Source organism: Carassius carassius, chromosome 48 (genome assembly GCF_963082965.1).
Source record: "Carassius carassius chromosome 48, fCarCar2.1, whole genome shotgun sequence".
Lineage (NCBI taxonomy): Eukaryota > Metazoa > Chordata > Actinopteri > Cypriniformes > Cyprinidae > Carassius > Carassius carassius.
Window position 1 is genome coordinate 14,805,037 of NC_081802.1, and position 72,089 is coordinate 14,877,125.

The 72,089-nt window shown below is 39.9% G+C and overlaps 2 protein-coding genes across 3 annotated transcripts; both read right to left on the minus strand.

The window, feature by feature from the left end:
* Positions 1–8,913: 8,913 nt before the first annotated feature.
* LOC132131661 (adhesion G-protein coupled receptor G7-like) lies at positions 8,914–32,307 on the minus strand. 2 transcript variants are annotated; one of them, XM_059543725.1, is made up of 10 exons: positions 32,202–32,307; positions 31,943–32,100; positions 12,102–12,260; positions 11,862–11,974; positions 11,450–11,790; positions 10,041–10,122; positions 9,765–9,923; positions 9,519–9,678; positions 9,235–9,425; positions 8,914–9,146 (listed from the first exon to the last, which is right to left on the minus strand). In XM_059543725.1, exons 1-9 carry the CDS (start codon positions 32,221–32,223, stop codon positions 9,249–9,251), a joined length of 1,371 nt encoding a protein of 456 aa, XP_059399708.1. In that variant the 5' UTR covers positions 32,224–32,307; the 3' UTR covers positions 8,914–9,146; positions 9,235–9,248. The 2 variants fall into 2 exon arrangements, with proteins under 2 accessions (XP_059399708.1, XP_059399709.1); XM_059543726.1 differs by lacking the exons at positions 8,914–9,146; positions 9,235–9,425 and having other exon boundaries at positions 9,438–9,678.
* Positions 32,297–37,014, minus strand: LOC132131412 (adhesion G-protein coupled receptor G7-like). Its single transcript, XM_059543427.1, has 7 exons — positions 36,866–37,014; positions 36,666–36,779; positions 36,474–36,577; positions 36,228–36,380; positions 32,854–32,945; positions 32,604–32,747; positions 32,297–32,306 (listed from the first exon to the last, which is right to left on the minus strand). The coding sequence occupies exons 1-7, from the start codon at positions 36,960–36,962 to the stop codon at positions 32,297–32,299; spliced, it is 714 nt and encodes a 237-aa protein (XP_059399410.1). The 5' UTR covers positions 36,963–37,014.
* Positions 37,015–72,089: the final 35,075 nt, after the last annotated feature.

Sequence of the window (72,089 nt, forward strand, 5' to 3'; positions counted from 1 at the left end):
CTGCATCTTTCTTGTGATTTTAGCGCCAGTTTGCCATACCTTCCAGGGAGCGATTTTTTTTTTTACTCAGTAATTAATGTGTTTTAAAATGTAGCGAAGTACAATACTTCAAACAAAATATACTTAAGTAAAAGTAAAATTACAGATTAAAAAAAATACTTAAAAAAGTAGAAGTACACAAAAAAGCTACTCAATTACAGTAACGCGAGTAAATGTAATTCGTTACTTTCCACCTCTGCACAGTTGTAAGCAAGAAACTGAGCAAACTCAACAAACCACAATACAGCAGACCTACAACATACTCACTATAGTGCCGAAAGCACATTACAATGAAAAAAAAAACAAATATCGGCCACCTTGTTGTAAAAATATGGCACTGTATGTTAAACTCTGAAGTATTTTTACAACGCCTCAGAGCAAAAAAAAAAAAAAACATATATAAAATAAAGGGGATGCGATTTCCTTTCTCTTTGGAGTGTTACAAGGTGTTTGTGAATAGATAAGATCCCTAAAGTTGTAAAGACTAAAGTCTCAAACCCAAAGAGATATTCTTTATAAAAGTTAAGACTTGTCCATGCCCTTGTAAAACACCTCATTTAAACACGCCCCCACATCTACATCACAATGTGGGAAGATTTGCATAACGCCACCCAAATGTTCACACAAAGAAAGAAGGTGTAACTTTATTGCTGCTGCCGCCCCAGCTGCCATGTTGTGGAGATGCGGTTTCGTTGTGAAAGCGAAAATACAGACACAACTAGAAATCAGTGGTTAAGCTGTGGCATTGAATGTGTGCAGGCATGTGAGCGTGTCAGATACATTATAGAAGGACAGAATGCCAGCTGGTCAGTTCAGATATAATCCTATTCTTCTAGAGCGTGAATAACCATATATTTATTTGGTCTTAATATAGTGCCTTGTAATTAATCTTTTATTAAACCAGGTCAGACTCCAGGACTTTCTGTCTAGTCCAAAACAACTGTCACAATTCTTTAATTTCCTGTTAATTCCTTTTTATGTCACTAATATATAAACCACATTGATCCAACTGCATTCAGCCTCTCAGTAACATCATCAAAGACTTTCTTTACACAAAATATGACAACACAATTGTTTTTATGTATTTTATGATCAGGATATGGCAGCTTCTCTTTCACACATCACTTTTATGTTGTTCTCAGAAAGAGTGAGATAAGTATTTGCTGTGTTTGAATCCAGTGTTGTAGGCTTAGCCAAGACCGAGACCAGGTAAATGACAATGGTTTGCTGCAAACTTTGTCAGATTACAACTTTAAATGTAGGAATTGGCTTGGAGCTTACTTGAATAATGTAATGTTATCAAAAACTACAACACACACACACACAGCAGTTCAAATGCTGACCGACAAATATAAAGTACAAAGTTTTATTTTATTCTCACAGGACAGCAGCACTACAAAAATATGGTAATTTACAAGATTAAACTACCCAACAGTTTATTTAATAAGCAACTTTAAATTGAATAACCTTAGTATTTAGAAGTAAACTGCAACATTCACAGTAGTTAAGTAAAATTAATGTAATATCATCTTGAAGAATTTTTTTCTGAACAATACTGTATATCTTTACCTTTACTCTCAATATATTAAGTATATTAGAGTATGCAAGATAATACTTTTACTTAAAGGATAGTTTAGCCAAAAATAAAAGTTCTGTAATCATTTACTCACCCTTAAGTTGTTCCAGGTTTGTAATTTTCATTTTTGGGCGAACTATACCTTTAGCTTAGGTTTTAAATATGACTAGTATTTCCCCCCAATGGTATAGGTAGTTATTAAAAGTATATTACTAAAGTGCCACAATCCAGACCTTGGTGTTTCTTTTCTGGCTGGCCAGTGGTCCATCATAAAGAGTGGTCTCCAGAGTGTTTGACATGTGCCTCGTTCCACTGTCACCACATTCACCAAGAGATTGACCTCCTGAAGACCCCAGAACACATGGAGGCAGGGCTGGGCTCAAACTGATGTTGTTTTTCTGATGTCAAAGCTAAGCTATGTTGTAAATGGCTGTTAAAAGTACTTGGTTGCGTATAGAACAATTTGTTTTAATGTGTTAAAAAAAAATGCGCAAAACATAAGCTGCATTAAAAAATAAAAAATATTAACAATTTACATAAGTACTTTTATTTAGACGTGACTATGCAAAACAATACAAAAATGTATAGAAAGTACTTATTTACAAATAAATTAAACAAAGAAAAAAAATAATTGTGTACTGTATACAACTTGCATTTCATTTTTAACTTGCATCACAAAAATAAACTACAGACATTTAAAAAAAAAAAAAGATATTGAAAAACTGATGTACCCATTTTTTTTTCCCCCACGGTTTTATCTTGGCTAATGAAGAATGCATTTATTAAGAGTGCAAGATTTCTCTTCTTGAGAGAATGTTTCTCTCGCTCTCTGGAGTTTGATGTCCTCCCTGAGCAGCTCCACCAGCTTCCACTCACTCCCTCACCTGTCCCAGGACACTTAGCAAATAAACCATGCCTGTTAACAACAGCACAATGAATTTCAGCAAAAATGGGTCTATTAACTTGATAACTTTGTATGTTTTAAGTCTTGCCCCAACAGGCTCACTTTCTCCAGAATAGTACTTAAACAAGATAAAATGGAAACACTTGTGAAAAATATAAAAGACAGGTTTGCAATCTTAACATTAGAAAATATGGCACAGCAGGACATGCATACAAAATACTGAAGTGCTTACAGTAACAGTGTGCATATGTGCATTATACTGTAGTATTAAATATACAAGAAGCAAATGTGCAAACAGGTTGACACTGTCAGTATATCAATATGAGGTAGCGAATGATGAATATCTTACTGATAAAGTGAATATTAAGTGGAGACATGTAGATGTTAAGAGGCAGGTTTTTAGTTTATGAGGGATCTTCTGGGGGAAGAAACTCCTCCTAAGGCTCTCGGTTTTTGCCATCAGGCTACGGAAGCGCTTACCAGATGGTAGCCATTTTCGCAGATACGTCCAGGCCAAGATTTCTATATTGCCTAAAATATCCAGGTTTTGGCTTTGGTTTCCTGTTTTCATACTTAATGACAGTAATGATCATTTGACCAATAACATGCAGACATTGTACGTAAACGACCAATCGTGGTGCGTGAGAAGGTGAGCTCTCAAGGTACTTTATACAACTGTTGTTCTGTGCAGCGCAAACAAAGCCAAAACGTGGATATTTTTGGCAATATAAAAATCCTGGCCAGGACGTGTCCTGCGAAAATGGCACGATTGGCCAACCTAAAGCAAACTGAAAAGATGGTTAGTAGGGTGATTTTAACAACTCTGCTTTTGCAGCGTTTGAGGTAGATGTCCTGCAGAGAGGGGAGAGCAGACCCGGAGATGCGCTAGGCTAAGCGCACAACTCTCTGCAGGGCTTTGCAGTCTTGACTGGAGCTGCTCCCATACCACACTGAGATACACTGAGTCAATACATTTTCTATTTTCTATAGACTATGAATTTCCACAGCTGTCGCAGATGGTACAGTCGTTGCCTGTGTTTATTAACCTGTGTTTGAATATGGATAGTCCAAGAAAGAATGTGAGGACAAAATAAATGTATATATTTTTGTTTGTAGTTTGTAGTTTATTTAGAATATATTTAATTTATTTTTCTATTTATTTTTATTATTATCATTATTAATATTTTTGTAAAGAGCAGACAATATATATTTTTTTAGTATTATTATTTTTTTGATAAATTGAAAGAACAGTATTGTTTGTTACTTTGTTACATTTACATTTATTTGTAACATTTATATTATATTATATTATATTATATTATATTATATTATATTATATTATATTATATTATATTATATTATATTATATTATATTATATTATATTATATTATATAAACTTTCATTTCTTACAGTTAATTTTAATGACACATTTCTAAATGAAGATCACCGCAGACCAAGGCTGCAAACAGCGCACCTTGTTTATTTTCTTTATTTTATAAATGCGCAAAGTTTTGTTGTTGTTATTATGTGTGTATACAAATATAAGTAAACCCTTTACAGATTTGATTGATGTATTGCTCTTATCTGTACGATCAAAACTGAAAGTGTAATTTAAGTTATTTTCAGGGTTATACATGGGGATCGACTCCAGAGGGTTAAGAATTAACAGAGATTTTGATGTTAATGTTTATTGAAAAAAAAAAACACAATTCAAGGTCAGCTTTTGTGAAGATAAGCGTTTGCTTTACTTGTGCTCTTGACCCTTGACTAACAATAGTTTTTCTCTGGGTGCTATAACTTTGTTTATGAAACAAATTTGTTATGGTAAGAAAATCAAAGAGAAAATTTGTTCAGGTTATATTAGCCATTTTTGGGGGGGAGATAAGGACTTCATTGTCATGTGGTAGGCAGGTTCACTGATGTCAGTGGTAATATAGTTTAATATTGATAACAACAGCATTTAAAGGAAATAACTAAGAACACCTGTACTGTGTACACACGCAGACATCAAGAATCAGCATAGGAATCTCAACAATATAGATGATCATCAGACAGATTCATGCTGCATTGCATTCTGGTGCACCAATTTTAACTCATCCATGGCTCCCAGCATGCATTGCGACATGAATAAATTATGCAGCATCATTTTTATTTTTGGTGACTTTTTACTGCCTTATTTTGTTACTTTCAAAAATTGAGATTGCTGAGATTCACATGCTGATTCATCATGTCTATGAGCGCCAAAATTGAAACATTCTTATGAGCCATATTGATAAAAGTCATTTATAAACATTTTCTCACATTAATATAACTACAACAACATCGAAAGCATAAAAGCACTACAGTTTTGGACAAATGGCAATCAGAGACTCAGATACATGACTTTATCATAAATTCCTTGCCATCACATGCATGTTTAATATACAAAATTGAGACAGCCAAAGATAAACTTAAATTTAAATAGTTAAGTGTCAAGATGCAACTATAATAACCACCATTCCCAAACGAGTCAATGTTTCGTTCATTATCTGGCGCGGTTGGTGTTCATCTTCAGTTCTCTCTTCACAGCAGTTCAGTCAGTGTACTGTTTGAGTAAATGAATTACTCAGGGATATTGATTTGTTTTAACTCAGAGGGAGTGTCAACCACATTAAAAAAGTTAACCGCTTAAGTAATTTGTGGATTAATGCATATTGGAGAACCGCTTAAAACGACTCAGTTCGATTTGGTGAACTGGTTCAAAAGATCCGGTTACATCGAATGATTAGTTCGCGAACCGGATATCACAAACTGCTTTGTTTTGAACTCTCTCACAACAGACCCGGAAGAGAAGACAATGCTGAATAAAGTCGTAGTTTTTGTTATTTTTGGACCAAAATGTATTTTCGATGCTTCAAAAAATTCTAACTGACCCTCTGATGACACATGGACTACTTTGATGATGTTTTTCTTATCTTTCAGGACATGGACAGTATACCGTTCACACAGTTTCAATGGAGGGACTGAGAGCTCTCAGACTAAATCAAAAATATCTTAAACTGTGTTCCTAAGATAAAGGGAGGTCTTACGGGTTTGGAACGACATGAGGGTGAGTTATTAATGACATAATTTAGATTTTTGGGTGAACTATCCCTTTAAGAGGGCTTTTACCCTGGGCTCGTTTGCTGTGGTCCGAGCGCGATTGTTCCCAGCGCCGCCCACAGCGTTGGCCTGCTTTCACACTCAACAGTTGTATCAAACCCAGGTGCATTTGCAGTCCCCTTGTGTCATCGCAAACGCAAACGCATGGAGAACACAACGCGACTGAGCATAATTGTTATTTTTTGTTATTTTGGTGCTATTATGCACAGCATAATAATACATTTTAATTATTTAATTTTAATTAATTTAATTTGGACTTTTAGTAGTGTATGGAATCAAACTCGGCTCTCTCGTGTGTTGAGGAAACAATGATATCGACAGTGCTACGCATGCGCGGGAAACTTTACTTCCCGAACAAGTGCGCACCCGAGTCCGTGTTGCTTGCATATTCACGTGAACCGCGCCACAGTTCGGGAGCAACCGAACTCAGACCACCTTCTCCAGCTAGTCTCGGGTTCGGTACCCCAGTGCGCACCAGGGTCCGATAACAGCATTCACATTAGCAATTTTTCATGTGAACCATGCCCCGTTCCGCACTAAACTGCCAGTGTGAAAGCCCCCTAACACTCTTTTAGAGTGGGACTATACATACTCTGAGCAGTGTTAATTTAACACTTGGGAAATTACTGTGCAGCATTGTGATAATTACAATAGAAATATCAGAATGCTGGAAGAAATATCCAATATGTGGGGCTTTCGAATATTATGTCAACACACTGTAACACACTGTGAACAAACTGTAAATTGCTTTAAATAGAATAATCTATCAAATGCATAAATATAATCAAAGCTGAAATAAGGCCACTGGCCACTTCTATTTTAAATGAGTTTTCAGACACAAACAGAAAAAGGTGCAAATGTAAATATTTTTGTTTTTCAGTGTGTTTGTTGCCATTGTATGTAATAATTATTCTTAGACACAAATACAAACCCAAGTCCAAAGATGTGCTTGTTTAGGTCAGCTGATGTACTGAAACAACCATTATGTTAAGACTAGAGCATTTTAATTACACAATTGGGGGTAAAATGAACTGAAATGTCTTGATAATGAGTTCTAATATAAGGGGAAGTTTGTAGAACTTCCATAGACAGTATACATATAGGGTAAGAGTGGAAAATATCAATAGAATCTGTACAGTAAATGGCAGATTGAGAAGCAGCAATAAAACAGCACAGTAAAGGAGCAGTACACTATAGTACTTGCAGATAAGGTGAGTAACCATTGTAAATTCATAAAAAAAGATTAATTATCTATTTTTATCATCTCAGGATGTTGAGTTGATAGTTTGGACTCTTTAGTGCTTCAGAGAGCAACTTCACTCTGGAATCCTTCAGGTCTGCCTACCTTGCAAGACAACCTAGACAGAACAAAGAAACTTTCCAAAACACACCCCATTGAAAAGCAATAAGAACACCACTGTGATGAAGGGGTGTAACTGGTTTACAACAAATGCTTAAGGTTTTGTATGTTAACATAAGTTCATCAGCATGAACTAGCAACACTGCCACGACATTAATTAATATTTGTTACACTTGTAAATAAATAAATGTAAATGTAAGACTGGACTCAACAGAGAGATCATATACAAACATGACAACAAGATTGAAAATAAATCTACATTCAGTTGGGAAAAAACAACATCTTCAACCCAGTATATTTGGACCCAGCTCTAGAACTTCAGCGCAAAGAAAAGAAGATGGAAAATTCAATCAAATATGGTGACACTGAATGATCTTTATATTAAAAATATTTATTGAAGGGAAAAAAAAGATGAGAAGGCAGATTGAAGAGCTTGTGCATATCAAATTTTCCATCCAAAAGCAATTTCAGAAATGACCACAGCATTGAGAAAAACACAACAGTCCAACATACCACAGAGAGATCTCAATAGTACTGAACATTACAAAAATGTTACTTTAAAAGCATCACTCAACAAGAAAGCAAGGCTGAGCTCACCATTCAAAGCATACTGTTGTTCAAATAAGACAAGTTTAGCAAATTCTTGATGCATGTACAAGTTCAGTTGCATGATGCACAGGCATAGATATATCCAGCTTGAGGCATGATAATCACCTGATATATTCATAGCGAAACCACTTCACTATATTATCTTATGTACAGTATTCATTATATATGACTTAAACTATAAGTTATGTCTTGAATATTTAATGTATATTTAAATAAATCTGTTCATCAGAACAATCATCAGAACAAGTTATGATAGCCACTCTGTAAATGATTATATTTCCAACGACGAACATAATTTTATAATTAGATTTTGAAGTTAATGCACAAACTGCCATATATGCAACTTACGTTTACATACATTTTTTTGAGTGTGTTGATTTAATTTAGTTAAGTTATGAGTTCAAGTTCATTAATAAAATCTATTTATGGCATTATATTTGGCATCCTCACTTTACAGCATTTTTACACAAGTGCCTTAAACTTTGCACGGTACTGTTGCTTTGCAGGTTTCTTGAAGCATTTTGGAGGTATTGCTACACTTCCTCTCATTTTGTCCTGTTTCTTCGTGGCATTCCAGACAGACTGGATGATGATGAGATCAGATCTCTGTGTGGAGCACTGGCTTCTGTCAGACTACTTGTGCAAACAAAAATCTCTCTGGATTATTGCATTTAATTAATATATATTTACTGTATATATGCTTCTCGTAGATGTGTGTTCTGTAGCCGGTATTATGATTATTGCACACACTGAAATATCGTTTCCAAACATTTTACAGAGTAATACACCATTTGGAGTCGAGTGTATTGCTTGTTGAAGTCGTGGGGAAGTCGTGGCCTAGTGGTTAGCGAGTTTGACTCCTAACCCTAGGGTTGTGGGTTTGAATCTAGAGCTGGCAATACCATGACTGAGGTGCCCTTGAGTGAGGCTTCAAACCCCCAACTGCTCCCTGGGGAGCCGCAGCATAAATGGCTGCCCACTGCTCCGGGTGTGTGTTCACAGTGTGTGTGTGAGTGCACTTTGGATGGGTTAACTGCAGAGCACGAATTCTGAGTATGGGTCACCATACTTGGCTGAATGTCATTTCACTTGTGGATTATTGTTTTGTTTATATCAACTGTTTGGACTTTCATTCTTATGGCACCCATTCACTGCAGAGGATAATTTGGTGAGCGAGTGATGTGAAGATAAATTCATCTAAACCTGTTCCCATAAAAAAAAAAAAAAAAATTGTCTACATCTTGGTTAGCCTGAGGCTAAGTAAATTTTCAGCATTTATTCATCGAACTCTGTGACATTCATTAGGTAAGGAAATTTGTCTAAAATCAATACTAAACAGTGAAAATTAAAACCAAATCAGATTGGTGTTCAGTGTGAACAAAGCCCAAGAAGCTCCTTATGACAATTTCTTAAAATATCTAACTATCTAAATATTAATTTAGTCTTCATTCATTTAATGAGGCTTCACTGCATGATGTATCACCGTTGAGGAGAAGACCACAGTCTCACCAATGATCTACGCCAAATAAAAAGAAGAGTTTTAATAAGGAAAGGGTGGTTTGTATATTACATTGGGTTAGATATTGTAATATCTTTAATATTACCTTTGATGGCCTTTTCAGATAGAGTCAAGATCTGTGGATTTGTAGCTATCGTTGCTTTCTGGTGTCTTATTTTTCCATAAAAAAAAAGTTTTCTTGTACAAGCCTATTTCTGGTGCACGCAGAGAGTGAAGAACAGCTGGATTTGATTTTAAAAAAGGCCTCAATGCGAATAAAATAAATATCTGAACACCCTTTGGAAAAAATAAAAATAATAATGAATACAGAAGCATTGATAATCCATTATAAGCTTTTTGTGAATGTTTGTCCATTGTGCATTAACCCACCTGTGTTGTGTTTAAGATACAGAAAACCACACTGAGAATAACATGTATATTTTTTTCTTGGGGGATCATCAAAATGTAGCCTGTGACCCAAGACAAACCGAGCATCACTGCCAGAGAGAAACTACTCAAAATGTTCTTCTTCAGAGGAATTTTACGTGATCTAAACAGCAACAGTGTGTTATTGATGAAATATATTCTCATAAATCCATTTTGGTTGGTAATTGTTTGTGCTTTTCTGGTACTTACTTGTTTAAGTTAGGGTTGGTTCTGCAGATTTTGTAAGAGAAGTACAAAAGTATTAGTGAGCTTGAGATCAGCATGAGCAGTAAAGGGAGCAAGAATCCCCAAAGCATAGGTTTCTTTATACTAAACTTTTGCTTGTGGTCCAGTGAAGCCAGCCAGCAACTGCAGAAAAATGACAACTGAACCAACATTTCTGAAATCAATGTAATATTAAATAGAGTTAATTAAAAATAAATGAGTAAAGTTTATCTTTAAAGTTAAAAATATTGTGTTACTTACAACTCTTCTTGTCGATAACCTAAAGGCTCCTCCACACGGTAAGTGGAACCCAATGAAATACCAACAATAACAGCAGGCAAACCTTAACAGGAAAAGTTTTATAGACACTGATGGCTTTGCATATTGGAGACATTATTTGATGATTAAGATTTAGTCATATGTTTGTTGTGAAATTAATACCCAGGATGTATGGGAGTGGGAGAACAAACTAAGCAATGTTTTGCAATATTCCTTAAAATGTTGGTTTTCATTATCAGAAGAAAAAAAATGATTGCGAGGCCTGTCATGCATGCACATCAATAGCTTTCTGTACAAACACTTTAATATTAGTAGCAATAAACCACATTCCTTTTAGGTTACAGTATAGGATCCTAAAAATAAATCTTCATAATGCTACAGCAGTGACGTAAAGTTATAACATGTAAATTAAAGGCTATTTGACATTTTTAAATGATCTAACGGCTGATGCTGCTCCAATTAGTTGATTTTGATTGTTTTAATGAATCTATTTTACATTATATAAAAAAGATACAAAGCAGGTAAAGTTAAGTGTACAAATAATTATAAAATTATATAGATCACAAATAAGAGTGCAGTTTCACATTTTGCATATGCATTACAAAGTTTAAATATTTTTACATGCAATGATACAAAATAAAACCCAAAAATATTTGTTTTGAAGAAAAAATATGTAGACAAATATGAATAAATGTTGTGCGTCGCACTCAGCATCATGCGCAACACAAATCTTGCACTTTAATATTTTAAGGAATATAATAGACTCCTGCATTTAAATATGGCTGCAATTTTTATTTTTTATTTTTGGAGTTTTACTTAAATTGTATGAAAGCAAGTAAAGAAGGCTCCCTTTAAAATCACTGAAGTTGTCAATCAATGAAGCTCTTTTTTACATTGTATGTACTTTGTTGATTATAATGGGAGAACTTGAGTTTAAACGTGAGGACATTTTATTATTTATCCATTTATTTCCAGTTTCAGTGATTTAGCTAAATCGTGGCCAGGTTTAATTTATTCGTTTCTTGTTTTAGTTTGGCCTAAGTAATGGGAGCGAAATTATTCAGTGCCTCATGTTTTACTTAAATAATGGACAACATTTTGTAATTTGAAGACCCATCGCTCTTCAGCTGGTAAGATTTTATTCGAATTATCATTTAAAAGAACCAGCTCATAAGAGTCATTTGCTCATGAATCGGACCACACTTGCACTGTATCGGACTACACACAACACTGGCATAACAACAATACAAATGTGAATATTTATACCATTTAATACATTTCGCCATATGTTATTTTAACCCATACTGTAACCTGTTTGAACACCTTTACTAAGAAGTTTGTCATAAATTAAATAACACATTGGTATTTTGTGCATGTTCAATGTCTCCTACCCCATCCAACAGCCATGGCGACCAATGGAAACCATGGAGGTGTTCCAGACAGTGAGTTTCTTAAGAGCAGGAACAAATTAATGCCGTACAGAGTGTTCCAAGTGAACGTAGCCAGCAGGAAGTACTGAAGCAGAGCTGTAAATGCTGTACAAGGTCCCTGATCTGAGTACTTGTGGTGATCAGACTTAGGAACTATATTCTCGCCAGATATATTTGTAACATTCATGTTGACAATATGTTTGACAGGGTTGTTTATGCCGAAGATGAAGAGAAGGTAGAAAACCATCATAGTCAAGCAGATGTTCACCACTAGCAGAGTAGGGCTGCCTCCTCTTGACTTCCTGTGACATATGTATGAATATAAAAAAATTACTGCTTCACCACTGCAAAAATAAAAATTTTATACCTATACCTGGTTTTGATTTGGTACAATGCTGTTAAAGACAGTCCCAGAACAGACAGAACACAGCCGGTGATGCTGATCCAATCCAAGGCTTCAGAATATTGATAGTTGATATCAAATGCCTGCAGAAAAATTACACCTGCATTAGATTCTAGTGAAAATGGTTTTAATTCACAGCATCATAGACTCTACTGATCCATTTAACTCTAATATAAATGGCACTTGCATTATGATATAAATACATCTTACCATCAGAATAGCAAAGTTTGCATTTTTTTGTTTTTTACAGCTGCAAACTGCATCTCCCGAGTGATTCTCAGTTTTAGTGCAACCATCAGTGATCCAGTCCTTTTTACTGTAACTCCAAAACACGCAGGCAAAGTCGTTGAGGGACATTGTCGAATCAGCCTGAAAGTTCAAAGATGTATTAATTTATCAACACCATACTTTTACAGATCTGTGTCGATGTATTTTTTTGATAAAGAAGAACATCACAGTATAGTTTTATACACTCTTAAAGGGGTCATGGAATGCAGTTTCAGATTTTTATATTTTTTCTTGAGGTTAGTTTATAAAGTTAGAGGGGAGGGGAAGGAGTAAGGGGAAGGGCCAGATAACCCTTCAAACGAAGATTTTTCGGGACCACACTTCAAATGAAGGGGTATGAATTATCTCGGAAACATAGCTTGCTACAGCGAACAAAAAGACACATACATGTAACCTTTTTTTTGGCATAAATAAAGATTTTTACGAAAAGTAATCATTTGTTTTATGTTACATTCAATTGTGAGTTCATATTGAGCTAATATTTGCTAACGTCATATCATTACAGACTGCATGATAGTGCCACAGCATGTCTGATCAGGGCGATAACAGCCGTAGACATTGATGGGGGCTAATCCCCCCAATAATTAGAAATCGCTAAACCATTTTCTCAAATATTGCCTATTGAGAGAGAAAGAGAGAGAGAGAGAGAGAGAGAGAGAGAGAGAGAGAGTGAGAGAGAGAGAGCGCGAAATGGAAGTTGTGTGTAATCGCGTCTGTGCGTTTATTTTTTTTAGAGTGAGTTTACTTAAAAACAGCGATTGTATCCTCTTGTCACTGGAAAATATAATGTAGTGATTCAGTATTTAAACTGTATTTAATAAAAGTCGTGGGGCAGAGTTGACAAGTTGTTTTCTCCTGGATGTGTGAGCTGCACGATTTCCGATATGTGTGTGTGTCAGTAAGCAGCTCATTAATACAGAACGATAATTAAAGGCTTTAATGCACACCAGTATATGTGTGTATTGTAAGAGTTAGATGACGAATGATAGCATGTGACGTCATGGTAGTGTTGTCCCAATCCTCAAGGGAATATTTTCTCCCCTACCCATTGACACTCTGTTTCAAGGGATAAGGGGAAGGGGTAGGCGGAGGGGTAGGGGAAGGGGTATAAAATAGAATTGGGATTGGGCCTATGTTGTTTGTGTTTATATTGTTATCTGTTTTGACGTTTTCATGTCGAGAAAATAAAATCTACAGTCGACACAATATTCTGGAAATAGGATCACATAGTGAGCAAGCAATTACGGCCGAGTTTCTCCGCTCTCACGATATCCTGGCAGATATCGCTAGGTGCCCGGGTTCTCTGTGGATTACCATCCCTGTGGGGAGGCGGCAAAGGCCGCGCAGGGAGAGGAAGCAAAGGCAAGGCTACAGAGCCGGCATGCTAGTAAGACTATGGAAGCGGCCACAAGTATTTTCCTTATTAATGGGAGATCCCTCGCTAACAAGATGGATGACCTGAAACTACTCGTTGCATCGTTCAACGTTGTTAAGGATTGCTGCATTCATTCATTTCAATAGAAGAATTCTCTTCATCTATTCCAGATACAGTTATTGAGCTAGCAAGCCACACAGTGCATCGCTATGACAGGACCAGAGACTCTGGTAAGAGCAGAGGAGGGCGGTTATGCATTTTTGTGAACAACAATTGGTGCACTAACACCAAACGTAAACACGAAATGTAAATAGTCAATGCTCCCCAGACTTGGATTTTATGACAATTAAATACAGGCCCATTTATCTTCCTCTTGAATTTACTGTTGTTTTGATAACTGCTATCTATATACCACCGGATGCTAATTTTAGCTTGGCTCTTGGACTTTCACATGATAATATTAGCAGTCAGCAGAGTATTCACATTGTTGCAGGGGACTTTAAGCATGCAGATTTAAAGCTAGTGCTCCCTAAATTCCATTAGCACATTAAATGTGCTACTAGAGGAGCAAATATACTCGATAAGGTCTATTCAAACATTAAGCGGGGCTTCAGGGCTAAGCAATTACCACATCTGGGCCAGTCAGACCACATGTCCCTGCTTTTAATTCCAGCTTATACCCCCCTAAGAAAGAGTGTTTCTACCACATTCAGAACTGTCAGGCTGCACACAGGAGGAAGATAGAGGATTCCTTCTATAGGGAACTATAGGGAGGTGTGGAAAGGGGTAAACAACAACCATATCCTAACAGTGCAGGAGCATGAGGTGAGATGCATATTGAGGAAAATCAACCTGACAATACCTGCGGGACCTGATGGCATCCCCGGACGAGTGTTGAGTGATTGCGTGGATCAGCTGGCTGGGGTCTTTACCATTGGTTCTTTAACCAGTCCCTGTCCCAGGCCGCTGTACCACTCTGCTTGAAGTCTGCTACAATAGTCCCACTTCAAAATAAGACTGTCATCAGTAACCTGAACGATTATCGCCTGATAGCACTGACACCTGTTATAATGAAGTGCTTTGAGAGACTGGTTCAGACTCACATCATCTCACATATCTCACCTGGGTTTGACCCATACCAGTTTGCCTATAGAGTCAACAGGTCCACAGAGGACGCCATAGCAACAGCCCTCCACTCTGTTCTGTCCCATCTGGAGCTGCAGGGGAACTATGCTCAGCGGTTATTCGTAGATTTTAGCTAAGCATTTAACATCATCCTTCCTAACTGTCAGATCTGGGAAAATCTCACTCCATTTGTCTTTGGATCAAGGACTTCCTTACTGATCGCTCACAGGGGGTAAGAGTAGGCTCTCGTACCTCCTCAGCTCTCAGACTCAACACCGGCTCTCTTCAGGGATGTGTGCTGATCCCCCTACTGTACACCCTGTACACTCCTGATTGCTACCCTGTCCATGCCAGTAACACTATAATTAAGTTTTCTGATGATACTTCCATGGTGGGGGGTGGGGGGTGGGGGTGGAGTGAGTCCGGCTCCCAGGATGAAGTGGAGCGGTTGCCTGTGTGGTGTACAAAAAACAACCTTATCTTGAATACCACCAAGTCAAAGGAGTGAAAGTGAAAGTGAAAGTGAAAAGTGAAAGTGAAAAGTGAAAGTGAAAGTGAAGTGACATTCAGCCAAGTATGGTGACCCATACTCAGAATTTGTGCTCTGCATTTAACCCATCCGAAATGCACACACACAGAGCAGTGAACACACACACACACACTGTGAGCACACACCCAGAGCAGTGGGCAGCCATTTATGCTGCGGCGCCCGGGGAGCAGTTGGGGGTTCGATGCCTTGCTCAAGGGCACCTAAGTCGTGCTATTGAAGGTGGAGAGAGAACTGTACATGCACTCCTCCCACCCACAATTCCTGCCGGCCCCGAGACTCGAACCCACAACCCTTCGATTGGGAGTCCGATTCTCTAACCACCAGGCCACGACTTCCAATGCAGTGCAGATGCTGCACTGCATTGCCGTGCTGAAGATGTCTCAGAACTGCTCTTCAGACAAAATATCCTGTTGATGCACCTGTGGCTTATCTATTTATAGCCCCGTGTTGTGGGCATGCTCCGATGACATCATCAACCGAGGCTATGTTACCTCTGGGTCAATTCTATCGACGTGTTACACACATTATTCACAGCTGGTCATGATTAAGAAGTTTCCCAATGCGCAGCATCTCATTCCGCTTTCTCATGGAACAAGGTTACAGTTAAGTAACCGGGAACATTCCCGTTGCCTCTTGAAAGCTCAAACAATTCTCAAGGATCCATCTCACCAAGGACATTCTCTTTTTGAACTGCTACCTTCGAGTTCTAAAAAGCTGAACAAACAGATTAAGGAATAGTTTTTATGCCAAAGCTATTTCTGTTTTGAATACTGTAAAAATGTAAACTAAACATACAACATTTGTGCAAGTAACTAAACAACACCATGTGTTGAATATTACTGTTTAATGTGAGACATCTTCTTGTTGTGTCACAGATCCAGTCATCTGTGTACTGTTTATTAGGTTACAGATTTTTATGCACCCAAAGTATTGCACTCAATTTCATTGTACTTGTACAATGACAATAATGTCATTCATTTATTCTTTCATTCAAAAGGTTCAATATTTGTAAAAAAAAAAAATAAGAAGAATTTTCCATCCTCACAAAAAAAAAAACATGAAAGAAAAGTGAAGATGTGAAAGGGGTGTTATCTCTTGCAGAAAAAAATAAGAAAATGCCTTCTGCTGTGATTGGCTAACTCAGGGGTCCTCACTTATCCCGTAATGTCACAGGCGGTTGCCCGGAAGTATCATAGGGCTCTGAATACACTTGTTGTGCGAATTTCCAACGAGAAAGCTCCATTCACCTTTGTCTCTCTCCTCAAGGGATGAGGGACAAGCCTCTGCATCTTGTGGTTTTTGTGCTACTTCTGCTGAGGCATGGCAAAGGCTCAGATAGTGGGGTTTTCAGGTTGAGCTTGCAGAAAGGTTTGAGAAGGTTATGGACCTGCAAGCTTGAGTACTCAGCAGGATCCTGATGCTTTTTCTCTTGGGTTAACGGATATGTGGATAGTGCTATATTGAGTTCATCTAGTGAGAGTCAGGGCATGGATGTGGTTGATGATGGCGATGATAGTGTGAGCACTGAATCCTCCCAACCTAATTTCAGACACACATACAGGGAATGCTGGGAGTAATGGTGCTGCCACTAAGAGAATTGATTTAGTCTGTTTACATGAAAGGCAGATGCCTGCCCATGTCAGATTAGGTGAGAGCTTTTTGGCCGGTCATAACCTTTCCTCCCCCAGGAGTCTCCTCTTTCTTCCTGACCTCTACATGGGGTTAGTGAGATCATGGGACAGACAGTATTCAGCTCGGCTGCATCTTTTTCAGCAAGCAGATTACGCTAACATTGAGGGTGTGGCTGAGCATGGATACGCAAAGAAACCCCCTTTGAAGAGGAAGCTAGTGAGTGTTCTCTTCCAGAGTAAGATGTCTTCTTTAAAGACTCCTGCCCTGCCATCCAGACCACTTCTGGGTGCATATTGATGGCAGGTCAAGTTGGTGGAGCCTTGCACACAATAACTGTGCTACAAGCTTACCAAGCTGACTTACCCAGAGACCTAGATGAGGGCAAGCGTTTGTCCCCTAAGGCAGTTGAGGAACTGCGCTGCACCACAGACTTGGCTCTTCGCACCACTAAGCAATGGTGGTTTCAGAGGGGCATGTGTGGTTAAATCTTGTGGATATCGGGAGAGAGGTGAAAGCCTTTCTTTCTGATGCTCTGCTGTTGCCTTCCGGGCATTTCGGCTCCTATACTGAGGCACTCGTTGAGAGGTTCAGGGAGGCAAAGGCACGGTCCACTGCCTTACAGGAAGTTAATTCCCTGCCATCCCAAATCTTCCACTAAGACCACTGAGGGGGCCTGTACATTTCAATCTGGGAATCATAGACAGAAGACTAGCATGGCCACACTTGCCCCTCCTCTCTCTAGGAGTTGGGTGTAAAAGCAGGTGAGCACAAAGAGATGCTGCTTACATCAGGCTTGAAACACTTTGGACTATTGTAACATAGCCTTCAGATGATATATGTGTTCTTAGCTTAGCTTAGTTTTTGAGGTGTCCCACCTGATTAGCTTGTTTCCCAATTTTTTATAGTTATGTTAGTGGCCCCAGGCATCATTCTCACCATGTGGACAGGCACGTGCTGCGGCATGGCTGAGTGGGCATTCTGTTCCCCAAGGTTTCTGCTAGAAGATGCAACGCAAGTTCCCTAGAAGGGGAACGTCTCGGTTAACACATGTAACCATGGTTCCCATAGAGGGAACAAGACTCTGTGTCCCCTTACGATGCCTAGGTCTTGCCTATTTTCAAGTTTCAAGTCTCCTTCAAACAACCAGGTTGGTGACTTATTCGGCAGGTGCACATTTATACTTACGGGTGCCTGCCTCACACGTGCTTCAAACACCAGTCCTTCTGGCGGCATTACCCAAAGTGTCCGCTAAAAGATGCAGCGTGTTGTTCCCTCTTTGGGAAATATGGCTACATGCATAACCCGAGACATTCTCTCTCTCTCTCTCTCTCTCTCTCTCTCTCTCTCTCTCTCTCTCTCTCTCTCTCTCTCTCTCTCTCTCTCTCTCTCTCTCTCTCTTGCTGTGTGTGTGTGTGTGTGTTCATCAATGAAAGCAGTGCATTAACAAAGAGTGGGGATTAAACTGAATGGTTAAACTGCTGTTCAGCAGAGTCACATTGTAAATCTATTATGCAAAGTCTAATTTAAACATTCAAATAAAAAAAAGTTTTTAGGATTTTGAAGCATTGCACTTGTGGCTTTGGCTTTGCAAATGTGGCAGGATGGGCTACTTCCCCTTCCTTAATTTCATTATTTGAGGTTTAGCCAATGGACTGGGGCCATGGGTGTATAAGAGCACAGGTTGCAAGTTGCAGGTGTGTGACATGTTCCGGGCCTGTGACGTTGATGCACTTTGCTGCTTGTGTTGGAGTGGAGAGTTGATGGGTATTGTTAGTCATTAAGACTGCTGGAGCTTAACTACTGACTGTGCCGTTTACTGGGTGCGGGTTGGAGAATTGAATGTGGACGGTTGAGCCGGTAAGGAAAGCATGTATGTACGATGTTTGTGTAATGAGGTTGCTTCAACCTATGCGGGTACTAATTTGTATGCTTTACAATAGTTTAGAGTCTATCTGCACTCTCCGCTGGCGAGTTTATCTGGGATATCTGGCCGCATGAGTCGCGAGAATTCAGGATATTAATCCCAGTCAGAGGTGGGTAGTAACGAGTTACATTTACTCCGTTACATTTACTTGAGTAAATTTTTTGGGTAACTAAAACTTTTGGGAGTATATTTAAAGATGGGTACTTTTACTTGAGTAAATTTTTTGGGGAAAATCTGTACTTTTACTTCGTTACTGTGGGCGACGCTCCTATCGTTACTTTATCTTAATGCAATAAATGTTATAAATGCTTCAGTTTATTCCAAACGCAACGTCTACTTTTCTCTGGACAATGAGCGATGCTCATTCGTTAATGATTCATTCAAAGGCTTGATCAAACCAATTGGCAAACGAGTGAATTGGTTCATGAATCAGTTTGAATGATTCGTTCAGTTCCCTGCCGCACGCGCTGAGCGACTGACGTGGTTCACTCAGAGTTGTAACGTTTAAGAACAGAGAGCGTTGAAAATGTGGCTATGGAATTGCACTGAATTGAAAGCAAATCTGCAAAGGCTATTATTTGCTAGCGATAAAGATCTTTATTAGATGAACACCACGTGCGCTGTTCAACAGGTAATACCTTGGGCTACATTCGATTACAGTACACGATACCACTGTGGCATTGGTTTGTTGTACGTGTGACTTATAACAGAAGGGAACCAAGTTGAATGCAGCTTCCAAAAGACAAAAAATAGCCGATTAAGATTTAATTAATTTTAATACAGTCACACCGGCGTGAGAACGTTCAGCGAGTCATATCATCAGCTGCTAAATTCAGATCTGTGATCGCTTGCTGGCACTGAGCCAGAGATAGATGGTGTTTTTACTGCACTGCGCATTATAACCAATCACACAAGATTCTTTTGAGCTTATTAAAGCATTGGCCAATCAAAGGTGTTCAGATGAGTCATCGCTAAAATGCCGGTGCTTCCTTCAGTCGCTCGCTGACTGTGGAGACCTCTTTCTGGCGAATTTTCTCATCAGAAACAACAAAGTGCAGCTGTGTACGAATCTGTAAATAAGATATTGATTTCACAGTGTTAACAGTTTCAGTGATTTTAATGGGAGTTTTTGAGAGTGACTGAACTCTAGACTGTCAGTGAAATGATCTTTGATAACGTAAATGTTATTTGCTCTCTTTCTGAACAATGAAAGATTAGTAGCAGTTTTTATATCACATTAACTTTCAATGTTAAATTCATATTTAATATAAAGTAAGTCGTATTAAAAATATGTAATGGCATGACACCTATATCTGTTACTTAAGTTAACAGACAGGGTTTTATAATACATTACATAATTAGGCTACTTTGACCATCGCATATTATCATTATTAACAATCTATGTAATGTGAGAATCGATATGTTTCATTATATAGTTCATGCGTCTGGGAATGTTTCTAATAAAAATGAAAAAAAATTAATAAATAATGCTTAAAAATAATTTGCCAATATGCTGTTGTGGCTGCTGCTGTGTGTCACATGACAACCCCCCTATGCCCAGACACAATTAATTAAGATATTTCCACAATATTTACGCTTGCAGAAATATACTTCTGCCTGCAGACAGAAGAAGATCTGTCAATGTGCATTTGGTTCGTAATGTTCAGATGTTAGGTAATTTAGCGGTCATGTGAGGAGTTTTCTCTCTTCTCTGTGTCAGAGGTTATTTATACATATATAAAACATACTTTAAAATATAATTTATTTTGTGATGCAAATCCTAATTTTCATCAGCTGTTAATCCAGTTTTCAGAGTTATGATCCTTCAAAATACAATTCTAATATATTGATTTATTACCAGTGCTGGAAACCGTTTTGCTGCCTAATATTTTTTTGGAACCTGTGAGATTTTGTTTAGAATTATTTGATGTATAGAAAGATAAAAAGAACATCATTGATAGTAAATCAACATATTGGAATGATTTCTGAAGGATTATGTGGCATTGAAGACTGGAGTAAAGGCTGATGAAATATATATATTTATACACACACACATACATTACATACATTTTATCTATATATCTAAATAAAAACAGGCTCAGTATAAATGACCCAAAGTAACTAGTAACTAACTACTTGAGTAGATTTTTTATCCGATACTTTTTTACTCTTACTCCAGTAACTATTCAGACTAGCACTTTTACTTTTACTTGAGTAAATATTTCTGGAAGTACTTTTACTTTTACTTGAGTACAGTTTTTGGGTACTCTACCCACCTCTGATCCCAGTGCAACATTCTATCATGAGTATACTTCATCAAGCCGGAAGTCAGGAGAGAATGAATGGCAGTGTAACATTTTCTGTTTGTTTTTAGGGACGTGATAAAGGCAATGGCGTCATTCTGATCAAGTGCGATGCTCCATGCTTTCTCAAAGTTGCTGTCCTGTTTCCATTGGGTTATTCCATGTTTAGTATGGGACTGATATGCTTCCAATGAGCTTCATGTTTTTAAGTGAACTTCTTGTGCTTCCCAAGCTCTGTGTGGAAGCGTGTCTTACTGATATGATTTAAGTTTTTCTTTTTTTTCCCCTTTAAAGGCAGGGTAGGTAATACATGTATAAACAACTTTCTTCCAAATTTGTTTAAACTTTCTATATATATCAATGCATAATTAAAATGTAAGTACTCTGATAAAAAGAGTATAACAATCGAGTGACTCCAGACCGTTTAATCTGTATTAAACACAGCTCATTATTTCCATTTCGGGACGAAACATAGGATTTGCTTAGGTGACTGTCACTCTCTCGCAACCATGGCAACCACCCTTTTGCCACACATGACCTGCCCACTTGCGCGTGCACGTTTGATTTGAGGAAACAGCACGTTTGATTCAACAGGCACGGATCCTAGGAATACCAAAACAATGGCAGAGAAACAGCAAGCAAAATTCACAGTACCAGCCTATGCAGTTAGTGAAGGCAAACCAGGCAAATAAAGGAAGACAGTAACAGTACAAGAGAAGGCAATGAACAAAAAGTCTTTGGATAAACAAAGAAATAAAACGCGAGTTAAAATCGGCGTGGCTTTCCAGCGATGGCGAGAACTGCTGAAAAGCTGAAAAGTGACTCCTTGATGGCTTTATTTCTGCTGGACAGGTAAATCTTTCTTTTTGTATTTTGATCATACATATTTTTTTCATGAAGCATGTGTCATTAGCACACGTAGCTGCGTAATATAGCTAACATAACATTACTTAGCGAGCCATAGTAGAGGCTTTGGAAGGAGCCCAGAAGGGAGGGGGTGGAGTGAATGGAAATAATGAGCTGTCTTTAAAACAGTCGTGAGAGGTCTACAGTCACTCAATTTTTATACTTTCTTTTTCAGAGTACTTACATTTTAATTATGTATTGATATATAAATAAAGTTTAAACAAATTTGGAAAAAAAGCTTTTTATACATTTTTTTACCTACCCTGCCTTTAATTGTTTTCAAATGGTTTGGTATTTCTGACTTTGTATTTTTGTCTCAATTCATTATTGTGATTTGAATATATTGACTTCATTTAACCATCATTATGGTTGAGCTATACAGTCAAAATGTAACTATTTGATTGTAGTGGTTAATGAAGTTGGAGTTTGTTCATGCTTTGTGTTTTGTTAAATAGGGTTTTGATCCTTGTAGACTCGGGCGGGACCGAATAGTTGGTTCCTGCCTGGAACTACAGTTAATTTAGATTTTTTATTGTTATTTGTTTTACTTGTGTATATCTCTACCTCTAAATGTCCATTGCTCTCTTGTTCTTGGCAGGATCTGGGTACGCGGGGGCAGACGAGTGACCTTCTTTGGGTGGTGGCATCCTTCACTGTGTGTTGTGCTTTTCACTGACATTAGTTGGTGTGTGTGTGTGTGCACTATGATTTGAGTGATTTTCAATAATGGTGATCTTCTATCTGTGACTGCCCCTGTTGGTAAGCTCCCGTTCCCTTGCTTGTAATAATTGAACTTCATAATTGAAGCTGTCTGGTAATGTTATGTTTGTAAATTATTTGTGACACCTTTTAACTGTCAGTAAAATATATTAGTATGATTACGCTTGTCCCTGACTCAACTGGCAAATAGAACCTGAGTGTGCCTTTAGAGGGTGGGTGAAATTCCCAAGGTGGCGTAGTCGGAAAGTGAAATCAACCTGAGTGCTGAGCACGAGTGTAATTAATGCTCCACCTCACCGTATAGTTCCCACTCTGCCACACAAAGTTTTTGGAGTTACTTTCCATCCATTGACAGAACAACATCTGTGTTTGAGGGACTTTACTGTATCTGAAGAGTTTGTTTCCAAAACGCAATAAATCCATTTTGATTAAGTGTGTTTGATTAAGTATGTAAAATGTGTTTTCTTTACCAAGAATTTGGCAAGATGAAACCACAATTTTCTGTTTCAAACTTTCACATAGCACCTTTAGGTTATAATAACATTAATCCTAAAATCCAGGTTTTTATTTTGAAAGATTTATTATAAAAATGTATTATTTTTATCCCAAAATGCAATAAATCAATTATGTTTTTTTTTTCTCAAAAAGCAATAAACACATTGAATAAATATGAAAGTTATTTTTAATACTGAAACAGATAAAAATGCACAACATAGTATTTTTATCCATATATGATAGCCTCTGAATTTGTTCAATGCTAATTATATATTATATAATAATCAATGCTTATATACAAGCACTGGACTAAAAATACATTCATCAGACATTGCTTTGACAATATGGAAGCGTATGGGTAGCAACATTCAATTTGGGATGTAATATGCAAAATGACAATGCAATATGTAAAATGACAATGCATTTCTGTATTTAATTTACATTTTCCAATACATTTGTGCAACGTTTGGTGCAAAATGAAAATGAAATTACATAATTTTAATTTGCCATTTCATTCACCAGTTTTAATATTTAAAATGAATACTAATTTTAACGCTTTATAAGTTGCAAAATTAAAATTCAAATGTATTACAGAAATGATTAGATATTTATAACATGTTCAAGCAAAAACTGTGGCAAAATTATCATTTAAATGCTATTTTTCTTAAATGCATTAACACTCACAGTCAAGACACTTACGATTGCATTTTCATTCAATGTCCCGCAAAGAATGTAGCAAAATTCAATGTGCACATTGAAAATGCATTCCGAGCCGATCACGTGTCCGTCCTCTCCCGCCACGTCAATCACTGCGAACTTGTGGGCAGGGCTGAAACGCTGCTTTCATCTGATTGGTCGAATCGCTCCACCTTCAACTCGGTCTTTTCATTCTTTCAGACAGAATAAGAGTCAGTGCAAGTGAAGCACTGTAATGTCTGAAACCACCGCTCACTGTTAATTAGCATAATATTTGAATCAGATGTAGCTGGGCACATAATTCGTGCTGCTGATGCCTGCAAATTATTTCTAGGTTGTAGTATTGTATGAATATTGTCCCACTGCTCAGTGCTCCTGTAGCCTACCCCAGAGCGCCCTCTCGCGGCTGTAGACGGTAATGTTTTCTCTTGGTTCTGAATAAATGCGACTTGATTATCCAGTGCGACTTATATATGTTTTTTTTCCTTGTCATGACGTATTTTTGGACTGATGCAACTTATACCAAAAATACGGGTAACATTATTATTATTATTATTTATTATGAGAGTAATTGACACAGACTAGAACTTTAATGTTTCATCAAATTCAGATCAGATCTTCAGACTCGTCTGACTCGTGTTGCTTTATGACTGGCCAGACTTACCTTCCCAAAAAATCCTATTTAATTTTTTTTCATAAATTTAACTATATTTATTTCCACTTCACTGTTATCCAAGGAGACAGAACTATTTGCACTATTTTTATCAGTGGCACAATATTTATACAATACTATAACCTAGAAATAATTTAACGGGGTCTCTTGCAAGTCGCAGCAGCACGAATTATGTGCCCAGCTACATCTGATTCAAATATTATGCTAATTAACAGTGAGCGGTGGTTTCAGACATTACAGTGTTTCACTCGCACTGACTCTTATTCTGTCTGAAAGAATGAAAAGACCGAGTTGAAGGTGAAGCGATTCGACCAATCTGATGAAAGCAGCGTTTCTGCTCTGCCCACAAGTGCGAATGAAATATTGAAGCCATAAACCGAAATGATCAAAACGTACACGGACCAACTGTCTTGCCCATGTTCTCTCACTTGAATCCTCTTCTTGAGATTTGAGTCTCTGACCTTCTGCAAGCCCCGCCTTGTTCACACAGTGATTGACATGGCGGGAGGGGGCGTACACGTGATCGGCTCGGAATGCATTTTCAATGTGCACATTGAATTTTGCTACATTCATTGCGGGACATTGACTGAAAATGCAATCGTAAGTGTCTTGACTGTGAGTGTTAATGCATTTAAGAAAAATAGCATTTAAATGATAATTTTGCCACAGTTTTTGCTTGAACATGTTATACTAATCTAATCATTTCTTTAATATATTTTCATTTTAATTTTGCAACTTATAAAGCGTTAAAATTAGTATTCATTTTACATATTAAAATCAAATGAAATGGCAAATGAAAATTATGTAATTTAATTTTCATTTTGCACCAAACGTTGCACAAATGTATTGGAAAATGTAAATGTAAATACAGAAATGCATTGCCATTTTACATATTGCATTGTCATTTTGCATATTACATTCCAAATTGAATATTGCTACCCATATGCTTCCATACAACAACAGGTCATCTTGTTAATGCTATAAATCAATTGCAACAATAAAATACAATTTCATCATGAACAAGAACATGACCAACAAAACATTAGAACAAAGAAGTTGACCAGTTTACTAGTGCTATGTGCTGTATTAACAAAAACATAAATGCCATTAATAAATACACTTACACTGACACGTTACACAATATCATGTTCACAATCGAATGTGATTCACCTAATGAATGAGATATATTGTAGCTTGTCAGTTATCTACGGCTCTGTGTATATGCATCTGGATAATTCCCATCTGAAAGCATGTGATGGAAGTTTACCAGTATTATTAATCACAAAACTGGCTTTTCTGATCAGATGCAGATGACAATCACATGCGATTTATCGTCCTGCCTGTGTTAGTTGATCAAAAAGTACAACGTAGATGAGTAAAAGTAAGATGCAGAGTGTATTCAAAGTGCCTCCATAACTGTCTAGAGTGCTTGGAATGGTGCACTGTGACTGGTTGTTACTGTCAAGAGTGTGTGGAATGGTGCGCTGTGATTAGTTGAGCAGATATATCACATTCTGCCATTTGAAAAAAAAATGGAGAAAACATAACCTAATAATACTGACTTTTTAATACAGACATGAAACAATACTGATTTTGGCGGAAACTAAATTTTTTTTTTTTTTTGCTGTTTATCCCGTTTTGGATGAAACTCTTCATTTAACAGCACATCGCTGTTATTATTGATGAAAAACATGAGCTGTTGGGGGGCACGTGACCCACTGAAGGTAATGGCGGTGTAGTTCGTCTGCTCTCCGACTCGACATCCGTTATTTAACAATTTCTCAGAGATATTCTCCATATCTGATCGCTTTTTAACCGAATCATCAACGTTGAAGTGATACAACATGTCAAAACGTCAAATGACGAAGTTTTCTCCTGAGAAAAAGAGAATTAAGGACCTCAGGGACGAGCAGGGGGAAGATATCCGCGCCATTGTTGTCGAGGAATTGAAGACACAATTCGGACTTATCAGAGAGTTGTTTAAGGAAGAACTCGCGCCTATTATCGACAGACTCGGCACTTTGGAAGAGGACGTTCGTCGAATAAGGAATCAATTTGACCACATGCAAACCGCTCTCCGTCACGCGAAAAAAGAGACGAGTGAGGTTAAGATGGCAGTCGGCGATTTACAAGAGAAATTGGCTAAACTGGAGGACAAAAATCGTCAGTCAAACATCCGCTTGGTGGGCTAAAAGAAGGCATGGAAGGAGATGACCCTGTAAGATTCATTCAAAACCATCTACCAAAATGGATCCCTTCTCTTGCTGGTAAGGAATTGGAGATTGAGAGAGCTCATCGTATTTACAACGGAACACATACAAAGTCATCTCATCGCACGATCATCTTCAAGATGCTTCGTTATCAAGATCGAAATGCTATTCTTAACGGAGCTCGGGGAGATGGTCAAATTCTTCATCAAGGAACACCACTGCTTTTTTTTCCGGACTACAGTACACACACGGCGACTAAAAGAAGAGAAATGACCTCGGCGAGAAAGAAACTGACCCAAAAAGGGATATCATCCTTCCTGCTTTACCCTGCGACGGTGAAAGTTAATCACGGAGGAAAGTCATCCCTCTTCCAGACGCCAGAGGAGATTGAGAAATTCATCACTGAACTGTATTCCGCTGAAAGAGTTTCTCTGAAAACTACAGCAATCTTACTTCCAGAATCTGAGTCTGAGGAGGATGTCCCTGCAAACCTCATGGAGATCCCTATCCGGAATACTTGATTCTTTCTCATCCGTTTCTAATTCGGGTTGGGCATGGAGGAACGAACCGTCCTTGCAATGGTGGTCATATACCCCAGTATAAAGACCTTGAGGGTAGATAGAAGAGTGTGTTCTAACTCTTTGCTTGCTGCCCATGTTACTTTTGTTCATGTTCTTGTTTTTGTTACTATGTTCTATACCCAAGAATGCCCGTTTAAGTTAGGTATGTATGCTAACTTCTTTAACTTCTGTTTTAATTTTTCCGGGGGATTATATTATGGTCTTCCCATCCCTTCTCAGTTTAGATTTGGAATTTATCTTTTAAAAAATATATGGCTATAAACATTATATCTTGGAATGTTAACGGATTAAATAGCCCCATTAAACGAACTAAATGTTTAGACTATCTTAGAGGCAAAAAGATAACCATCGCTTTAATACAAGAATCTCATTTAAAAGCAGTAGATGTACATCGCTTTCAAAATAAGTATTTTAAACTGATCTCCTCTTCTTCTGCTGCTAATAAAACTAAAGGGGTATTGATTGTTTCCAGGCGCAATACGACTTTTAAAATTTTAAGCTCGGGAGGAGACTCTGCAGGCCGAATTGCTTATGCAGTTGGGACCCTAAACAATGTTAAATATGCCTTTATGTCTGTATACGCTCCTACAGAATGGGATACCTCTTTCTTTCAGGAACTATTAAGTTTGGTAATGAGTTTGGAAGAATGTCAATTGGTGATTGGAGGAGACTTCAATACTGTGCTAGATACTCAATTGGATAGATCCCACTTTTCTAAATACGATGCACCGATCTCTCAATACTTTAAGGACTTTTTACTTCAGGCTAATTTAAATGATGTCTGGCGGCTACAAAATGATGGCACCAAGGATTATACATTTTTCTCAGCACGTCACAAAAGTTATTCTAGAATCGATTATATCCTTACATCTCCATCTCTTACACCTCATATAGCGAAAGTTGATATTCTCCCTATTATCATATCAGATCATTCTCCTTTAGTGACATCACTAACCCCAATTTCACTGAGAGCCACAAACAATCGATGGAGATTTAACACTTCTCTGTTACAAAATGATGCATTTGTGACTGATCTACGTAACTCCCTGGTGAATTTCCTACAAATAAATAGAGATTCAGCCTCAAATCCTCAAATACTGTGGGAAACCACTAAATGTTTTATGAGGGGTAGATGTATAAGCTTTTCTGCCTATATAAAAAAATGTAGAGAGAATCGCAAAACTGAACTGGAAAAACAAATTGATCTGATAGAGAAAGAATTAAAGGAAAGGTTTTGTGAGTCTAGAGCTAAAGAACTTAAAGCTTACAAAACGGAATTACAATCTATTTATTCTCACAGAGCTGAATTTATCATACACCCACAGACAATCTTATTATTTCCACGGAGAACGTTCGTCAAAATTGTTGGCCTGGAGGTTGAAAGGGAACGAAGCTAAGGCCAACATATCAGCTATTAGACAAGAAGGCTCGGTATACACCCAACCTGAAAAGGTGAACAGTGTATTTGAACAATACTACAAACAGCTATATACTTCAGAATCAAAATCCACACCAATACATATAAGCTCATTCCTTAATTCAATAACTCTCCCCAAACTAAATGACACTCAGCGGGAAATATTAGACAGTCCTCTGACAATTGAGGAATTAAAATCCGCTCTAGATTCTTTAAACAATAATAAGGCTCCGGGACTAGATGGAATTCCCCCGGAATTATTGAAATCAATTTGGGATTTAGTTGCAACCTTAATTCTTGACTCATTCAATTTTGCCTTAGAGAAGGGAGCTTTGCACAGAGACCAAACCACAGCTTTAATAACTTTAATACTGAAGAAGGAGAAGGACCCACTAGAATGTTCCAGTTATAGACCAATTAGTCTTCTATCCACCGACTCGAAATTGATGGCAAAAGTACTAGCTCTAAGATTAAACAGGAGTGTTGGAGATTTGATTGGGGGTGATCAAACCGGTTTTATGATGGGGAGATTTGCAGCAGATAACATACGTAGACTGCTTCATGTCATTGAACAATCTGACAATTACCCGACTTCCTCTGCAATCCTTTCTCTGGATGCAGAGAAAGCCTTCGATCGAATTTAGTGGAATTTTTTATGGTCAGTTTTGGAGCATTTCGGTTTTGGCCCTTTCTTTCAACGAGCCGTTAAAACCATCTATTCGGAATGTTCAGCTAAAATTCTCACCGGTTCTCTTATCTCCGCTCCGTTTTATCTTGGTAGAGGTACTCGACAAGGTTGTCCATTATCACCTCTGCTTTTTAATTTATCATTAGAGCCTCTGGCTCAAGCAATCAGACAATGTGCTTTAATATCTCCAATTACCTGTGTGAACACCTCTCATAAAATTTCACTTTATGCAGATGATAGTTTACTATATATGTCAAATATTAAAGAGTCAATCAAGGAATGCCTACATCTATTCAATACTTTTGGAAAATTATCCGGCTATAAAATTAATTGGAATAAGTCTGTCTTTATGCCCCTTAATACAACAGCTAAATTAGAGATTCAGACTCTTGATACCTTAATTCCAATTGCTGACCAGTTTACATATCTTGGAATTAAAATCTTTTCATCGTTACCTCGCATTGCTAAATGGAATTATCAGTCCCTTCTGGATAACATAAAAAAGGATCTTCAATGTTGGACCCCTCTCTGTTTGGCTGTCCATGGACGTATTGCTACAGTTAAAATGAATATACTCCCAAGACTAGGCTTTTTATTTTCAACCTTGCCTCTGGCGCCTCCTACTGACTATTTTAAAGTACTTAATTCGATAGTGACAAAATTTATATGGAATAACAAACGTCCTAGAATTCGACTGAAATTTATGCACCGATTAAAACCACATGGTGGACTATCTTTACCAGATTTTCAATCCTATTATTTAGCATATCAGATGAGACCACTTAGGACATGGGTGGATACAGAATCACATGTACCTTGGCGAGCAATAGAAAATAATATCATATATCCACTGCGCCTACAGGATTTACCCTTTACAGGATTATCTAGGTCAATGATGTCACGATTTGGCCCAATTATTAGGCAATCTATCAAAATTTGGAAGGCAGCAGAAAAGAGTATGGGAGCTTCAGTTAAATATTGCAAATCCACCCCTATTTGGCATAATACTAATCTTTGTATGGCAAAAAAGACATTTATCTTTAAGCCCTGGACGGATTCCGGCATATTCACCCTTAAGGATTTATACAATGCTGATGGGCTTAAGTCCTTTCAGGTCCTACAAGATGAGTTTTCTGTTCCAAGATCCTCATTCTCATTATACTTAGGTTTAAGATCTGCATTGAAAACCTTTGGGGTGCCTTGGTCGGCTAAATTGACTCCTCATCCTATGTTAAAATGGATAGACTCCAGTATGGGCTCTAAAGGAAGTGTTAGTAGGATTATTGAACAGATGGTGGTACAACAATATTCAAAAATGCCGATTGAGAACTTCTGGGAAAAGGAACTCAACATGACAAAAGGAACTCAAAATTGTTTTGCCTGCTCTAAAAATCCAGCTCACAAAATGATTCATTTCAAACTCATTCATAAGGCACATACGACTCCATGCCTATTGTTTAAAATGAAAAGAAGGCAAAATCCATTTTGCCACCTATGTGAGAGTTCTAATCATGGCACGTATATACATATGTTTTGGTTTTGTCCTCGGGTTACATCGTTTTGGTCACTGGTTGTCATTGTCTCTCAGTCAAAGGAGGATTTTGACCGCTGCCCTTACTGCGGCTAAAAAAACAATCCTAAAGTTATGGATGGAACCATCCATACCGGTTAGGTGCATATGGAGATCTTATCTGTTGGACATTACTCGTCTGGAATGTACTACTGCAAGGATTCTTGGTGCCCCTGGGAAAACGATACAGTTTTGGATGGACTTCATTGCTAATCTATCAGACAACTAAAACAGCTATATTAAGGATTTTGATTCATTGTTTTCCAGAGTGTTTTTTTTTTTTTTTTTTCTTACATGAACATACCTTTATCTTTTAAAATATATGTATATTTGTTATCTTGGGCGGTTCTTGGGAATGTTGTACACAAAAATAATTGTTAATAAAAAAAAAATAAAAAAAATAAGTCACAAAAAAAAAAACATGAGCTGTTCAGAACATGGACCTTTAATTACGCATGGTGATGATAAATGTTAAGAGGTGTAAAATTTGATAATTTCAGAAGGGTCAAAAAGAAATACAAATATTCTAAACTGGGGAGCTAGTTTTGAGTTGTGAAACTCAAAACTAATGTGCTAATATAAATAATATTTGGATTTCCCATTTCATGACCCCTTGTAAATTAGAGGTTCTTTATTGGCTTGAAGAATTTTTTACATCAGTGGAAACTTTTCATTCCACAAAAGTGTATTTATAGTGGGAAAAGGTGGTTCTTTAAGAACTGTTCACTGAAAAGTTATTTTGGGAACCAAAAAATGGTTAATGAAATGTAACCTTTCTTTTAAAAAGTGCAGAAAAGGCCTGAGATTTTTGGTGAAAATCGGAAGGTATTGCATACTTTTCACTGTAATTATAACTATGCTGAAAAGCAAGAAGTGTGATTTTGGACTAGCTGCTCACCGATGGTGTGACTGCAAACTGAACCTGATCAATTCCAGAATTTTCTTGAAGATTAGCAGATATCACTCTTCTCTTGGTATCCAAAGAAGGTTGAAAGCTTTTTGACTGGAAGAACTGATCATTATCATAGAGGACAAATCCAATATCTTTATCAAAATCTACAGAAAAAGTGAGATATATACAATTAAAATAAAAATAATTACAAAATACAAGTAAAGGAAAAGTTAAGTTGTAGAATAGAGTCTGAATCAAGTTTTACCTTCACTGAATGTGACATTCATTTGAAGGTCAACTGTATGTTTGGAAAACTCTGCCTCTGTTATTTGCAGCTTAATTCTGTCAGGTAAAAAGTTATCACTCTGCCCTGGAAATATTAAGATAAGTATGTATTTTAGAATCATGCTAACATGCTAAAATTATATATATAAATTAATCTCTATGCTCACCAGGTCTGCATTATTTGATTATACATACAGTAAAATAGTAATGTTGTGAAACATTTTTGTGTTCTATTTTATTATATTTTAAATTGTAAATTATTCTTGTGATGACAGTCTAGAGTGTAACATGATCCTTCAGAAAACATTACTCATTATAATCAATGATAAAAATGGTTTTGCTGCTTAATATATATATATACACACACATTTTTTTTTTAAACTTCAGACACTTGCCTTTAAAAAAGGTTAACTGCACATGTCGGATTGGTTTGTGTCCCTTCAGTGACTGCACTGCCATTTTCGGTTGCACCAACAATGGATTTTGTATCTCACGCAGAGAGAGTTTCTGTAGAGTCTGTGTTAGTCTGAACACACACAATCTGACATCAGACAAAAATTGAGTGATTATGAATTTTCATACCATTATGGTACTGTCAGTGGCAAATCCACGAGTGTGAAATGTTTTGTTACTCAGAAATTGCAGTATGGTCAACAGAAGAGTACATCTCAGGACTTGCACTCAGGAGTTGACTGATTGTAGCGACTGCTGATACGGCAATATCCTGCAGATAAAGAAGAAAATGTTTCTTAACGCAATTGTGGATGGTATTCAGTATTACATGAATTTACATATAGTGTTCTTTGCTATACATGAATTAGTCAAATTAGTATATATGTCTATATCACGTGAAACTTAAAAAAATAAAAAAAAAAGTTTTTACTGATCAAAAGTACCAAATTGCTCATGACTCCTAAAATGCTTGTCACATGACTCGCTTGTTTTATATCCTTAAAACAGATTTTTTGAAAAACCTACTGAGACCTCAATCTGAGGTAACATGAGAAAAAAATCATGGAGTCTGGCCACTGTGTTGCGCTATAACAGGACGAAAACCTAAAAATGGCTAACACTACACATCCGCTAGTTTGATTGACTTGAAAACTCACATACAGTGTTTGTGTCCAAAGTGGCAAAAGTGAATCTAAAAAAGCATAGCCGCCATAGGCCAACAAAGTTCAAGTACCTTTTTAAAATTTGGTAAACAGAGGCTGATCAGAATGAAACTGTTTGCCTTGTATCCTTAAAAGTCTGTGAGAATTTTGAAAGATATCGGAACCTAGGTAATATTATATTTTTCAAATGTGTAAAGGATTGTACTTTGCCTGACTTTCATATCATATGTTAGATCTCCTTATTCTGAACAGATTCTTATTCTCATTATTCTCCTTATGAAGAACCACTGTTGTCAATCACATTTTTTGTTAATAATTAAAGATTAAGAAATACTTTTGCTAACTAGTCCTAGATTTTTTTGGACATTATTTGGACAGCTATAACTGGGTCCTTTGAAAACGGATGTGGCCGAGTGTGCCAAAAAGCCTATTGTTCCTAAACAAAAACTCATAACCTTCCGAAATCAGCTGAATGCATGCAATTTGATATGGCAAATCACATGATAGGGCTGAAAAGTTACTTTTTCGGGCCCAATTTGGCCTAGACCTTCACCAAATCACCTGAGTGTGTTATGTGCTATTTCAAAGAAGCATGCAAACTTTTATGGAGATCAACCCATGGGTGGCTCTATAACTATCAAAAAGCTGCAAAGACTGTATTTTTGTGGCAAATGACCTGAAGTGTTTCACACATACACTTGATATTCATGTCATATGATAGATCTCCTCGTTTTAAACAATTTTCCCTCTAGGAAGGCTGTTGATTTCAAAGTCCTGGTCTTACACCCCAGAAATGTTCAAGCCATCTCTCTATACAAACATTAAAGGAATAGTTCACCCAATAATCCAAATTATGTCATTAATAACTCACCCTCATGTCGTTTCAAACACGTGAGACCTCCTTTTATCTTCGGAACACAGTTTAAGATATTTTAGATTTATTCCGAGAGCTCTCAGTCCCTCCATTGAAACTGTGTGAACGGTATACTGTCCATGTCCAGAAAGGTAATAAAAACATCATCAAAGTAGTCCGTGTGTCATCAGAGGGTCAGTTAGAATATTTTGAAGCATTGAAAATACATTTTGGTCCAAAAATAGCAAAAACTACGACTTTATTCAGCATTGTCTTCTCTTCCGTGTCTGTTGTAAGACAGTTCAAAACAAAGTAGTTTGTGATATCCGGTTCACGAACGAATCATTCGATGTAACCGGATCTTTTTGAACCAGTTCACCAAATCGAACTGAATCGTCAATGTTTTGGTCATTATCTGGCTCGGCTCAGTGTTCATCTTCAGTTCTCTCTTCACAGCAGTTCAGTCAGTGTACTGTTTGAGTACATGAATTACTCCGGGTTTTGTTTTAACTCAGAGGGAGTGTCAGCCACATTAAAAATGTTAACAGCTTAAGTCATTTGTGGATTAATTCGTATTGGAGACGCGAACCGTTTAAAACGATTCACTTTTATTTGGTGAACTGGTTCAAAAAGATCAGGTTACATCGAATGATTCGTTCGCGAACCAGATATCACAAACTGCTTTGTTTTGAACTCACAACAGACACGGAAGAGAAGACAATGCTGAATAAAGTCATAGTTTTTGCTATTTTCGATGCTTCAAAAAATTCTAACTGACCCTCTGATGTCACATGGACTACTTTGATGTTTTTCTTATCTTTCTGGACATGGACAGTATACCGTACACACAGAGCAATCAAGCAAACAGGTCTGTGGATGATGAGGTGAACTGCACTTCATCCTGCAGCATCTGGGCAGCAACTTTGGTGAGGATCCTGTTTGTGGACTTCAGTTCGTCCTTCAACTCCATCATCTCCACTCTTGGGCATTGATGAGCTCACAGTTGCACAAACATTACTCGTTTGGTTGTTTGGCTCTATTTAATAATGAGGAATCAAATGAGGCACTTTTCTGACTATGAGAAGTTAGATATATCATTTTTGATTCTTGATATGAATCTTACCACACCAGACCGTGTATACTCATCTGGTTATTTACCTGAATTTAATTCTAAGGAATTAAATTAAGTATTTATCGGACTATGAAAAGTTGGATATATCATTTTTGATTCATGATATGAATCTTACCAAGCCAGACTATGTATACTCATCTGGTTGTTTACCTGCATTTAATTCTGAGGAATTAAATTCAGTATTTATCTGACTATGATAAGTTATAAATAACTTATCCATCCACTTATCCAGGGTCCATTCCCCTCACATTTTTATGATTTTGATCTGCGAGCCACTCCCATCTCTTCTATTCTCTTGCCTTAGCTGTGCTCCTTGTATACACACTAGGAAGGGACTTGCAGGCATTCTCATTCCCATTGCATTTTTGGATGCAGCTCGAGTTCCTGAAGGGGAACGTCCCAGATTATGTATGTAACCATGGCTCCCCGAAGAAAATGAGACGCTGCATCTCGAGGCCATACTTTCGGCATCCCTGCCAGATTTCATTCCTAGAAGTTGACGCTCATTCCACCACACATGCTTTTATAGCTTCCTGGTCACTATGTCACCCACCCATTCATGAGACTGATTACACATTCAGAGCTGGTCACACTGAAGGGTGTTCACATAGCATTTTCAGATGCAGCGTCTCGTTCCCTTTGGGGAACCATGCTTAAATAAATAACCTGCAACGTTATGTCCCCTATAAAGACCTTAAAATGCTTGAAACCCAAAAATCGCTGCTTGCAGCTATATTATTATATTTTAAAATGCTTGTAACCAGATTACAGTTACTTTTCTATAGATTACAAAAAATAAAAATAAAAAAGTAAAAATGAGTAAAATAATAATGTTTTTACATGTTGTATCTTTAAAATCTTGAAGTAACTTTGGAAATGAATATCTGCTTAAGGCTTATTAAGTACCGTAGTTTGTGTAGTTTGTTGATCAGAAAGCAGGGTGTTGGTAATTTGAGCTGCATTTGTGATGTTGAGGGGTGTTAGCCGTTCTGGTATGGATGTGAGGATCTGGGTGTTGGAGGCTAAGTTCTTTTTTTGTTCGGGAGTAGCTTCAGAAATCTTGATTTAATAAATAAATAAATAAATAAATAATGACATTTCAATAAAATCAGACTGCCTATATATTACAAGCATTAGGCATAGATTACATACCCATGCATTAATGGCATCCAGGGTCAAAGTACAATTGAGAATGTTTGGAGGATCAAATGAGTTAGTAGTTATATTACAGAGGGATGATGCCTGGGGCATGCCAGCTGAAAAAAAAGAAGAAAAAAAAGAAAAGACAAAAAATATTGGTATTGCATTTTGTTATAAAACGGAAGCTAGTAGAGAGAGAACTACCATTTGTTGTTTTTGGTGGACATCTCTCTATGGAGGAAGCAAACTGGCCTAGGACAGTTTTTGGAAAGGTGAATTTGCTAGTTGGTGTGGGATTTTGTTCAGGGCAGAAATTTGCTGTAAAAAAAAACTGTTAGTAAGCTTGAGGCCTTCTACAATATCATACAGTCTGCATATCATGTAATATTTTCAATGGGATTTACGAATGTTGCAGGTAGTTCCAGTCCAATCATCTGGGCAGAGGCAGATCCTGTCTCGTAATTCACCCCCGTTTTCACACACCAGACTCGGCACGGTCATTGTCGTGGACAGGGGGCTGATTGTTGTAATGATGCTGTTGTTGGATGTGTTAAAGGTGGTGCTCACTGAAGTAGACAGGGGGCTGATTGTTGTACTGATGCTGTTGTTGGATGTGTTAAAGGTGGTGCTCTCTGAAGTATATTGTGATGTGTTAAAGGTGGTGCTCTCTGAAGTATATTGTGATGTGTTAAAGGTGGTGCTCTCTGAAGTAGATTGTAATGTGTTAAAGGTGGTGCTCTCTGGAGTATATTGGAATGTGTTAGAGGTGGTGCTCTCTGGAGTATATTGTAATGTATTAAAGGTGGTGCTCTCTGGAGTATATTGGAATGTGTTAGAGGTGGTGCTCTCTGGAGTATATTGTAATGTATTAAAGGTGGTAATCTCTGAAGTATATTGTGATGTGTTAAAGGTGGTGCTCTCTGGAGTATATTGGAATGTGTTAGAGGTGGTGCTCTCTGGAGTATATTGGAATGTGTTAGAGGTGGTGCTCTCTGGAGTATATTGGAATGTGTTAGAGGTGGTGCTCTCTGAAGTAGATAGTAATATGTTAAAGGTGGTGCTCTCTGGAGTATATTGGAATGTGTTAGAGGTGGTGCTCTCTGAAGTAGATTGTAATGCGTTAAAGGTGGTGCTCTCTGAAGTAGATTGTAATGCGTTAAAGGTGGTGCTCTCTGAAGTAGATTGTAATGCGTTAAAGGTGGTGCTCTCTGAAGTAGATTGTAATGTGTTAAAGGTGGTGCTCTCTGAAGTAGATTGTAATGCGTTAAAGGTGGTGCTCTCTGAAGTAGATTGTAATGCGTTAAAGGTGGTGCTCTCTGAAGTAGATTGTAATGCGTTAAAGGTGGTGCTCTCTGAAGTAGATTGTAATGCGTTAAAGGTGGTGCTCTCTGAAGTAGATTGTAATGCGTTAAAGGTGGTGCTCTCTGAAGTAGATTGTAATGCGTTAAAGGTGGTGCTCTCTGAAGTAGATTGTAATGCGTTAAAGGTGGTGCTCTCTGAAGTAGATTGTAATGCGTTAAAGGTGGTGCTCTCTGAAGTAGATTGTAATGCGTTAAAGGTGGTGCTCTCTGAAGTAGATTGGAATGCGTTAAAGGTGGTGCTCTCTGAAGTAGATTGGAATGTGTTAGAGGTGGTGCTCTCTGAAGTAGATTGTAATGTGTTAAAGGTGGTGCTCTCTGAAGTAGATTGTAATGCGTTAAAGGTGGTGCTCTCTGAAGTAGATTGTAATGCGTTAAAGGTGGTGCTCTCTGAAGTAGATTGTAATGCGTTAAAGGTGGTGCTCTCTGAAGTAGATTGGAATGTTTTAGAGGTGGTGCTCTCTGAAGTAGATTGGAATGTGTTAAAGGTGGTGCTCTCTGAAGTAGATTGTAATGCATTAAAGGTGGTGCTCTCTGAAGTAGATTGGTATGTGTTAGAGGTGGTGCTCTCTGAAGTAGATTGACACCAAGTCTTCTCAAAAACAGCTGTTTACAGAGACAAAACATAAATAACAGTCCAAACATCAACCTTTAGTCTTGCTAAATCTGGTCCAGCTTGCCAACTTATATTTCATCCAAGAACTGACTTCTTAGACAGGAAAACCCAATCTGAATAAAGCCCCGTTTACATTGCCAACAACATGCAGCAACATGATCCATTGATTCATTTTAGTGGAAGACTGAACAATTTCTGGTACTATGAGCGACAGTGATTGGCAACAGGATGTAGGTGACATATGATTATTTTTACTAAATTCTGAGCAACTTTTTAGAGCAACAACCAATGGGAGTGAAGGCTTTGTCAGAGGAGCTCAAGTCACTGTCTCAAGTGCTTGCAAAACAGATCAGAGAATATATGGCACAGGTTCACTGTTATAAAAGTTTTGACTGTAAACACATAATGGATATAAAAAAATAGTGATGGAAAATAAAATCTCAGTAGTCTCAGTGAGTTTGTTTCATACGTTGATAGTTATTGTTGATTATATGAAAGAATGAGCTTTGAGGACGAGGGCGTTCTGGTGCAGGTTAACAGGTTAAATACTGATGCAGATCATACTAAAAGAGCTTCCTGGGCATAATATTCATTAAAAGGAACCAGAAAACTGATTATTTTTCAAATTTGAATGAAGTTTTGGCATTTTTCATCAGTGATTGAGTTTAATAAAGCAATTCTAAGGCACGTAAATAATTTGCCTTATCTGATGCAGCTCCAATAAACAACAGAAACAGGAACTGTTTTCATGCACTGTTATTTATTTACTTTTTAAGACAATATATGATATTTTCTCCCACACACACATCAGCTTATCTCTCAGCTGAGTACACTTTTATAGTTTAACATTGGTGCTGTTCGAATGGTAATCAAAGTGACAAGACTTTTGCATTTCAATATAATATTTACTCTATATTTTGTTAGCTTTTTTATTGTTGTATCTTAAGAGGATTTTATGGCACTAAATTATGTTTATGGAATAGTAATGACATATTTATTAACTTTTTTTGTATTATTTTTTAATAACTTTTAGAGCATAGACCTAAAAATGAAATTTCCAAATTAAACTTTAGTTGTGTTTCCAACCTGAGCTGTGTTCCAAATTTGAGGTTGATATCTCAAAAAAAAAAAAGAAAAAAAAAAATTCAGAAAGATTTTGTTTAGGTTCAGAACCAAACATTAGATGAAATTTGCTTCTCATTAATTTCCAATATGGTCATTTTTGACTGCGAACAAAAACAAAAGTGACTTTTGTTTCAGGACAATTTACATTTTCGAATAATGTCCAAGGTTTTTTATTTTTTTTTTCTTCTCAAATCCAGTTGCACTCTCACCGTGGCAGATTCACTACATGGTGGAATTTGCAAGGGGACATTAATTTAAGGAGTTTCAAAACAATCTTCACATAAACAATATTATAGATGCATAAACTATACATATTAATCTTTATTCAAGCTAAAAAATTAAGTTAATCAGCGACTAGAACAGTCCAAGGAGGATCTTTTAGGTGACTCAAAATAGCAACGTGCCAGCAACCTAAACACTATTCGTTTTCAGATCAGGATGCCCATGGGTGCACAAATGGGTGCAAATGCATTTGCTATTTAAACAACGTGGCGCAGGACATAAAAAATTTTGACAACTGCATCGGGCTGAAACTAAAAAAAAAAAACATTAGCGTTGCACCTAGTCACATTGTGCCAAATCTACATTACTAAAGATAATCAATAACCTGACTATTTTTACATGATAATAAAGACAGATAATTGTTTAAACTATACTGATTATTAATTATCATTAATATACTGAAACTTTATTGATATGTTGCTTTATTCTTGGAGAGCATTTTTAAGAAAAATAAAAAAAATAAAAAATAAAAAAAGTTTATTTCAGTTATTTGTAACTATTTTAGAAAGTTACTCGCATTTTCTGAGTGAAAAATAATACTACACCAAAATGTTACACCTTACCTGAGGTACAGATTAAGAGCAGCAGAGAGTAATCCATTTCACACGTATTAGATATGACATTTAAAAAACTAACTAATAACTAACTCCTCTTGTTCCTGTCTGGTTTATAAAGCAGAGGCAGGGCAGGATCACTGCTGGAGTGGGAAGTCCATCAGTCCATCAGAAAACAGCCATCCATTTACAATCAATCTAATGTTAATGAGAAACTAAAAAGACAACAGCACTGCATGATAATAGTTTATTACACATTACTCTGTGTTATTCACAACCAGGGCCGGATTGGGACTCATTTTCAGCCCTGGAGTTTCATGCCTTAGACCGGCCCACTTTAGTTCACAACTGACTATATTAAAATAATGTAATTAAAACCTCAGAATATAATTCCCTACAGCCTTTTAATTCATTGTATTTTTTAAAACATCATCATTTCCAATTCAGTGCAAAAACAATAGCCTAAGTTTTGCTTCACAGTGAAGATTTATTAGAACAGTAAATAACAGGATGGTGTAAGAATCTCTTTTCTTTAAGATTTAGTATTCATAAATATCCAAACATTAAAATAAAGAAAAAAAAATCTAATAAAAACAAATATATAAAACAAAATAAAAAATAAAGATTAAAATAAAATGTATTGCACTTTCTAAGGAAAGTATCATCTCAGTTTCATTAATATATTGCTGAATCATCAGGTATCATTAATTATCTCAGGGCATTTTTCATTGAGCAGGCCTCTTCATTACTATTAGTTCTTCTGAATGACAATCCTACCTGCCCATTCTGGTGTGTTGGGCTCATGACTGGTGCTTGGTAACGTTACTGGGCCTTGCTCTTCACTGTTAGCAGAAAACTGGACTAGAGGCGGCTGCTGCTGAAGAGCTACAAGAAAAAGTTTGATACATGAGCGGTGGTTTGCAAACAACGTTGTTTTGCAATGTCGCTAGCATCTTGAACTGCTCCTAACTAACGTTTCCTTAACATTAGCTTACTTACCGGCCTCGTCGTCTCCATTTGTTTTTTTTAAGGAAGAATGTGCTCAGCTTAGAACATTTGGCCGCATCCGTTTCCAAAGCTTTCTTCTTATTTATTCTGGACTTTTCAGCACCGTATTTGCGCTTTCCGTTATCCATTTTTATCTCACTTTTTTTTTTTTAACAACTTGCAAGGTGCCGTGTTGGGGGCGGGGCCAGGGAGTCAACAGATAATCACGTCATCATTATCTTGCAGGCTGCACTCTGCGAGAAAATATTAAATAAAAAAATAGTGGGACGGTGGTAAAATAATAAATAAAAAGAGTGGGCCTGCGGTAAAATAATAATAATAATAATATATATTTATATATGTATTTCAACCCAATGCCATGACAACAACGGCCCTCACAGCCAAAAAAACATAGCGGCCCACCGGGAATTTTCACGGTGCTCCCGATTAGCCAATCCGGGCCTGTTCACAACGCAAATACAGAGGCTAGACAGAATAATGTGGAACCCATTATTATGGGATTAATACAATTTTGTAGGATTATATATATATATATATATATATATATAGTCCTTAGTCTAATTGTTTGGTGGTTTGAGAACAACAGTCTTTATGATTATGACAGAGCATGACACAATTTCATCTGCAGAAAAGAAAAGTGTCTGAAAACTGAAAGTGAATGATAAGGAACAATGAACACTAAGAAGTAGGTCCAGCTAACAAAGAACTACGGCAGTTAAGTGACAAAAAACCCTCAATATCTACCTTAAAGATAATATTTCCACAAAAAAACTGACCACAGAGAACCTAACAAAGCCAACATCCATATGATTTTGAACTGCTAAAACTTTAATCAGTGCTAAAATGTGGGAAAGGTGTTGGACAGTTGTAGCACCTAGATGAACTTCAAATCCCCTAGCTTTAATATTATCAAACCACTGTGGACAGTTTTACAGAGAATTTTACTAATGCAACTGATAGATTATTTTATAGAAAACATAAAACTGGAAACTATTCAGAAGTTGTATTGGTCTATTCTAAGAAGGTCAAAATCTGTACTAAAGGCAAATGCGGTGAAAAGTGGTGAACACTTTAATAATTAACTTTCTTATTTCCCATTTGTTCAGATTATTTTGTCCATTCACTGCATATCTTTTTTTTATTATTATTATTTTTTTTTATGATGTTTAGTTTACAGCTGCAATTCAAAATTTACAGGAGTCATCTGTGTTTATGATCTTTTATGTTGAGATTGTTTTCATCTTGTTCTTAGTTCCTTGTTCCTGGTTTCCTGCACTCTGGTTCTTTATTGCAATAACAGTTTTTATTTACCATATCATCCTGAAAAAGCTTTTTAATGCTGAAATGGCTCTTTGTTTTAGAGTATAGGATTCGTTATTCCTGCTCTTGTCTGTTTCTTTCTTCTGTTGAACACAAAATAAAATATTTTGGTGAATGTTGATAACCAAACAGTTGCTGGTAGCCATTCACGGCCGCATTAACAAAAGGGCTAGGCGGGGCTTAAGCCCCGGGGCCCCGAGCAAGGAGGGGGCCCATGATTGGCTGTGGAGCAGATTGACCACTAGCCATCTGATTGCCAAAGCCTTAACACGCCCCCCACAAATTAGCCCTGTTATTTAGTGGCGATTTGCCGTATATTCCATGCATTATCATGGAATCATTGTCATTAATATTACAGTGACCGTTCGCAAAGACCCAACTTGTTTAGTTAACTGTGTGACAAGCCAGGCCGCTCTCACGAGTCACGCACATCATGTTCTCACTCACGCAGTGAAAAATTCATCACGGGATAATACAAGAGATAATACGCACCGACATACAAGAGAGAGCTCAGAGCAGCCTACTGGGTTCCCAACCGTTCCGTATAATACGGAATCGTCCCGTATTTGACACATTAAAGTATTGTTCCGTATTGAATTGATATGGAACGCACTTTGTTCCGTATTTTTGAGAATCAAAAATGCAAATCAGTGATAGACACACACATAGCTTCTGTCAGATTATGAACGAAGACATTTGTAGGCTATGATGAGAAAGAAAACCAGACGGTGCGGTAGATAGGCCTACTAATTTCTCCCCATTTTCTATGATCAGCGTAGCTTTTTAACATCTTGGAACATCATCAGAGAATGCCCTTTTAATTGATAGTTTCAGTCATTTTGAGTCACGTATCTTAGCAATGATGACGACAAGTGACAACAGCGGGAAATGTAAAAATGACTAGCCCCGAGCAGCTGGCGAAAAAGAAAACAGCACAAAAATATAGTATTGAATGGGAAAATGACTACCCGTGGCTGGAATGCATGAGGGTCAATGAATACAAGGCCAATCGTACCATATGCCGTCGCGTTGTTTTTGTTTGTCACGGCGGAGAGTGTGATATTAAGCAGCACGCATCATGCGATAATCACAAGAGGAGCGAGAGGGAGCGATGTCAAGGTTCCTTGTCTGTCAGACGACTCCAGAGGCTGATATGTATGGAATTACATTTGTTTCAATAATAATGAACGTAACTTTATAAAACTGAACGTAACTTTTTTCAGAAACTATCCAAAATATGCTATTACAAAAGAAGAAAAACACAATGAAAATGAAAAAAAAAAAGAACTCAGTCGCATAAATTTAACAGGCTCTTCAAATATGCTTCATTCTTTGTTAATGTTTTTCAAAGATTAATTTTCGCTAATCGCGGACTCTGAATTCATTGCCTCAGATTTTGCTTACGTTTCGCTGTTTTCGTTTGGTGTTTTGACACAAACCTCTCGTGGGGGCGGGCTTAACAGTGATCTAATCTGATTGGATAGTGAGCTTTTGATGGACAGGAGCTCTCTGACCGGGAAGTACAGACATCACTCAGTGGTGCACATTGGAAAGCTCTCGCAGTGAATAAATCTGGTCTCTACTGCAAAAATTATTTTTCACAGACAAAGTGAAAGACACTTATTTTAAGCTCATACACAGGTTCTACCATGTAAAGTAGTTTATACAAAGATTTAAATCTGACATTGATCTTAAATGCTCATTGTTTGAGTTCTGAAGAAACTGTACAATCATTTTGGTCATGTCACTACACTCAGAAACTTTGGGATGATATTGGTGTGTTTGTCAAGTGTACGATTTTGCAAGGCTTCTCAGTACATATGAAAAACATTATATTAGGTTATTATGACTCTGACCCCACAAACGAAAATATCAGTCTTGCTATTAATTAAAAATATTTCCTAAACACATTTCACATTCACAAATGCAAATTCTCCAACTGTAAACCCGTATCCCGCTCCCTCATAATGTGTCAATCATTTCTGATGAGTTTCTTAATAAGTTATCCGGAGGAGGGAAATAATTATTATTTAATTAATAATTGTTTTTCATGTATTATTGTTATTGAATAAGTTTGCACAAGGCTACAGAAAACTGATGTGTTTATTTTTCTTCAAATGCAGTCTAAGCCAATGAGTTTTGAATGTTATGTTGTATTTAAGTGAAAATTAAAACGTATTATAAACTAAACAAATCCATGGTTCGTTGTTGGCAAAATGATCATGATGGCCTTTATATTTCACATCTATGTGGTTCAGTTTTGTATATTGATTGGGCCTACTTTACTATTCTATAAATATATAGGCCTGATAAGTTTTATTATAATATGATATAATGTATTAAATATATTTATCTAAATCTATCAATTAGTTTCCACAATATTCACCATAAGTCATCATTTCAGGAGTTATTTTTCAATGTTTTTTTCTCCATGGGGGCATGTCACCGGGAGATAATTCATTTTGTAAATGCTGGTTTTGAGACCATGGTGAACTTGAGATGGTTTTGCACAGGGCACTTGACTTGAGTTCAGACCCTGAGGTCTTAAAGTGACATAAGCTGCTAATAAAGCTGCTGTCGCCATTTGTGTACATGTTAATCAAACATCATAAAGAAAGCACTTTACTGCCCTTGAATCATTTACTCACCCTCAAGCTGTTCCAAACCTGTATTAGAGTAAATGATGGTTTGTTAAGGATCTTAACTATGTTAGGGGTTGGTTTATGCTGTTACTCATATTATTTTCTTGTGAGAGTTTACATTTATAAAAAAAAGAAAAGAAAAATACTGTCAGACCTTAGATCAGATTAGATCTTCATCCTGCCTTTTGTAAAGCCTACCCATGACTATGTGTTAATATATAACAAATATTACTTTAAACTGTAGTTACAGAGTACAGTATGTGTTGTGTCACAGTGGCTGAACCTTTGGGTCCATAAAGATTAAATAAAGCAAACCACATACATTTCCAGATAAGGTTTTTTTTTTTTCTATCAACTTTATTTTTACAATATGAGTACGTGAGACTATGCATTTGATATTAAATTAAATTAAAATAAACGTCAACAGACAAATGGTTTTCTACTACTAAAATATACAGTAGTTTAAATTAAAAGAAATATAATAATAAAATCGCTGTATATGATATTGTCTGCTGTCCTCTTTTTCTGTTATTATTTTTAAGCTTCCTCCTTTGATTCATTCTTAGAATCCAGTTTATGTCGAGTCCTTGTCTTTAGATAAGACTGCAGTGTGAATAAAAGGAAAATCTGAACACCCTTTGAAGAACAGAAAATGTAGTGGTCAGTCACCAGTCAATGCAAGACGTAGATACACATACTATCTTAAAATATCAGCTTGAATATATCTAACAAAAATATGTTTTGAACATAAAATACAGTACTTAGTGTAAGTTTATCAAAAATGATAAGTATAGTGTATTAACACACCTGTGTCGTGTTGCAGAGACAGAAGACCACACTGAGAATGATGTAAAGTGTTTTGTCATGAGTGATGAGCACAAAGTAACCAACGATCCAGGACAAACCGAGCACCACAGCCAGAGAGAAACTACTCAAAATCTTCTTCTTCATAGGAGTCCCTCGTGAGCTAAAGAACCAAAATGAACATAATATAGAAAATATGAACTATTACAGAACAGCAAATGTTGCCACTCTGAGAATTACACCTTAGATACTGCTCACATGAAAGAATTCAAACTATATTCAAACCAAAATGATATTGTAGTAAAGGAATGTTATTAACAGCATCAATTAAGTTTACATTAAACTTGAACTTTGTTTTAAACATGGACCATTCTGTCACGGTTCAGTAACGTACCTCTTGAGGTTGGGATTCGCACAGCAGATGGTTTGAGAGAAGTAGACCAGCAGAGATGTGTTAAAACACAACATGACTGCTAGAGGGAGCAAGAAACCCCACAACATCGGCCGCTTCGGATCAAACCTTCCCGCCTTGTCCAGAGACGCCAACCAACAACTACAGTAATACGAAGAGAAATAAAGACTAAGGAAAAATGGGGAATGTTTAAGTAATTTTCTACATTAAACCACATTTTTTATGGTTTAGAATAAATGTAAAACTGGCATCTTAAAGACGTCTATTAGATGTTTGTATACAGCTGATGCTTCAAAGGTCTTTAACAGACATCTTGTAGACGTACGTGTGCTATCTGGGAAGAGTTTTTCTCATTTACTGAATGTTATTCTTCTAGTTATTTAACTCTACTGGCTAAAAAAGTAGAAGTCTTGCAGATTCACAAGAAATAACTTACTTCCACGGTGAAACATAAAGTGGATAAAGCAATAGAAGTGATTTTTTACTCACAACTGCTCTTGTCGATAACCTAAAGGGTTCCTAAAGCTGTAGGTGGTGGACAGTGAGACGCCGACAATAACAGCAGGCAGACCTAGACATATAATATATGAATGTGATATTTCAGAATGATTGAGAATTATATGATTATCCTCATGCTCCTTTCTCATTTTATATCTTAAGATTAGGCTACTTTTACTCACTTAAAGTTAATCTTTAATGATAACAATACATTAATAACAGTTAAATGCCATCTTCAGATAATCTCAAAAGGAATATCTATTTCCATATTGTACTTAATAATGTTGTGAAGCCTAAATTCACATATAGCATTTACAATGACTGTTTATTTACTGTTCTAGTATTATATTAACAAAATAATATGTAATTTTAATATTAACATACTATAACATGAAATCAGTATCAGTCAGAATTTCACTATTAAATATAAACAATTTAATACCATATATTCTTTATTTACAAGTTATGCAAATAGAATTAAACTGTCATGACTTTTAATATCAATGTGTTTAAATGTACCCCAGCCGACGGTCATGGCGATGGTGCGGAAAGCTCGGGGCGGACCGCTGAGGGCATTTCTAATGAGGAAAAACACATGAGCTGCATACAGGATGTTCCAGGCAAACGTGGCCAGCAGGAAGTACTGCAACAGAGCTGTGATTGCTGTACAAGGACCCTGATCGACATTCTCCTGCAAATCTGAAGAAGGAATAACATTCTCCTCTGAAACAGATGCCTTTGAGCTCTGGACCGGGTTGTTGATCCCAAAAATGAAGAGCAGGTAGTAGGTGGTCATGCACAAACAGATGTTCACCAAGAGCATAGTGGAGTTGGCTCCTCTCTGTTTCCTGTAGAGTTGATGAAAAAAATAAATAAATTCAGTATTATCCTAAAATAATAAGTACACTTTAATTTTGACTGTTCCACAAACCAGTTCTATAAAATTAATATTAGTTTGGTAGAAATTACACAATAGAAATACATAATCTGCATTAAATGTTGCAAACAAATCAGTGTTTTTGTTTTGTTTTCCAATAAAAAAAATATATTATTGATGCACTGAAAATAAATTCTGGGCACTATGCTGATAATGATTTGCTTTTTATGGTGAATAACGGACACACAATAATAATAATAAAAAAATATACAGTTTTGTCCAAATAAATTGAAAAATAAACACTAAAATAAGTTCAAAATTTTTAAATGCTGGAGGTAAATTATATTGTACAGTATGAAACATTAACATTCACTGATTTGTTAAAGATTAAATTTAACAATGTTGTAAAATAGCATTTTTAAAAAATGAATGTTAAATTATCTCATATGGTCCCAATATACTGGATATCCCTCAAATATAATATAATTCATTAAGTAATTAAGTAAAAATAAAATAAATACTATAACTAGAATATAGAATGTATTTTAGTTGTATTATTTATTTTTATCTTACACTATTTGCAAATAAACAAGGCTTATTTTCCTCAGTGTAGTATGGTAATACCATGGTATTCTTTGAAATAGATAACAATACCCTAAATACTGCAACATATTACAGTAACATGGTTAATTTAGTGAAATCAAAGTAGGGCTGGGTTATGAAAAAAAAAATTGTTGATTATTCCCTTGAAATTGTAATTGCGATTATTAATTACGATGATCACAATTTATATTAAATTATGATTTTGAATAGCAATATACCTCTATTTAAAGGAACTTCCCATATTTTTATATTAAAATAAACAAGCTGAAAATACTTAAACTGAAAAACTTGAATTGCTTTTCTATAGTATTAAGCCTCAAATGTCAACTATACATTGGATTGGTTTCTTCTTTAAACAAAATACGCACACTAGTATCATGTTATAATAAAACTAAATGAAAACAATGGAAGAAATTAATTAATTGGTGTTTTAAACGATTATGTAATTGTAGCATCCATAATTGTAATTGCGATTAGAAATTTGCAGCCCTAAATCACAGTTTACAGTGAAATCTTGAATGTATCTGTCACAAGGTGACGATCTTTAGGGGCGGAACCAAAATTCGGGAAGTTTGGTTCCGCCCGGAAGTGTTTCCGCCCGGACCGGAAAAACAGAACACCGGAACTTCCGGTAGCGCCGTAAGAAGGAAAATCAGGGAATTCGATGCACCTGTGCCTAGTTAGGGACAGCGGTTGGTGATTGGAGGATCCGCTGGACAAGGCAGTACTTAAGGCCAAGTTATTTCACAGTCTAGGAAGCTCTTTTTGGTGTGTGTGAAGCACTGGGTTGTGCCCGTCTTGGTACGCTGCTGGTAGCTGTCTAACTCTCTCTCTCCCTCAGGCTGGAATTGTATGATTGTGAAGACATCGCGAACCTTAAAGGTTGAGAAGTGAACAGATTATACGGCGAACTGAGACGACGTGAAAAAGGGGATTGGAAGTGGCATTGATGTGAGTACTAAGAGCCAGTCGAAAGTGCCCTGTATATCGACCTGGCGTTGTGTAGATCTCTCCAGGAGGAGGAGGGTGGCCCTACCCCTAATATAGTGTGGTGGGAGAGCCGAAGGAATACTTATTGAAGTAGTCGCAACGACGACATCACTAGCTAGGCCGCATATTCCATCGCCAGATCCGAACCAAGCGAAGTGAAGGAAGACGGGTGTCCTTTCCGTACACTGAGTGTGGTGGGTGAGTCTTCGTGCTGTGAAAACCTATAATTTTGACGTGGTGTTGTATATTGCTGTGGGCTGCTGTGTATTGCCGTGTGTCCTGTCAGATAAACCCCCGCCTTCACGCACTTCGGCGTGGGAGGACAAGGAGATTGCTGGCCCTAGCCTAGTTCAGTACAGTATATGTTGTGAGCGTGCTTCAGATCTCCGGAGATAGCACGGTACGCTGTGTCCAGCCCAGAGGTGAAAGCCATCCAAAGCAGAGTAACTGTGTTTTGTGTCCAAGTTGATACCTGTGGAGAGGAAAGGAAAGAGAGTGAGTAACACAAGGAGAAACAGAGGAAACCTGTACTTACAGTACGCTGTGTTCAGCCCAGAGGTGAGAGCCATTCAAAGCAAACTAACGGTGCTATTGTGCCCAAGTTGATATCTGTGGAGAGAAAAGGAGAGAGAGTGGGTAACACGAGGAGAGACTGAGGGAACCTGTACTTACGCCGCTGCCTGTGGAGAAAGAGAAAGCGAGTGAGCACCCAAGGAACGAACTGTGTGAACCAGTACTTACTGTGAGCTGTAATCAGCGAAGAGGTGAGAGCAAAACCAAGCTGAACTAACTGTGCCTGTGTGTCCCAGCCGCTGCCTGTGGAGAAAGAGAAAGCGAGTGAGCACCCAAGGAACGAACTGTGTGAACCAGTACTTACTGTGAGCTGTAATCAGCGAAGAGGTGAGAGCAAAACCAAGCTGAACTAACTGTGCCTGTGTGTCCCAGCCGTTGCCTGTGGAGAAAGGGAAAGAGCGTGAGCACCCAAGGAACGAACTGGGTGAATCAGCACTTACTGTGAGCTGTAATCAGCGAAGAGCTGTTGCCTGTGGAGGAAGAGAAAGAGAGTGGGCACCTCGAGAACGAACTGAGTGAACCAGTACTTACCGTGAGCTGTATTCAGCGAAGAGGAGGAAGAAGGAGGGCGCTACGGATACCTAAGACTCAGGCCGGGGCCCGAGCCCCACGCCCCGGATCCCCGTGGCCCCCTTGCTCCCTGACCTCTTCCCGGCCATAGCCCATCTGGAGGGCCGAGTCAGAGTTTAGTTTTAATTGCCCTTTCCCTATTCCCTAAGCTATTTTTAAATATTTAAATAAAGATTGTTTTATCACTTACTTGTTCTCGTGTTGCTTGGCCATTGGGTCGGGTTTGGGGACCTCCTCGAGGTGGAAGTTGAGAAGGGGTGTGGCTTAGTTAAAGCATAGCCAGCCCCTGGGTGTGACAGATTTGGCGTAGTCGGCAGGGTTTCCACCTCGAGTTGAGTAACCAAGGTCGTCCAATGACCGACAACGCGGGGCTTTCAGCCCAACCCCGTGCCATGCCCGTTTTTATGGGGAGCCCCTGGATTCAAAAATATGGGGGGACAGAATCCGAGGTACGATTGTCTGAATGGAAGGCTCAACTAGAGTACTTGGCCGACCTACAGGGCCTTAGTGCAGCCCAGCGGCTTCAATTTGTGTTAAACTCCCTGGATGGAGAAGCGCGGCGAGAGGTGCATGCCGCCCCCGAAGCCGTTAGAGCCAACGCCCAAACCGTGTTCCAGTTCCTCACTGAACAGTATGGTGACCACACCCCCGTAGCTGTCCTTCGCTCCCAGTTCTTCAATTGTAAGCAGGGCCCCCGCCAACCGATTAGAGCTTTCGCCCTGAGGTTGCGAGAGCAATTCGCCCGACTACAGACCCGTCGGGACCACGGGTTGGGAGATGGAGAGACTCTATTGCGGGACCAGTTTCTTCTGGGGTTGAAGGAGGGTCCGGTGAGACAGAGCCTACGTATCCAGTTTCGAAGGGACCCGGGTCTTACGTTCGAAGATCTGAAGAAAGAGGCACTGGCCCTGGAAGGTGATGAGACTGAGGTGAGTGGTTCCCCAGTGTGTGCGGTTGTCAGTGAAGTAGCACCAGCACAACCCGGAGGCCCTGACTGGAAGCAAGCACTGAAGGCTGAACTTTTGAAAGATGTCCGCGATCAGATGTCTGAACTGTCTAAAGCCCTCGTAGGAGAATTGCGCCAAGGACGGGCGCGGGAGGAACCACGGCCGGCGCCCCGAGACCGAGTGTACTCAGAGGGAGGCCGAGAGCCGTTCAGGCGCCCGAACCACTTTAACCGGCCCCGTTTCGAATGGGACGAGCAAGGGCGACCCATCTGCAACCGCTGTGGCAAACCAGGTCACTATAGCCGCCAGTGTGGGCCCCGCAGGGCGTCAGAAGGGGGTTTTTAGGTCGGCCGGCCACTGTGGGTCGTGTGGCCGGGACCCCTCGAGAAGACCCTGGAAGAGGATATGGCTCTAGGAGCCAGATGATTGGGCGTAGCCCCGTGGCGAAGGTGAGAGTGTGCGGCAAGGAGATTCAATGCCTGGTAGACACAGGCTCCCAAGTGACGTTGTTTGCTGAGAGTTTATCCGAAGAAGTGTTTGGGAAACAAGGGGCACCAGGGGCGGAGGCCCCCTGGCTTACTCTGAAGGGCGCAAACGGCCTCGACATCCCATATATTGGCTACCGATTGACGGACCTAGAGGTTCACGGAGTGATGGTCCCCCAGAAAGGTGTGATTATCGTGCAAGACCATTGTCTGGGTGCACATCGAGCCCTGTTGGGCATGAATGTCCTCGCTGATTGCTGGGAAGAGCTATTTCGGGCTAGGCCCGTATCGAAGATACCACCTGCAGAGAGGCCCAAGTGGGAGTGTGTGGTAGCTGACTGTCGAAGGGTGCAAATGAGCCAAGTCCGCAGGGAACAGGAAGAGGTAGGAAGAGTGATGTGTCGTTTTGCTTTGTCTGTCCCCGCAAAAAGTGAGGCTGTTGTGTGGGCGCGAGTACCGCCCCGAAGAGCGGGCCCAGAAGAGTGGGTGCTGGTGGAGCCCCATGTGGATTGTCCACAAGTGGAAGTGGCACGAGGACTATCGACGGTCCGGCGGGGGAGAGTCCCCGTGAGGATACGGAATGTACATCCATACGCGGTGCAACTACATCGGCACCAACGATTAGCCCGTCTGACAACGGTTACATCCCACCAAGTAAGGGAAGAGAGGGATATTAGTTTTCGTCAGGTGTGCCCCACTGTCATCGAGGTGGCCCTGACACAAGTAGACACCCCATGGGGTGGTATGGAGAGGAGTGTGCCGAGCCACCTGGCGGGTGAGTCGTTACAAGGGGAGGATTTAGAGCAGGCACAGACACAGAAGTTACAGGCCCTCCTTCGGAGATGGCAGCATGTGTTCGCCACCCACGATGAAGACTACGGATGCACCCAGGTGGTACAACATCATATACCTACCGGGGATGCAGGGCCCAGCCGGGAGAGGTATCGCCCAATTCCGCCCACTTTGTATACCGAGGTACGTACACTCCTGCAAGGCATGCTGAAGCAAGGAGTTGTTAGGGAAAGCAGCAGCCCGTGGGCGGCCCCCATAGTGCTGGTGCAAAAGAAGACGGGGGCTTGGAGATTCTGCGTGGACTACCGTAAGCTGAACCTCGTGACTAAGAAAGACGCTTTCCCTTTGCCACGGATCGAAGATTCGCTTGCCAGCCTCACGCAGTCGGCATGGTACTCTACCCTAGATTTGGCCAGTGGCTACTGGCAGGTGCAGGTGGCCGAAGCAGACCGGGAGAAGACTGCCTTTACAACCCCGTTTGGACTATTTGAATGGGACCGGATGCCTTTCGGGCTCTGTAACGCTCCGGCCACCTTCCAGCGGCTGATGCAGCGGTGCTTGGGAGGTCAGTTAATGGAGTCAGTATTAGTTTACCTGGATGATGTGATTGTCTACTCCCCAGATTTTGATTCACACCTGAGGCACCTCGAGGAAGTCTTTCGGGCCATGGAGAAGTACGGATTGAAACTACAGCCCAATAAGTGTCACTTACTACGGAGAGAAGTCAACTTTCTGGGCCACGTGGTCAGTGCGGCTGGAGTGTCCGTAGATCCTGGAAAGGTATCGGCCGTGAAGGACTGGAAGGCCCCGAGGACAGTGAGGCAAGTGCGATCCTTTTTAGGATTTGTGGGATACTATAGGCGTTTCATAAAGGACTTTTCAAAAATTGCTAAACCCCTTAATCAGTTGCTGGTTGGCACAGGTCGTAACCGGGGCCGGGGGTCGCCCAACGTAGACTGGGATGCAAATTGTGAGTCGGCGTTCCAGACATTGAAGCAGGAGCTGCTACAGGCCCCTATCTTGGCATACGCAGATTTCACAAAACCATTCCTTTTGTATACAGATGCCAGCAATCTCGGGCTGGGAGCGGTGTTGGCTCAACGGCAGGACGGAGTTGAGAGGGTCATCGCGTACGCCAGCCGGAGCCTCCACCCAGCCGAGAGGAACGATGCGAACTATAGTTCTTTCAAATTGGAGCTGCTGGCGTTGAAGTGGGCCCTAAGTGAGAAATTTAAAGACTACCTCTGGGGTGCCAAGGTGACGATCATTACAGACAATAACCCATTAGTACACTTACAGACGGCGAAGCTGGGAGCCGTGGAGCAGCGGTGGGTGGCCCAACTGGCCAACTTTGACTATCAACTACAGTACCGACCAGGGCGTGAACACATGAACGCGGACGTCCTCTCAAGGCTGCCCGAAGCGGAAAGCCCCGGAGGGGCCAGCCCGGAGGAGGGCTATATGGTAGGAGCAGTAGAGGCACCAGGCAGCAGACAAGAGGCCGTGCCTGAGAACTGGGGATGGGATCCCCGTCGGTGGAGGGAGAGACAGGCCAGGGATCAAGATGTGCGGCTGGTAAGAGAATGGCTGGAACAGGGCCGACGGCTGACGCCAGCGGAGAGGTTAGCCCAGACGGATACTGGGAGGAGGCTGCTGGGGCAATGGGACAGGCTGGAGCTGAGAGATGGCGTTTTGTGCAGAAGGGTCAGTGACCCGAAGTTGGGCGAAGAAGTACGCCAGATCGTGGTACCCGCAGATGAGGTAACGGCTTTAGTTTCGGCGTACCACAACCAGTTGGGGCATCAGGGACAGGAGAGGACCGTGTCCCTGCTTAGGAGATTCTTCTTTTGGCCCGGGCTAGAGGCATCGGTGCACGCCCTAATTCAAGCTTGCCCGAGATGCATATTGTTTAAGTCCAGACGGGAGGTCCGAGCGCCAATGGTACCCATCCATGCGAAGGCCCCCCTTCATATCATGGCTATGGACTTCTTGACACTGGGCCGACCACGAGATCGCTACCAGAACATCTTGGTAATAACGGATTTGTTCACAAAGTACGCTTGGGCTATCCCCACCCTCGACCAGACTGCAACCACCACCGCTACAGTTTTATGGCGGGCCGTCTTCCAGACGTTCGGATGCCCGGAGTTTCTGCACTCCGATCAAGGAGCCAACTTTGAGTCCAGGGTAATTAGAGAACTATGCCAGTTGTACGGTTGCACGAAAACTCACACCACTTCGTATCATCCTCAGGGGAACGGCGGCTGTGAGAGATTCAATCAGACCCTATTGGGGCTGCTGGGGACCTTGGACCAACAACGGCAGGACGATTGGGTGAGTGCCTTGCCAAACCTCCTACAGGCCTATAACAACAGTATACATAGTACTACGGGTTACGCTCCCACTTACCTGATGTTTGGCAGACACATACGAATGCCTACTGACCTGGTCCTAGGAGTGATAGCCGACCAAGAGGAAGCAAGTGTAACGGAGTGGGTGGGGCGCCATCACCAGCGCTTGCATTTCGCCTACGAGCAGGTGTCGAAAAGGATACAGACGGCAGGAGAGAAAAGTAAGCGGTTGTATGATCGGACTGCTAGAGAAGCCCCTCTACTGCCAGGAGAGAGGGTGTTGGTGAGAGATAATCGGCGGCAGGGGAAGGGGAAACTGAGTGACCGTTGGGAGGCCACCCCTTATGTAGTCTGCCGGCAGCAGAGGCCGGGGCAGCCGGTCTATACCATCCGGCCAGAAGGGAAGTCAGGCCCCGACCGTGTGGTGCACCGGAACATGATTCGCCCATGCCCTAACTACCCTGAAGCCGTGGAAGAAGTCCCCACGGAACCTGTACCAGCGGCCCCCTGGATTGAAGGTTGGGCTGTGGTACCAGGGAGACCCGTGGTGGCACCACCCCCGATCGCCCCGAGAGAACCAGAAGCAGCCCCTGAACAAGCTGAGCCCGATTCACCAGTGAGACGATCCCAGCGAGAGAACCGAGGCCGACCCCCTGCCCGCTATGGGGAGTGGACAGCCCGAGGACGTTCTAGGGACTAGAACGGATTGGCGGGGGAGGATGTCACAAGGTGACGATCTTTAGGGGCGGAACCAAAATTCGGGAAGTTTGGTTCCGCCCGGAAGTGTTTCCGCCCGGACCGGAAAAACAGAACACCGGAACTTCCGGTAGCGCCGTAAGAAGGAAAATCAGGGAATTCGATGCACCTGTGCCTAGTTAGGGACAGCGGTTGGTGATTGGAGGATCCGCTGGACAAGGCAGTACTTAAGGCCAAGTTATTTCACAGTCTAGGAAGCTCTTTTTGGTGTGTGTGAAGCACTGGGTTGTGCCCGTCTTGGTACGCTGCTGGTAGCTGTCTAACTCTCTCTCTCCCTCAGGCTGGAATTGTATGATTGTGAAGACATCGCGAACCTTAAAGGTTGAGAAGTGAACAGATTATACGGCGAACTGAGACGACGTGAAAAAGGGGATTGGAAGTGGCATTGATGTGAGTACTAAGAGCCAGTCGAAAGTGCCCTGTATATCGACCTGGCGTTGTGTAGATCTCTCCAGGAGGAGGAGGGTGGCCCTACCCCTAATATAGTGTGGTGGGAGAGCCGAAGGAATACTTATTGAAGTAGTCGCAACGACGACATCACTAGCTAGGCCGCATATTCCATCGCCAGATCCGAACCAAGCGAAGTGAAGGAAGACGGGTGTCCTTTCCGTACACTGAGTGTGGTGGGTGAGTCTTCGTGCTGTGAAAACCTATAATTTTGACGTGGTGTTGTATATTGCTGTGGGCTGCTGTGTATTGCCGTGTGTCCTGTCAGATAAACCCCCGCCTTCACGCACTTCGGCGTGGGAGGACAAGGAGATTGCTGGCCCTAGCCTAGTTCAGTACAGTATATGTTGTGAGCGTGCTTCAGATCTCCGGAGATAGCACGGTACGCTGTGTCCAGCCCAGAGGTGAAAGCCATCCAAAGCAGAGTAACTGTGTTTTGTGTCCAAGTTGATACCTGTGGAGAGGAAAGGAAAGAGAGTGAGTAACACAAGGAGAAACAGAGGAAACCTGTACTTACAGTACGCTGTGTTCAGCCCAGAGGTGAGAGCCATTCAAAGCAAACTAACGGTGCTATTGTGCCCAAGTTGATATCTGTGGAGAGAAAAGGAGAGAGAGGGAATAACACGAGGAGGAATAGAGCGAACCCTGTACTTACAGTACGCTGTGTCCAGCCCAGAGGTGAGAGCCATTCAAAGCAAACTAACTGTGCTATTGTGCCCAAGTTGATACCTGTGGAGAGAAAAGGAGAGAGAGTGAATAACACGAGGAGGAATAGAGCGAACCCTGTACTTACAGTACGCTGTGTCCAGCCCAGAGGTGAGAGCCATTCAAAGCAAACTAACTGTGCTATTGTGCCCAAGTTGATACCTGTGGAGAGGAAAGGAGAGAGAGAGTGAATAACACGAGGAGGAATAGAGCGAACCCTGTACTTACAGTACGCTGTGTCCAGCCCAGAGGTGAGAGCCATTCAAAGCAAACTAACTGTGCTATTGTGCCCAAGTTGATACCTGTGGAGAGAAAAGGAGAGAGAGTGGGTAACACGAGGAGAGACTGAGGGAACCTGTACTTACGCCGCTGCCTGTGGAGAAAGAGAAAGCGAGTGAGCACCCAAGGAACGAACTGTGTGAACCAGTACTTACTGTGAGCTGTAATCAGCGAAGAGGTGAGAGCAAAACCAAGCTGAACTAACTGTGCCTGTGTGTCCCAGCCGCTGCCTGTGGAGAAAGAGAAAGCGAGTGAGCACCCAAGGAACGAACTGTGTGAACCAGTACTTACTGTGAGCTGTAATCAGCGAAGAGGTGAGAGCAAAACCAAGCTGAACTAACTGTGCCTGTGTGTCCCAGCCGTTGCCTGTGGAGAAAGAGAAAGAGCGTGAGCACCCAAGGAACGAACTGGGTGAATCAGCACTTACTGTGAGCTGTAATCAGCGAAGAGCTGTTGCCTGTGGAGGAAGAGAAAGAGAGTGGGCACCTCGAGAACGAACTGAGTGAACCAGTACTTACCGTGAGCTGTATTCAGCGAAGAGGAGGAAGAAGGAGGGCGCTACGGATACCTAAGACTCAGGCCGGGGCCCGAGCCCCACGCCCCGGATCCCCGTGGCCCCCTTGCTCCCTGACCTCTTCCCGGCCATAGCCCATCTGGAGGGCCGAGTCAGAGTTTAGTTTTAATTGCCCTTTCCCTATTCCCTAAGCTATTTTTAAATATTTAAATAAAGATTGTTTTATCACTTACTTGTTCTCGTGTTGCTTGGCCATTGGGTCGGGTTTGGGGACCTCCTCGAGGTGGAAGTTGAGAAGGGGTGTGGCTTAGTTAAAGCATAGCCAGCCCCTGGGTGTGACATATCCATTGCATTTACCTGGTCTTAATTTGATAAACTGCGGTGAGGACCAAACCCACAATAGACAGACTGCATCCCACAATGCTGATCCAGTTTAAAGCTTCAGAATAAGTGTAGTCTGCTCTAAAGCTCTAAAAAGAGAGAAATCTCTATAATAAATATTTAGAGTTCACCTACATTCACCAAACATTAAAATGCTTTGTGTATTTTTACTAACTACCACATTAGGTAAGCTAACATAACAAATGAAGTTAGCTTAGCATCATGCTAATGACAGATTCTCTTGAAATCAGTTATGAACCGTGTCTCCTGTGCCCTTAACGCAAGGAATATCCTTTACTGCATATATAGAGAGTTTCTATAGAAAATTTTGTTCAATTATGCTGCCTATCTAGGCAGCTATAGCTTTTAAACATGTATTTTTTTTTTTAAACATGTATGTTAAACTAACCACAAGAACTGCAAAGTTGGTGGTGTGGTTACATTCACAGTGCATTCCATTGGGAGCCTGTATTTTGACGCAGCCCTCTGTTCTCCAGTCTCTGTGAGTGTAGTCCCAAAACACACATGCAAAGTCGTAAGATGTTGAGCTGGATGTATTCTGGAAACATGAAGACAAAGTATATATATATATATATATATATATATATATATATATATATATATATATATATATATATATACACAGGTGCTGTTCATATAATTAGAATATCATAAAAAAGTTGATTTATTTCACTAATTCCATTCAAAAAGTGAAACTTGTATATTATATTCATTCATTATACACCGAATGATATATTTCAAATGTTTATTTCTTTAATTGTGATGATAATAAATGACAACTAAGGAAAATCCCAAAGAATATAATATACAAGTTTCACTTTTTGAATAGAATTAGTGAAATAAATCAACTTTTTGGTGATATTCTAAGTATATGACCAGCACTTGTATGTGTGTATATATATATCCAGTGTACCGTACTTCTATAAATATAAGAGAACAAAGATAAAAAAATATATAAATTATTATCATTATTATTAATTATTTTAACTAGTTAGCTAATTAACTTGTTTTATTCCTAATTTATTATATCCTAATTACATATTATTAAAATGATGATTTTAAAAAGTGTGTTGAATTGTTTCAATTATATATTAATTTATTAAAATATTCATATAAATATATATATAAAGAATAAATAAACCATAATTATATATTTTTTTATGTGTCAATATTTAATCGTTAGTGTAATTATTTGGTTTCATTCTTTATTTACTTTCATTTTTATTACTAATGGGGGTGGGGGGGGGCAAGTTGCTGCAAAATGAGCAGTATAATACAGTATAAGAGCAGTATAAGATCACATCACCTCGACAGGGTTTATTTTGAAGTAACGACTGACTGTATGTTAAATCATATGTATATGAAATATTGACCAATAACATGAGTGACTGAGAAGCAGCAACATTTTATGTAATCATTATGATTTTACAGTCATTTACCTCTGGCCTGATGGTGAACACCACGTTATCAAGCAAGCTTCTGTCTGACAGGCTGGCCGACACCACCCTTCTCTTTGTATCGAGTTCACTATTAAATTGTTTTGAGTTGAAAAACTGATCATTTTCATAAAGCACCACTCCAATACCGAGATTTCTGTTACCTATGAGGAAACAGAAGGAAAAGATTTTCAAAACTTTGACTTTTAATATATCCCTCAAAATGAGAACAGAAATATAAACGGTACCCAAGTCATTCTGGGAATGATTCTGTAGTTTGATATTTAACAGGAGATCAACGGGACGTCCTGAAGAGGAGGCCATGTTAGCAGCGTCTGTACCCAGACCAGTTCTTTCAGGAGAATACTCTGACAGTCCTAGTTAAATGCATCTTAGTTTAGTTTAAGAAGTAGAAATGTCTTTCTGATATCATCACAGATATAATAATTGTATAATAATTACACTTTATATGAGCTTTATCTGAGGTTTCGACACTGACCTGTTGCAGAGTAGAACTGCACTTGTGGGGTCCAATTTGGCAATTCGATGCTTTGCACGACTAGGTTTGGTTGCACCAGTACACTAGAGTTAATTTTTCTCATGTTTAAAGCAAAATTCTCCAAAGTCTTCGTGAGACTACAGAAATTATACACATGCAAAAGTTAAACACATATTCATCTTAATAACTACAACAACAACAATAATAATATTTGTCTAACAATGATATTAATAATAATAATACAATTCTTAGTCATTTTCTTCATTTGTTATTGTTTTACACATCAAAAAATTAAGTTTACCATGGTATCTGTTTTTCTGAAGTTTTGTTGAGTAATAAATATATATATAAAGTGTAAATGTTGACTCTCACACCTTACAGACTGTTACACATCACCCTGGACTACATTTTTTCCATGCTCCAATGCACTAATCACAAGTTCACCTGAAACCAATCATACACAGTTGCAACCAATAACATAGATTAAACAAATCTGTCTCACACCACCATTCACTGCTGAGTATTGTTTTGCGTTGTAACGATGTACAAACTTCATAATCATCGGGAAGAGGGAGGCGGGAACCGGCGGACAATCAAACAGAAACTTTAATTACAAAATAAAGGCAAAACAGCGCGTCAGCCCCTCACGGACGATTGACGCGCACAAATAAAAACCAAACACAACTAAAACCCAGCCCTGGACCTATCTCGTCCGTCACTGTTGTCGCTCCGGTTTTATATCCCTCCATCTCCTCCGTGGGACTCACGACCGGTGGGTTGAGCAGGTGTGGCTCATTTCCAATCACTCCACCGGCCTCGCTCCTGTTCCCACATCTCGGCCCAGCCCCACTCGTCACATACCCCCATCACCTTTCGCAGGCCGGGGGGTACCCTCGAGACTGCGCTCTACACCCCCCCCCCCTCTGGGGGGGAACGATCACGGGGATCTGCGGGAACCTAGGGGTAGGACAGATGAGGCGAGAGAAAAGGAGATGGAAGGATGAGGAGCGACAGAGACGAGAGAGGGGAGAGAGGAGGAAAAAAAAAATTCCGGTTCCAAGACGCACTGCTGCTCGGCCCTCCACCAGCTGGGTGATCTCCTCCGCGGTGTCTGGCGGTGGCACTGGACGGCCTCGGCGGACGGCACGACACTCCTCCGCCGCCCGGTGGATGGCGAGGGCTCCTCCGGTTTTGGGCAACTGGCAGGAGTCCCCCATTCCCTGCTCCTCCAGATTCTTTCACGAAGGCAGCAGGCTCCGGCCCCCTGACGAACAGCGCCGACTCCTCCGCTCCCTCACGGACGGCAGCCGCCCCTCCACATCACGGGTGGCCGGCAGCGAGCTCGCCCATCCCCGGCAACTCACTCCAGCCCACCACCTCGAGCGTCCATGGCGGCACACTCCCTCGCCTAAACAGAAACTTTAATTACAAAATAAAGGCAAAACAGCGCGTCAGCCCCTCACGGAAGACTGACGCGCACAAATAAAAACCAAATACAACTAAACCCAGGCCTGGTCCTCTCTCGTCCGTCACTGTTGTCGCTCCAGTTTTATATCCCTCCATCTCCTCCGTGGGACTCGAGGCCGGTGGGTCGAGCAGGTGTCACTCATTTCCAATCACTCCACCGGCCTCGCTCCTGTTCCCACGTCTCTCGGCCCCGCCCCACTCGTCACATGCGTTTCTCCCTCATTCAGCGATAGCTACTCTACAGAGACAGTTCTTGTTTAGTCTCACCTTGCCAGTTTTTCTGTGTTTAGATTCTTGCCTGTGATTTTGGTTTACCCTTTTGTCTTGCTGTTTCAGACTCTGTTTTTCCCCCTGCCTGGACTACAGTCGTTATTTGGATTTTCTCATTTGCTTCGCCCTCAGGATATTGTTAGCCACCGATAGAGCACGCCCATTTTGGCATCCTCTTTTGTCTTGCTCTCAATATACCTGTTTGCCATTGTTTGACCCTCGCCTGTTATGACCACATCTTTGAATAAAAGCTTGCAAATGGATCTACTCATCTCTCGTCCCTGATGCCTCATAACAAAATACTTGGCCACACCAGTATCTGGTTGCTTTTCATGCTGACACTGGCCAGGTATGGATATGGCAATATATTTGGCTCTTTGTTTACTGATCATTGAAGAGGAATGCGACAACTGCACTCATTTGTGAAATGGCGGTCGCATTAGATTATGTTCACAAAATGGCAGACACAACAATGCGTCAAGTCAAGTCCCAGCTGATTGTGATAAGTCAAGTCAAATCACCGCTGATCTCCCTGAGTCAAGTCAAGTCACCACTGATCTTCCTGAGCCAAGTCAAGTCACAGCTGATCTTCCTGAGTCAATTCAAGTCACAACTGATCTTCCTGAGTCAAGTCAAGTCACAGCTGATCTTCCTGAGTCAAGACAATTCACTGCTGGTCTTCCAGAGTCTCATCACATCACAGCTGATCATCCAGAGTCCCGTCACATCACAGCTGATTATCCAAAGTCTGGTTACTTCCTGTCTGCTGCAACCAGAAATCAAAGGTCAGTTCATCGGTACTCCCAACTGGTATCCAGTGTGGAGGATCCACTGCTGGTGTCATTACGCACAGCTGGTATCCCCAAACCAAATCACTCTAGTCCTCCTGCCCATAAAGTCATTCTCCTGTCTGCAGCACCTACCGTATGGGGAGTTGCTTTATTGTGTATATGGACCCTGCACACCACCACCGATTTGCTGGAGCTGGCAGCACTGGCTACAACATCATTAGAGGTGGCAGCTTAAGCTGCAGAAACTTCCGAGGTAGCTGTGTCTGCTGCTGTGCCCCCAGAGGCCATGGTGTCCACTGCAGTCTCTTCAGAGGTGGCGGCGCAGGCTGTGCCTCACGTGCCTCACGTGCCTCAGCTCCTTATGCGGTGGTGGTGCCCAGTGATAAACTCTGTGAACTGTCTGTTCTGGCCAGGAAGGTCATTATTAAACTCTCTTCCTGTCCTTTCATGGCTATGGAGGCTGTCCGTGAACTCTCTGCCTGTTCTGTTCTGGACGACGAGGCCATCTGTGAACTCTCTGCCCATTCAGTTTTGCCCAAAAAGGCTGTCTGTGAACACACCCCATGTCTTTCTCGTTAACCCTGTCATTTCCATTGAGACCATTCAGGAACTGTCTGCTTGTTCTGTTTCCCCTAGTGTGTCTAATTCTAAATTATCTGTCTATCCACTAATTTCAAGTAGTCTTCTGCTCCAATGTGGTGGTCTTCTTTTCAGTCTGTTTTGACCTGGTGGTTTTCTGTCCTGCTCTGGTGATGTTCTGCTCCGACCTTCCGACCTGATCTTCCGACCTGTCTGCTCAACTGTGGTGGTCTTCAGCTCCATCTGCTTTGCCAGCTCTGCCCTGGCTTCTTGTTCATTGTGCTCTGCTAACTCTGCCTCAGTCTCCTGTATCTCCACTTCCACATGGACCTGGCCCTCCATCCCTCCCCCTGTTCCACCTCCGGGGGCTATGTCACTTCTGTCCACTTTCCACCAGAGGTCGTCCTACCATTTAATTAACTCCCATACCACACAGACTGTTACACATCACCCTGGACTACATTTCCCATGCTCCATTGCACTAATCACAAGTTCACCTGAAACCAGTCACACACAGCTGCTACCAATAACAAACAGAATATAAATCAGTCTCACACCACCATTCACTCACAAGTATTGTTTAGCATTTGTCCCTCATTCAGCGATAGCTACTCTACGGAGCCAGTTCTTGATTAATCTCACCTTGTCTGTTTTCATGTGTTTAGATTCCTGCCTGTGATTTCAGTTTACCCTTTTGTCTTGCTGTTACAGATTATGCTTGCCCCTGCCTCGACTACTGCTGTTATCTGGATTTTCCGGTTTGCTTCACTCTTAGGATATTGTTAGGCACCAAAGGCACCTGTTTTGGATTACTGGATTTTGGATTTGGATTTGTTTGACCCTCGCATGTTATGGCCTCGTCTTTGAATAAAAGCTTGCAAATGGATCAACTCACCTCTCGTCCCTGTCACATCGTAACCAGATGTTTTTATTTATTTCAAAATAAATTAATTTTAGCATGGTAACTATTGTTTCTGAAACTAGTTATATTTTTGTAATTTCAGCATAATTTTATAATTTTATAATAAATACAATTAAGCGGGGTTTTGTCTAAAGAAAATACATAAAAATAAGATAAAAAAAAAAAATCTGTTTTACTGCATCTGGTCCAAGATGGCTTGCCATCAGTGATGGAACAATGAATTTTGAATTATACCGGCAAATTCTGAAAGAAAATGTCAGGACATCTGTCCGAGAACTGAACGTGAAGAGGAAGTGGGTCACAAGACAATGACTACAAGCACAGAAGTCATTCTACCAAAGAATGGTTAAAGGAGGACAGAGCTAATGTTTTGGAATAACTGAGGCAATTTCCAGACCCTTAATTAAATAGAAATTTTGTGAAAGGACCAGAAGCAAGCAGTTCATAGAAGGAAACCCACCAACATCAGAAAGCTGAAGTGGTTCTGTATTGAGGAATGGTCTAAAATTCTTCAAGATGTTGTGCAGGACTGATCAGCAATTACAGTAAACATTACGCTACGAACCCCACTTTTAAAAGACTCGATCAGGAAGGGGTTAAACAACATAGAAAGGATGTGCAAGCCAGGAGATCAATTTAACCATTTATTATTGGCCAAACAGCTTACGGGTCACATTAGTTAACCAACAGCAGATAAAATAAAGAGTTAAATCAACTGAACTCAAGCAAAACTTACTGCTGCAAAAGGGGGTTACACCAGAGACACCAGATTCACATACTTTTGCCACTCCCAAATATTTAACACCGGATAATTTTAATAAATAAATGACAAAGTATATGTTTTCGTCTCCTTTGATTGATTGGTTTCTCTTTGTCTACTTTCTGGAATTGTGTAAAAATCTAATTATATGTTGGGTCAAATGTATGCAGAAAATAAAGGGTTCACAAATTTGCAGCACTGTATATATATATATATATATATATATATATATATATATATATATATATATATATATATATATATATATATATATATATATATATGTAATTGCTTTACACAGAAATGCGTTGTTTTGTTTCTGTAAAACATTCAGAGTGTGTTGTGTTTGTATGTGTGGAGTGTAAATACTTCTCGAGAGCATTGTAAGTGTCCTCAGAGTATCGGTCTTTATCAGTGTTCATGAGCTGACTGATGCTGGCCACCACTGACTCTGCAACTGACTGTATAAAAGATATATTATCATTATTATTACAAAATTATTAAATTTCTATATAATGATTTTAATCTAGTCACACTGTCAGACAAATGAAGATATTGTATTGTTTGTACATTTTTACCTCATTTAACATGCTGGCAGACAGCAGGTTATTGACAACTGTAGCAGCTGAAGTGATGTTCTGGGACGTCAGCTGCTCAGGTTTGGACGTGAGCATCTGGACACTGGAGGCAACGTACATATTCTGTTCCACAGACGCCTAAAACAAAATTATCAAAATCATTGTGCCAATATTTGTTTAATCAGTTAAAAACAATAATAATAATTACTACAGTAAACCCGAGGCAGCTGTAATATTTTTTACAATTTTTTTTTTTTACATTTTGTTTTACATTTGACGACAAAGAAATCAACCAGATTTTTTGGCATAAGAAATGTGTTTGCAAACAGGAATTAAACTCTTAATGAAACCATTAAACTGACAAAAACTCAAAATCATTATATGTTATACAAGAAATGTATGGAATAGGATGAAATTGTAACATTAAAAATGGATAATATAATAATTAACAGTGCTAAATGTAAAAAATAAAATGTAATTAAAAATAATTCAAAACATTAATAAATGCTGATGATAGTAAAGTAACACTATCAAAATGAATGTGAATTTGTTCAAATTGTCAACCAGTGTCCCCTATTGAATTTCAAAGACAAATACAAACGTTGACTTTGCTTTCTAACACCTCCAGGTTCAAGCCACAGTCCAGAAGTTTAACTCCACCAAATGCGGGGAAAAGTGGTGAATTCAAACACTGAGCTGAGGCCATTGGAAAACCAGCTACAAAAGACATAAAAGACACACAAGAACAGTTAAACATGCTTGCTTCAAGAACACAAACCAAAAAAATATCAAACCCAGACTAAAATAATTGCAGTTAAACATATGTTGCTAGGCATTTCTGACACAATCAACTTCTCACACAAATTAAGTACATTTACTATATATTTTTTTATATTATACCCCTCAGTAATGCTAATATATAATGTTTTTGTATTTACGACTGTTTATTTCGTAATACTACATACCACTGGCTGTTCCTGGAGGGCAAAGCTGTGTTGAATAGTTAATCTGACCAATCACTGTCAGTGGGAAGATCAAACCATTGAGTTTTTCCTCTGGACAAGTATTACCTGCAATGAAACTAATAAGTCATCCTCAACAAAAAAATTGAAATGGTCTCACTTGCATTACAGGCCAGAATTTAAGAGAAATCTGAAGTGCATACCTGTAGGTTGAAAAGTGGTCAAAAGCGGGTTAGGGATGGTAGTTGATGTTGACGAAGTGGTTGAAGTGGGAGTAGTGACAACAGGGATTTTAATAGGATTGGTAGTAGTGAGGATTTTAGTAGGATTGGTAGTAGTGACAACAGGGATTTTAGTAGGATTGGTAGTAGTGAGGATTTTAGTAGGATTGGTAGTAGTGACAACAGGGATTTTAGTAGGATTGGTAGTAGTGAGGATTTTAGTAGGATTGGTTGTACTGACAACAGGGATTTTAGTAGGATTAGTAGTAGTGACAACAGGGATTTTAGTAGGATTGGCAGTAGTGAGGATTTTAGTAGGATTGGTAGTAGTGACAACAGGGATTTTAGTAGGATTGGTAGTAATGAGGATTTTAGTAGGATTGGTAGTAGTGAGCATTTTAGTAGGATTGGTAGTAGTGACAACAGGGATTTTAGTAGGATTGGTAGTAATGAGGATTTTAGTAGGATTGGTTGTAGTGACAACAGGGATTTTAGTAGGATTGGTAGTAGTGACAACAGGGATTTTAGTAGGATTGATAGTAGTGACAACAGGGATTTTAGTAGGATTGGTAGTAGTGAGGATTTTAGTAGGATTGGTTGTAGTGACAACAGGGATTTTAGTAGGATTGGTCGTAGTAAGGATTTTAGTAGGATTGGTAGTAGTGACAACAGGGATTTTAGTAGGATTGGTAGTAGTGAGGATTCTAGTAGGATTGGTAGTAGTGACAACAGGGATTTTAGTAGGATTGGTAGTAGTGACAACAGGGACAGTCGTAGTAAGCAGCTTATGAGTAGCAGATGTTTGTCCATTGACATACAGTAACTTCTCATTTATAAATGCTGTTCAAACAGAAGAAAACAATTCAGTTTAGATCAGCACTATATTTTTGGTACAATACAATATCATATATTGTTTGTAAACAACATATAATTGTCCTATCGACAGCTACACTCTTAAAAGTAAAAGTTCTTTATTGGCATTCATGGTTCCATGAAGAACAATTAACATCCATGTGAAAGATTATGTGTATCTTTAGTCAGATGCATTAACATTGTGACTGTGTTTCAGATGCTATCAACTCAAGCTGTTTACAAAAAAGGGTTAAGATTGTTTGGAGGATGGCATACTAACATCACTGCTGAAGAACTGCTACACTGCTACCTTCAATAGGTTATTCTCCACACAAGAACTTTGATCAAGCTTACTTATTTTATGTATTAGAGCAGGGGTTCCCAAACTTTTCCATTCCACGACCCACCTAGACAAGTTTAATCTATTTAAAGGGTTAGTTCACACAGATAGCAAAATTATGTAATTAATAACTTACCCTCATGTTGTTTCAAACCCGTAAGACCTCGGTTTATCTTTGGAACACAGTTTAAGATATTTTAGATTTAGTCCGAGAGCTCTCAGTCCCTCCATTGAAGCTGTGTGTACGGTATATTGTCCATGTCCAGAAAGGTAAGAAAAACATCATCAAAGTAGTCCATGTGACATCAGAGGGTCAGTTAGAATTTTTTGAAGCATCGAAAATACATTTTGGTCCAAAAATAGCAAAAACGACGACTTTATTCAGCATTGTCTTCTACATATATGGTGATCATTTTTGACAAAATGTTCTTTTTTTTTTTTTTTTCTCTACAGCGCTCATAATTTCCCACTGAGCAATCTAAAGTGGCTTTTGTCATTACCTTACTATCTCGAAGAGCGGTGCTGTGGGGAACCACAGTTTGGGAGCAGGGACATGACTGTTTAGAGTCTTTCCAGACTTTTCAGCACCGAGCTCAAGAAAGCTTTTGATCGGGCAGATGCGGGCAAGGAAGTAGCCCGAGTGTTGGCAGATTTACGTCAGGACCACAGATCGGTTACTGACTATTCCATTGAATTCCGGACACTAGCTGCAGAGTGTAAGTGGAACAGCGAGGCGCAGTGGGACATGTTTCTGCATGGGTTGGCCGACCGCATCCAAAATGAGATATACACCCTGGAGTTACCTGCAACTTTGGATTGGTTGATTGATCTAGCTATCAGAGTAGACCCAAGGTTACAATGTCGAAATCTTCTGGTGCTGCGAGGTCGAGTTCCAGACATGGAGGTCCATCCGGTCTTCCGTTCAGGTGATGCGTTTGGGTACTCGTTCAATCGGGAACCCATGCAGGTGGGCAGAGCTCGTCTCTCCCGGCAGGAGAAGGAGCACAGAAGAGCGCAAGGACTGTGTTTATACTGTGGAGCTGGGGGTCACTTTGCGTCCAAGTTTCTGTAAGTGCCCGGTAAGAGCCAACACCCTTCAGTAGAATGATGGTTATTGATGGGTGGCATATCCTGGGATGTATCCTCTCGTGAAGCGACGCTCTTTCCGGTAAGACTGCAGTGGGCCTCCTCTTATCATTGATGCGAGGCTCTGGTGAACTCCGGTGCTGAGGGGAGTTTTATGGACCGTGACCTGGCACTTCGTCTGGCAGTACCTATAATTCCCGTCACTCACCCCATTTCAGTTAACGCACTGGGTGGACAACTCCTGTCATCGGTCACCCACTCCACCGGACTGTTGAGTCTGATCACATCGGGTAACCACGTTGAGGAAATTCACTTTCTCCTCATTGACTCAGCATTGGCTCCTATGGTGTTAGGACACCCCTGGCTCACACTGCACAACCCTCACATAAACTGGCGTCAGAACTCTGTCATGTCTTGGAGTGAGAACTGTCATGCGTCTTGTTTGGTGTCTGCATGTTCTTCTGTGTCTTGTTCTGTGTTGCAGGATGAGCAGGCGGATCTGTCTAACGTGCCGGGGAGTACCTCAACCTGAAGGAAGTGTTCAGTAAGTCCAGAGCTGCTTCTCTTCCTCTTCACTGTCCTTATGACTGTGCTATAGACTTATTGCCAGGTACGTCTCTGCCTAAGGGCAGATTATACTCTCTTTCCACTCCGGAGAGGGAGGCCATGGAGAAATATATTTCTGATTCTCTGGCAGCCAAACTCATCCATCCTTCCTCTTCTCCTGCAGGGTGGGATTCTTCTTTTTGGGCAAGAAGGACGGTTCCCTGGGTCCTTGTATTGATTGAAGGTTGAACAACATCACGGTAAAGAATACTTATCCTTTGCCGCTGATGTCTTCAGCTTTTGAGAGGCTGCAGGGTGCTTCTTGGTTCACCAAGTTGGATCTACGTAATGCCTATCATTTGGTCCGCATCAGGAAGTGGGATGAGTGGAAAACCGCGTTTAAAACCCTCAGGGGGCACTTTGAATACTTGGTTATGCTTTTCGGTCTTTCCAACACCCCCGCGGTTTTCCAGGCACTCGTCAATGATGTGCTGAGAGACATGGTTGATCAGTTCATATATGTTTACCTAGATGACATATTGATTTTTTTTTTCTTCGTCTCTCCAGGAACACGTTCAGCACGTCAGACGAGTGCTTCAGAGGCTGTTGGAGAATGGGCTTTTTGTCAAGGCAGAGAAATGCGCTTTTCATGCACAGTCTGTTCCTTTTTTAGGATATATTGTGTCGTCTGAGGGGGTGCGCATGGATCCCAACAAGATTCAGGCAGTGGTTAATTGGCCAACTCCAGATGGTTCCAGAGGTTTCTGGACTTTGCCAATTTTTACCGCCGTTTTATTCACAACTATAGCCAAATAGCCGCACCTCTGACAGGCTTGACCTCCACCATGACGACTTTCAGGTGGTCTAGTGCAGCTGATGTTGCATTCTCTAAACTCAAGGACTGCTTTGTTTCAGACCCCATTCTTGTCGCTCCTGATTCCTCTCGTCAGTTTGTGGTGGAGGTCGACGATTCAGAGGTGGGGGTAGGTGCAGTTCTCTCCCAGCGCTCCTCTGTGGATGGCAAGGTTCATCCGTGCGCTTATTATTATTCTCATCGTTTGTCTTCCGCTAAACGTAATTACGACATTGATAATAGAGAGTTGTTGGCAGTCAAGTTAGCTTTGGAGGAGTGGCGTCATTTGTTTGGAGGGTTTGGGGGTACCTTTCATTGTTTGGACCGACCACAAGAACATTGACTACATCAGATCCCCCAAACGACTTCACTCTAGGCAGGTTCGGTGGGCAATTTTTTTTTTGGGTCAATTCGATGTGGTGTATCATCCAGGAGTCAATCGTACCATTTTTCTCATTAAGCAATGGTTGTTGTGGCAAACTATGGCTCGCGACACTCGTCGTTTTGTATTGGCCTGCTCGGTCTGTGCCAGTTGTAAGTCTTCCACTCACCTTCCTGCTGGGCTCCTTCAACCATTGTCAGTTCCTTCGAGACCCTGGTCACATATTGCGCTAATTTTCGTTACAGGTCTCCCTGCCTCACAGGGTAACACAGTGGTTTTAACTGTGGTGGACAGGTTTTCAAAGGCTGTGCATTTTATCCCTCTGCCCAAATTACCATCAGCCAGAGAGAAAGCAGTTGCTGTCATAGACCATGTGTTTCATATGCATGGCCCCCTGACAGACGTGGTCTCAGACAGGGGTCCTCAGTTTATATCCAAATTTTGGAGAGAGTTTTGTTGGTTGGTGGGGCCGAATGTCAGCCTTTCTTCTGGGTCTTTCTTCATCCCCAGAGCAACGGTCAGACAGAGAGGGCCAACCAAGATTTGGAACGTGGGTTGTGGTGTTTAGCCTCACAGAATCTGTCCTCTTGGAGTCAGCATATCTCATGGGTTGAGTATGCACATAACTCATTACCAGTGTCGTCCCCATGCCTTTCTCCGTTTGAGTGTAGTTTAGCGTACCAGCCACCAATTTTTCCTAGTCTGGCATCTGAAGTTGTGGTTCCCCCCACTAATTTGTCCAGGGTTGCAGAGACATCTGGAGAACAGCCAGGAAGACCCTTCTCCAGGTGGGTTTGCCCACTAAGGTCCAGGCCAATCGCCACTGGTCGATACCTCCCATCTACATCGCTGGTCAAAAAGTGTGGCTTTCATCTGCTGATATTCCTCTCCGCTCCGTTTATAGAAAATTAGCTCCTAAATTCATCGGCCCATTTACCATCACCAAGATCCTTAGTCCAGTGACAGTCCACCTCAAACTCCCTCCAGCATACCAGAGGATTCACCCTGCCTTCCATGTATCTAAAATCAAACTCATTTTCGTTTGACTATTGATCCGCCTGTCCCGGTTCCCCCACCACCACGAATCGTAGATGGGGAACCAGCCTATTCGGTTAATCGTATCCTGGACTCGGGGTTTTTATTTGTCTGCTTGAACTGTGGTCTGCCTATGTTT

Coding starts and splice junctions, on each gene's coding strand:
- LOC132131661 (XM_059543725.1), bottom strand. CDS start 32,223: ATGAATGTCACATTCAGTGAAG. Junction 32,101..32,201: donor GAATGTCACATTCAGTGAAG/GTAAAACTTGAT, acceptor CTTTTTCTGTAG/ATTTTGATAAAGATATTGGA. Junction 9,679..9,764: donor ACCAACCCTAACTTAAACAA/GTAAGTACCAGA, acceptor GTTGCTGTTTAG/ATCACGTAAAATTCCTCTGA.
- LOC132131412 (XM_059543427.1), bottom strand. CDS start 36,962: ATGACCGTGCCGAGTCTGGTGTGTGAAAACGGGGGTGAATTACGAGAC. Junction 36,578..36,665: donor TCCACCAAAAACAACAAATG/GTAGTTCTCTCT, acceptor CTTTTTTTTCAG/CTGGCATGCCCCAGGCATCA. Junction 32,748..32,853: donor GACCATACTGCAATTTCTGA/GTAACAAAACAT, acceptor GTGTGTGTTCAG/ACTAACACAGACTCTACAGA.